Here is a 58649-nt window from a genome sequence, read left to right as displayed (position 1 = left end):
GCAAGTCAAAGCCGTGGTGCGCAGCATCTTTTGTATCTTGATCGCAATTCCACGCGAGAGAGAGAGAGAGAGAGAGAGAGAGAGAGAGAGAGAGAGAGAGAGAGAGAGAGAGAGACCGTCGTCCATAAATTATGCCGTAGTTTTGGTACTTGCACTAAACGATATGCGAATGCATATTCGGCACGTGCGTAGGCGTGCCCGGCCATGTTACCTCCATTATCTCGATTGGAGCCCGATCGGCCAACGGTCAACGGTGTGTCGTATCTAATAATATGCCTGGCGTTATTGGACGCACATGCATAATACGTGCATTACGTGCGAAACCTGCGACATTTGAGCGAAGTGTAAAGGCGCACATTTAGATGCACTTTAAACGCGCAGAAGTTGTTGATTCTACGTACGTTATTTTTTTTTTATTAATAACTTTGATGATATTGATATTAGCCTTTTATTCTGGGGGATAACGTTAATTCAAATAACAAAAGAAATTTTATTGTATAAAATGATATACGTATAACCATGTATTATTATTATTATTATTATTATTATTATTATTATTATTATTATTATTATTATTATTATTATTATAGTCTTTATTGAAATTTTCCCCTAACAAAGTTTACGACTGAAAAATATATCGATGTATATTAATAGTTTTCAGCTGATTCTTAATCTAACTTTTTTATTTTCCTATGTGTTGTGTTAATACTTTTTGAATGATATATGTGCTGTATGTTTATATGACTAATACATATATGCAATGTATCTGTACGAAACAGAGTTTTAGAGGAGTTGCTATACCTCATAAATCAATCATTTCACATTTCGTGCAACTATTTAAATTCCTCCGTGAATTTCCTTCAACTACTATCTGCATATCACTGTTTTCAAACAGCAATCCAAATAGATACAATAATCATTTCAATTATAGCTTTAAATTTAATGTCAATGGTATCAAAATTGCACTACTTTTACGCACTTTTTATTGTACATTAATAAACAATAAAAATGTCACTACACGAAATGCATATTTTTATTTTGAATGAAAATTTGCAGAAATGGTGTTATCTTTTTCGAAAAAATAAACATCAATGACATGACGTGGTTAACGTGATGAATGATGGGTTCCCATGTGTAAATGTATTTGCAATTACGATATGGCGATAATCCCTCATGGGAAGGTTCGATCGAATTTCAGAGATGACGAAATCTAGCATGCGAAGGATATTAATTGCCTTAGGGCACTGCCCTATATTAATATTCCGTGAACATTTTTTGATTTTTCGAAATATTTACAAAGAATACAAATTACTTAAAGCTGTTAATAACAATACCTATTCAATAACAATATCTATTATACTTTCCTTTTAATTTCCAGATTAAGAATTCTTATCATAATCAGCTCAAATTTATGTGTTTTGTTATATAGAATAAAAATTCTAAATTAACTTTTACAAAAACATCAAATGACAAAAACGTTGTTTACAAAAACGTTGTTTACAAAGACAAATTGTTTACAAAGACAAATTGTTTACAAATTTCGTCCATATTTTATATATATCAGAGCTACATGAAATTTTTAATATGTTAAAAATTTGTTAATAATTACGCATTAAGATCGTATTGAAAATTAATCCTTAATTATTCAAAAATATTTTGATCTCACGCATGAGTTGATATGTGTAATTAATAAATAATAGTTACATTGATATTAAATAAATTTATGTTTATCGTTATCACAGAAAGAAATAACTGTTTTGGTCTTTAAAGATCAATATACATTGCATATTTGCAATATCATGAAAATCAAGAGCAAACTCTTTAAAACGATCTTCCTTTTCAATAGATATTATTACTATATCTTGCCTATGCATATACAACAGAGAAAACCGCGATAAAAAATAGAAAGAAAGAATGTCAGTACATTTGAAATGGATATTAAAAAAAAAAAAAACTTGTCTTATTGATATTCTGTTAATTTTTATTTTATTTTATTTTATAAACGGAAACTACTACTCGTACTATTACATATTAAAAATAAAAGAAACCGAAAGAACAGGTGGACATTTTTTATTTAAGCTATTTTTGTTTGTACGTAATATTCCGTATGTAAAAAAAGTCTAATACAGAATTCATATCTCGCCGCTGTTGATCTTCATCACAATACGATAAGAATCAATCATAACGAGAATTTGTACAACGAGAAGAATGTTCTTATAATTAAAGGATTTTTCTAATGAAATTAATGGAAGCCGTATAACGGGGAATGCCATCAATAGTAATTAATTAAAACGATATTGAAAGCGATTTCACAGTGATTGCGCTGTCGCCGTTAACGACTGCGGCGCTTGGCTGTTCTACCAGTCAGCGTTCTCTCGCGAGCCGAATTAATGCCACACGCAGAAAGCGGGGAATTTACAATGCCGGTTTATATCTATGTATGTGTCTGTATGGAGTGCGATTTAGACTCCGGGCGAAGGACTGTCGCTGACAAGCCCTTTGACTGAAACGCAAAGCGTTTATGCGCCCGGGCTGCTTATTCCGCCGGGACCAGTGTTGCTGAAAGCCGTGCTGAATTAATATCAAATAACAGGCGTCCTCGTTGCCGCGGCCCTCACTAATCATGAGGGCCGCGGCAACGAGGACGACGTATCTTACGTGGACTTACTCCGGGGTGTACCAGGAAATCCTCTGAATTTATATTTCGCTTTATATCGGAAATGTGACCAACTAGCGCGCGCGCGTGCACTCCGGAACTCTGCGGACTTCCACAAAGCGCGCTGTTCGTAGTTTATTATTACTTTGCACGGTCCACGGTCTTTGTGTGCCGGTGCCGCATTGTTGCAGGTAAACGCGATGTGCACGCAAGAGCGAGTACATGCATACCGTGGCAATCACCAGGTCGGTACGCATCTGCCTAGTCGGAGATAACAGTCGCTTACAATCCTACTGCGCGTTTACCACTAAATGACCACACCGGGTCCCAGGTCTGCACGGGACAATGGTAATTACGTCAGATCAGATGTAAACGGAGGCCTCTCCAGCACGGATGAATCTTCCTTAATATTTTATTCAGGTTATATATTCGCATATTCGCTAAGTCAAGTGGAAAGAAATTAAGAAAGTGGAGAAACGCGGGATAGGAAGATGATTTATTTTACTCTTTAACGTTTTTTACCTTCCGACTTTTTGCTATTTGATAAGAGATAAATCGATTACATTCGTTATAATCCTCCAATCATTTTTAGTCAGCCGAATCGAATTTCCTCGATAGAAATAACGAGCAACTCGAGAAAAAAACTGAGAGAATATTTCGACTTTGCTTTTCTTTTTATATTGCACACCAGGCATCATTGAATCATTTTTAAACGCGACCCTAAGTGATAGGTAGGAAATTGAATTTCTCGTAATAATCCATTATTTAAAATATACATGAAATTGATGTATACATGAAATTGATACATGAAAATGATATGTAAGCTCCTTGACCACCTTCAACAAATAATATTCTGCGAGGTAGAGGAGTAATATTACTTTGCATCGATGCAAAATAAAATAGACGATTTCAAATTTGCTAAATAATATTCATTCCATTCACCTGATATTCTGAAAGTCTTCAGATTTTTTATGATATCTGTGACTCTTGCAATTTCAATAAAATTGAGATAAATATGCTTTTCTTGAAGCGTTAAGCTATAAATTTCAGTGTAGCTTAATTTTACATAAAATAATCGCTTCCCGATATGCAATTTCCAATTACATGAGCACACACACACACACACACACACACACACACACACACACACACACACACACACAAATGTCTGTTCCGAATCACGGTACGCGCTGCTAATTGATTTATCCGCCACGATTACGCGGAGGTCATAGACATTTCGGATTGCTAGCTGTCGGTTCATCCCGCAACAATCAATTATTTCAATCTAAGCTGCTCTCGGATGTTCGTGAGATGAGAACAGAAACTAATGCCGGAATGCTCTCTCGGCGTCGCTCGGCAATCGGTAACCAAGTCGTTAACGAGTTCCTCGACGTAGTCGACGTAGTCTTAATCAGACTTAATAGCCGAATCGCGCGATCGCGAGCACCGGAGGAGGGGAGGTTCTCCCTGCACACGCGAATATCCTGTTTCGCCGGTGTATCCCGACTGTGGGAGGAGGATCCCGTTATATATACGAATGTACGAAACGCGAACGCGCGCTGCAGTGTCGTGTCGATTGAGTTATCGGTATTACTACTGCCTGCTGCAACGGCTATCGCCGTTACACTCGGCTTACCTCGACACGGCTTCCTTCCGCCACGTTGTACGTGTCTGCTCTCGGTGCCCAGTAGTTGCCCCGTAACTGCTGTCGGTCGGACAGCATCGTTAGTTTCTGCACCACGTGAATTGCACGCGTAGACAAGCCGAGAAGCCAATAGATTTGATCATACGTGTATAATCCCTTTTATGTGACACATCATTAATTATAAAGTTATATACACGGAGAAGGGAACGTTTTTCTTATTTAAAGTATCTAAAGTATCTTCGGCGGATACTAGAAATAGCAAAGGTAATTTTGCTATTCGGATTGCTATAGTTGTGTGGGATGCTAACTGATAAGTGATAATAATACTTAAAAAATTTTTCATATTTTAATAACCAATTTGATCCGTCCTACATAGGTATTTTGATGAGACCAATAAAATTTATTTTCAAATCGATATTCGGCTAGATTTTTGGATATTTCAGCAAAACTATTCTCTTCTATGTATTATTTATTTACAAGTAGATACGTATTTTTTAGATTTGTATGTAGTTTTTGTTATTAAGCTTTCAGATTTCTGTATACAAAATATTCAACGTGAAACAATTTTATCTCTTAAATTTTTCTTTTTTTTAATAATATGATAAAATTAAGCGAGGCGTGAATTGTTGGTATTTTAAATACAACTGCAGAGAAACGAAAAAAATTTGGCATGTATCGAGAGTCCTGGAGATTTATATTCGGTATTTTATGTAAACCTGTAAATTACAGAAAATTCTCATTGCAGGGACATTCCGTGCAGAGCAAGAGTAGTTCGCATTCTCGATAGTAGACTGAAATAAATACTTTATCGGAAGCCAGGGTGCGCGATACCGAAAGCGGTTCTCGGTAATGTCAAAGTTTCCCAGGATGCGGTGCACGAAATTGAGCCGAAATTCAATTAGGCTTTGGGTGGCCGCGCAATTTGCGAGTACGAGTGCGACGCCTTGTATAGTGTCGTCGGATAATGCACGAGCTCGCCCTCTCTTTGGTTAAAAATTTCTAGAGGTTTCTACAAGCAGGAAGAGAGCCGCGAGATGTTCGCGCTGTTCTTTGTCGACCGATGATGAAAGCCAAAATTGGGCCGCGTATCTCGGAGAAATGTTCCATCTTTACAGATAATTTCGTTACAATGAAAACGTCGGAATCACCGCCGTTGCAATTTCCCACCAGACGGTCGAGGAATATTGCTGGGGATCTGGGAAATATGTGTCCGAACAAATTACGTTGCCAGCGGTGAACGAAGAAAATTTCGACGGCAATGTGAACGAGATATTGATAAATTGAGGTCAAAAAAAAAAAAACGAAAAATTTTCCTTTTTGTTTCAATGTCTGTTGAATTTTCTGTAAAATGATGCTAAAGATTTCCTTGGTTCTTATATAAAAGGAAATTTAATAATAAAATCTGTCTGCAAATTTGCCAAAGAAATTCATTTTCCAAAAATTTTTTCCTTTCTTTTCATTTATATAAAATACTTTTTTTCCCGGATTAACCCGGAATTTCCCGTATATACTCAAATAATTAAACTTGACTTAGAAATTAAAATTTTTATCTGCAATCTTCTTGATATATATTTTTTTAATATCGATAATAATATAATATTAAAGAAAAATGCGCGAAGAAAGATTATATTTATTGCTTATTATCTTAATAGCAGGAGCATTTTGTCGTGAAAATTTTGTCGTGAAAGCTATAAGTATTTATCTCCGCCGGTTTGGTAGAAACTTTGTATCTCACTATTTTCAACTGCACAATAGAGTACACATTGCCGCACCTCTTCGGACCTTCGTCCGAAAGTCGGAAAGATAAATCGCGTGCTCAACACCACGGCGGTAGTTTCAGAGTCTGCAACTAGGCATTACGATTAGGTATTAATATCAAAGCTCTCGCAGCTTCACAGCGACATCGTTTTTCGAAGATCCCCCTGCGTTTTTCCTTCCCAAGACAGCTTCCCATGCCTCTTCCTCGGAAGAACAAAATAAGGCGAAAGAGAAGGGAGAACGGCGGAAGGGGAGACGACCACTTTCATCTCTCGGCTTGATTAAGAAACGTGGCGACGACTTTCGTGTGGAGTGTCAAACGCGCATCTCGCTCCTTTCCTCTTCCACTCTCTTTACTTATATCTATTTCGCGTTACGTGGTCGGTGAATCAGATCGAGAGAAATCTGGCGTGTGACAAGACACTTGGCTCGCTTGCTCGAGCTCGCCTTCTGTTTCGCTTTGTATCGCGTTCAGGACAAATGAAACGCCGCCATTTCAAAGGTAAAAAGGCATCGGCAAGGCAAATCGGAAAAATGGGGGCGTCCATTCCCCCGCGAACTACGTCAACTAAAGGTCTCATTGCCGTCACGGAAAGCGAGGAGCGATAAAAGGCCGGGTTTGAAAGCTCGCTCGCTCGCTCGCTCGCTCGTAGTACAGCAATCCCCGCCATTGAGCTTTGCTCGTGTCTAAGGAACGCGCATATTGCAGCCTGCGCGTAAAAGTGCCCTTTTATCGCACGAGGCTGTTGTCGTCGCGACAATCTCTTCTCGCGGTCGGTGACGAAGGTCGGTCGATTTTTCGCTCCCACTCGAGGCCGAGGCGATTCATGGTTTCGCGGATCCACTCGTCGTCTTCCCGTATATAGCGCCAGGTCATACATCATCGTATTGTGCCGAACGTTCGATCGTCGAGGAAAATTGGGTGTCAGCGACGGCACTTGAGAATCGCTTATCCTATCCTGAGTGTCGCGATATACAGAAATGATGTCAGATTCCCTGGCGCGATATATCGCAATAGTATCATGATAAATTGTCCCGTGACTATATTGCATACTTAGCATAACTTGTTTGCTATATATATATATATAAACGATAATACATCTTACACAACTTAATATTGTAAAATCACTTACCGTAAAATAATTTTAATGTATTAAATATCTCATCTTGCGCACTCATCTTTTTATGAATGTAAAATATGAGATATTCTGTAATCTGTGATGTTAAGCGTCATCACATGCGTTGTGAAATTAGAGTTGATTAAAACATGTGCGAAAGAAGCGAAAGCACTTTAGCATTAAACCTTAATATGTACTACTTTAATTTGAATTTTATGTCGCAGTTTAAAAGTATTTCGAAATTAAAGCTAAGATAAAAATTTATGCTGAAAGTTGTTTCAGACGGATTAATTTGTATATTTGAATCGTTAACCGTCCGTCTTTCTTTCACTCATTTTTTTTTAAAGCAGAATGTTGAAATTGAAGTTAAAACACACACGCGAATATTTCTAAGATTAATATAAACATCGAGAACCTGTATAAAAAAACTGAGAATACTTTTATTAAAATGTTATAGGATTTCGCTTCCGTTCCGATGTGATAAGTTACGGAGAATATTCCTGGCAGTTATTGCGCATTTGAGTTTTATTTTCTTTCATTTGCGACTTGTGAACAGTTTGCTTTATCGTAATGGTGCAATAAAGCGGAAAATACACTCTGAGTTGGTCGATCTTATATCGCTGTACAGGTTGTTTTACGACATCGCACATCCAAGTTCCGTCTCTCGCGGCATCCTCACAGGATGGCACGCGATACAGAAGCGGAGGAGAGGACCCTTGAAATGACGAAATCTAAGGACTTCCGTCGCGTATCGATTTTCGATAGATGATTATGGGAGCTATTGACGTACCGCGGCCAACCGCATATCTTGCCGAGTATATTGAAATTTTAAACAATCCGTGTGTACAACAACACACAGAGATATAAACAAGATTTTAGGATCGATAAGATAGAAGGTGGAAATAAAAAAAGTTTGAGATATCGATGATACATGATATGTAAATTATATTATAAACGCAAACTTCTCTCAGCTCAGTTTAAGGTATTTAAAGTTTCGGTTTTGGAGATTTGGGGTGGGAAAGCTGTTTTCAAAATTACAGAATCATTATTTCGTCGTATCTTAAACAATCTTTGGCGAACGTCTTGCAAAATCCACTTGATTTAGCTGGAAGTCTTATCTTCTTCGCCTTTCCAAGAAATATCGACCATCGAATCTCTTACGATGAAATTATATATATATATATATATTAAATTGCAGATGTAATATATATATATATATATATTACATCTGCAATTTAAATTTTATATATATATATATATTACATCTGCAATTTAAATCGCTTAATCGCATCATGTTGAAGAAGCTTTCCAGTAGATTCAATATGTTACGTTATATGGACTCAGCGAGAAGTGAGTTTTCAACAAGCGCTCGTAGCTGAATCGAATACCTCGGTTATACAATGCAGTCTTTTCCCTCGTATCTTTATATTCCTAACAATGCATTATCGGTTGCGAGATCGAACGTTTTCTCGAATAAAAAGAGATGTTAAAAAAAAGAAGGGAACGATTTAGGAGTTTCGCCTCGAGGCGAAATAGATTTATGACGATAAATCGAGCCGATGTCTACCTTCTGAATAACTTTAAATCACATAACCTTCTTTATCAACAAGTGAAAATTTGTTTAGATGCGCTGATTTAACTCTCTTTTATTTCATTGGCACATAGAAGATTACGAGTGTGACGTAATCCGCATAACAGAGATCTTTTAGACGATCTTTAAGATCGTCCAAATCTTATCTATCAATATACATATATGCAAATAGTGATTTTTTTTTAAATTAATTTTTTACACCAATCTTGAAAAATTATATTTTTTATTAAATTTTATAACTTTGACAATTTTGCAAATCACGTATACATTTTAAAGTAACGATGTTACTGATATTTCAAAGTTGAAATTGAATTAATAGCTTATACGTCGATGCGAAAAGAGAAGTAAAGCAGGATCAATCTTTTTCTTCTTGTGCTAATTCTCCGCGAGAGAGTTAATTCCGCGAATGTACCTTTTTTTCCTAATAAAAAAAAAAAAATGATCTTAAGACCTCGTAATATGTTTTGGCCTCTCTCTACGGATCTCGTTGTCGGAGAAATGCATGTGGCTCTTTTCGCATCTGGCGGCACGAAGTGGAACTTTCAGAGTGTACTCATACCGGACGCGTCCGGTTCCGCTTTTGCGCCAGAAGAACGCGAGCATAGAAAGCGGGATAGAATCCTCTCCAAGGATAATGGCTGGACGAGAGGGCTCGAGAATGACCCAGATGTACTGATATATAGTTTATACATCGCGACGAGTAGCGTGCCGTGCTGCCCGTCATATCGTTATTTCATTTTGCGCGCCGGGCGAAAGCGCTGGAAAGCGGAGAATAATTAATTTCCCGCGTGTCGTTTTATTCATTCCGGAAATTATCGAAAACGCATCGGAATATGCGGGAAATATTGCGGAACCGCTCGGGCAAGAATCACGCGAACGCGCGCTCGCGAATACCGCAAATTGCTTCGTACTTGCGGGAATGACGTGGCACGACATTAACTATCCCTGTTGTCACGTAGACGACGTTATTTATATCCTTCTTATAAGATAAAATACAGCGCACGAGTCCCGAGCGGAAGCTTCCGCGTTGCTTACAGCATCCGCGTACGGTATACGCTTTTAGAAGTGTCGCTATCGATTTTTCGTACGTATCTTGCTGTGCGCGGATAAAAGCCAGAATTAAGTTATACATGTTTATAAACATTTCGCCAAAAACGGAATTCCAGAGCGAGCTATTAAAAAATGAAAAATCTTGTCTGCCTGCGTTACGCGTAGAAAGTAGTTGGGCAGGGCTTAAAATCGCGCGCTGCAAGTAGAATCGCTGATGGCAGTTTTGCAGTTTTGCAATTTTGCAGCTTTATAGCGTCGGATCTTCCTTTGAGAATGGATAACAGGTAAAAAACGATGCGGGCATCCGAAACGTTTTCCCCTCGATGAGCCTCGATGCAATTAACCGCGTTAATTATTGAAATGTATCAGACTTTTTTTGGTCAATTCCTCGATGAACAAAACTCTTTTGTCGTCGGTAGCAGAATAATGTCTCACCGAAATATATGTCAAAATTATTTTGGAATTTATAATCTTGAAATGGTTGGTTCTTTGTAACAAATTTGTAGTAAATATTTCTTTGGAAAAAATGACGAAAAAAATTTTTATTTTTTATAATATTCCTGTTATGAAATAAGTTGAGGAAATAAATTTCAAATTAAAATTTGAAATTTGACATTTTCACTTTCAAGGTTAAATCATTATTTAGTTACAAATAACAACTAAACAATATTAATTCGATTTAAATTTATAATTTATAATCTTAAATGGTTGGTTCTTTGTAACAAATTTGTAGTAAATATTTCTTTGGAAAAAATGACGAAAAAAATTTTTTTTTTTTATAATATTCCTGTTATGGAATAAGTTGAGGAAATAAATTTCAAATTAAAATTTGAAATTTGACATTTTCTCTTTCAAAGTTAAATCATTATTCAGTTACAAATAACAACTGAACAATATTAATTCGATTTAAATTAGCAAATGTTTGATAAAATTTGATGTTAAAATTAAAATATTATAATTAGATGTTGGACACATGAATACATTATGGATTTTTATGTGATTTTTCTTGAGGTAAAGTTAGAAGATATTGAGATATCTATAGATTTTGTCTACTTACTTCAATCTATTTTTTCTTAAATGAAGATACAGATTCTGCTAGCAACTCGTAATATTTGTTCAAAGCCGAGGAATACAAATAATGTCCCGTCAATTATTTTTTATTCTCCCTCCATGTTATATCACTTTCTACGATGGAAGAAACATCCATTTGCGTTACGTATTACGATTTTTATCCTTCGCGACATCGCGAAATTGATATGTAGTATGCGCCTTCGTGGCCCCGTCTTCATCGTTAGCATGCCCCGTCTTATGACAGAATAGAACCGGATGCCGGAGTAAACAGTCTCGAGTAAGTAACCTCAGATTAACAAAACATCTTGATCTCCGAGTATTAAAGATGATAATTACAAGGAGATTTCTCGTTGAAATATTCAAACAATTAAGGGATTAGGGCGCTTAAGCTTTTGAAAAACGGGAACCGCGAAAACCGCGGGCGGCTTTGTGCGACACACCACCACCCCCCCCCCCCCCTCTGAAATTGAGATGTTATTCTAATCTTGTTTCTTGGATCTCGACTCAAGTTTAATTGAATTTGGAATTAACGAGACTACTTCGTCGCGTAGTATCGATAGGTCTTTGAGAGTCACGTCGCTCGTTTTAACACGTGTCGCACCGATAACTCCTTCGATTTCCCCGTGAAAATGGAAATATTTCGATTTGATTTGCACCGAAAGCGCATCTCTCTCTTCATTCACATTTTCACGCTCGGCTGCACTACGGAGTTGCTTATTTCATTGAACGCGTCAAGCCTCGCCTCGCGGTTGTCTCGTTTATCGGAATATTTCCTCATTTTGTTTTAACGATTTATTCGTTCTATTTTTGAAGCGTGATACCGTATTAATCTCGGAAAAACGCTTCATTAATCGCGAAGTTGGGAGGAGGGATCGTTCTTTCGAGGCAATATTTTTGACCGCACATATTTTGCCGCAATATTTTCCCCCCCTCCCCCTCCCCCCTGTCCCACCCCCAAGCGACAGCAACGTCTGCCTAATTAATCGCGCGTAGTTCTTACACTGAATTAATAGCGAAGCGTCACATTCGCTCCCGCTCCTTTTTATCACTTAATGCCCCGCTTTATCGTCGTTCACGGTCGCTGAATTTGACTTTTAAATCGCACTCGTGCCCGCTAGCGGAAAACGGGGGCGTGCATGCCTCGCCTCTGTGTTTTTTTTCCCTTTGCAAAAATTTGCTTCACAGTTTTGACGAGTATATCCACCGCCGAACTACTCCACGATTTAATTTGCAGCTATAAAAAGTTATATAACCCGGTCTGCATTTTGACATTTAATCTCACAATTGCACCCCCCCCCCCCCTCCCAACGATTTTCAATCACTTTGATTTTTAGTTACAGAAAACATATCGAAAACCTGTTATTATTTCAATAGTAATTGAAAAAAGATAATCATTAAGCTTATTTGTTTGCCTCTATTTATTTTTCTCGCGAGAGAATTGCTCTTAGCAAAACGAACATCAGGGCTAAACTCATTTATTGTTACACAAGTATATTTTTTCATATATACCTTTTTTGTAGAAAGTTTAATGTGATAAATAAAATCTTTATTAAAAATTCTAACATTTTTTTATTATATATCAGATAATATATTATTTAGAGAAACTGTGTAAATATCGTAGTTAGCAAAAAAAAAAACTCTGTCTAGATTAGAAAATTTTATTCTGACACGACGAGATTAGAAGCATTCTAGAAACAATTTTATACATGCAAAAAAGCAATAAAGTACTCACATATTCGCTTTTGCATCGATATTGCAGACGATATTGTTGCAGACCCGAAAGTCTGCTTCGCCTCTGTATAATCCATCACCACGATTCTTTGATGTTCTTCGATGCAACTTGCAAAACGCGCAAACTCGTAAACAAACTTCTCCATCCGACCGTATCAATTACATTAAACATCGATTAATTCAAATTCCGGCAAAATAGCTCAAAGCAAAATTCCTAAATACATAACTCGTCGTTCATGAATTAATCATTTTTTTTCATATATATTAAACAACAAAAATTAACAATTTAATCCATATTCATGAAATGGTATAAATATTATATTTACATGAATTAATAATCGGTTAAATTGACCAGAATCATCCTGAGACGCGACGCTTTTTTGAACGCGTCGCTTAGCAAAAATTTCAAAAATGTCACGCTTTGGGCGATTATGGCGGACACGAATGAACGTTATGCGAATATCGCAGACGAACGGTACTATCCCATCTCGATAAGTTCCTTTCGACGATTCCTCGACGACCACTTTCGACGTTTCCCTTGGGATGCTGGGATGCTGAACGTACCCGGGACGCCTGTCGTATTCGGTATACTCGAATCGCGCGTATCAGGAAACAGCGCTCGTGCTGAACAATCGAAATCCAACGTGGCGAACAGCGATCTCGAATATTGGAACGACGCTATGCGAGCAAACAATGCATTAAGATAATTGTTTGTTTGTTGGATCCGGCATTCCTGACACTCGTTTCTACTCGAAATTTCCCCTAGAATTCGTTGAAAGGACACGGAGGATTGCGATTGAAATAATTACCACTCGTAGACACAGTTTGTTTAATTTCATTAATTTAGTAATTCATGTTTAACAGATTGCTAGATTGAAAATATTCAAAGTCAAATGTTTTCGTTGTTGCCCTTAACTCCCTTCGCACATCCGCGCAAGCGTTTACGTAATTTACGTAGAAAATGCGTTTCTCGCATTTCTCGCATTTCTCGCATATTCTCATACGGTAAAATAATTTTAATTCTGTTTTCTACCTGGATTTATAAAAACCAAGGTTTTAATTACAATGGCGAATTTGATACCGCAGATTTCAAAATTTGTAATCTTGATTTGATGCATTCATATCACTTAAAAAAAATTTTCCAAAATTTTTTCCTCTGTGTTTGCGAACAAGAATTTTCGAATATTTTTATATAATCTCGAAAGTGTATAAAGTAATAGTTTTATTTTACAATTAATAATTTGTTACATTATACTTTGCAAAAAGGATAGACAATTAAAAAGCTTCTCATATTTATATACATTTATTATTATTTGCATTTCAATTATTCGACTTTGCACGGAATTGATATTAAATTTATAAATAATATAATTTTTTTATGTATATTTTTATGTCAGTAAGATAGACAATTATCGCAGCAAGAGATCAAGTATTCTTTATAATATTGGAGATCAAAAGGAAATTTCTATTAAGTTTATAAATTCTCGATTTATAAATACATTTATTTATACCGTTTATAATGAGATGTAAATGCGAAATGACGCGTAACAAAATTGCAAATTGATTGCAATATTGAATCATAATATCACGCATCGTGTTTATAACACGCACTGTATTTTATATATTAAAATGACAAAAATATGATTATATTTATATTATATTTTCGCTGTGGCGAAAAAATTTTATTTAGTTAGAGCTCAACCCCCTAATCCAGTCTTCGCGTAAACATAAATTCCTCTCGCTGGTACAAGAGAAAGGATATTAATTCTCCTTCGCGCCCTCGGGAATCCCGCGGATCCTTCCTCCTTCCTTCTTACATCGTGACGTTTCCTCACCGCGACATCTCAGTAGTGTTCGCTTGCTCTTCCTCCTTTCCTGGCAAGACAACGTTGTCGTGATGGTTGCTATGGGGATACCCTTCTCAGCGTTTGTTCGGCATCGCAAGGCAACAGCATGGCTCGATTTTCACTCCTCTTTCGTATTCGATCCTCGTGGCCCGATGTGGTCCCTCCTTTGCTTCCTCCTTCCTTTCTTCTTTTACCGCCGTCTCCGCAAGTCTTCGGGGACTTTTCTACGACGTTGAAACGTTGTTCATTCGTCAGCGAAAACCGCTTCTTGTCCAACCTCGAGGAAAACGTTGTTACGTCTTATCCTCGTGCTTTATCACTCTGGATAAATCGAAATTCTCGCGCGAAAGTCTACGCGGGTAACCGCGGATTTTTCATCAGACAGATCGTCGTTGTATGATACTCGAAATATCATCTTTTGATTCTTCGGCTGTGAGGCCACTGAATGGACCACCTTCCGTTTGAAATCTTTCCGAGGGGAATATTCCGATAAACACAGTATCTGTTTGAAGAAGAAACATTTGTGTAGAAGATTGGATCTTTTTTTGAAGCTTCAAAATCTAGCCAATTTTATCAGTTCAGTAATAACAAACTAATGTATAAAGCATAAAATATGAATAATAAATAAACGATGTTATTATTATTTTTTTAAATAACGTAATGTACTTTTTATCAACTGCTTGCCTGCAATTTCGTGGATCTTAATAAAATATTGAAGAGTAAATGTATAGGATATTTTTTTGTGATATATGATAACTTGACAGCAGATCTCGTAGAAAAAAAAAATTACATTTTTTTTCATACAGAATTCCCTGACGGGGATATTCGAAGAGAATGTTTACCGACCGACGCCGTCATGTCTTTCATCTTTTAACGCCCACCTGTGGATCAGTATTTCTTCTAAGTATCGAGCCTTAGGGTAGCATGACCATCTCCGGAACTCACATATTGTTACGTCCATCATGATCATATCGCGAAAGATGATCTTTCGCCTCGATGAAAAGTAATCGTGAATCGTTTGTCGTAGAAGAGGACTAGATATAGATTGTTCATTTTGTTATCTTTATAGGCTATTTTCGATTTTTTTATCTCGAATGGCTTTCATATTTGATGGAAATCACCACTGTACAAAACTTGTAGAGAACATCAGAATTAGCAGAAAATTGAAGAATCTATCTTTCGACAACAAAAAGGAAACTTTTCGACACAGAGGGAATAAACACTTAAACAGACATCCTTGTCTGAAAAGATCTTTCGTAAAACAAGAGAGTTCTTTCGGAAGCAATTATTGATTGGAATGCCAATTCAACATTAAAAGACTAGCATTGCTCTTGGTATTTTTCTTTTTGTACATATAATTCTGCTTTCTTTTTCGCGCGTTTTTTTTTTCCTTTTTCTTTTTCTCTACGTTTTATGTTGTATTTATTTTATACTTCTTTCTATTTGACATATTGATATATTAATTTTTCTTATTTTAAATCATCTAACGAATAATTCAATATGTTGTATATTGTATTTTTGGATGATTTTAATAATTTTTAATTCTTCCAATTCTTACAATGTTTTTGCAACTGTTGATTTAAAAATATGTATGAATTATGAAGGGTTTCAAAAATTTTGATATTTCATGAAAAAATACACACACACACACACACACACACACACACACACACACACATATATATCTTAAAAATAATAAAAAGATTAACGAGTATCTTGTTAATGTAAGAGATAAAATTATGCAATATGTTTAAAAGTATAATTTTGTTATTTGAAGATGTTAGATATTCTCTATTTTGCAGTGATAATTTAACTTTTATTGCAATCAATGTGAACTGAAAAATTGTTAATATTTATATAAATTCAATATTTATTATAATTCACAGTAATTAATACAAATAATGGACGTATAATTAATATACTCTATCGATATGTATTTAATTCCATACCTAGGATATTTAAAACTTTCATTCATGTGTCATATAGACACATTTATACAGATACTTACTTATATATAATACTTATATATACTTATATATATTTATATTAAAAATAGCATATTTCTCAACAATGTTCTTTAAATATTTGCTGCTTTACACAAAAACGTCTCCGTGTGAAGCATATATTGATACTTCCATTATCGATTCTCTGTCATTCTCAAATATTTAACTCGATAGAAAGCTTTAACGCGTGGCAGACATGATCGAGTTTACAAAACGTGCACACCACACCGTCTCGATAAAGGGACATTTTACCATCATTTACGTTGAGAATATCGTTTCTATCTCGTAATACGTTTCTGACATTTCCCCGAATAAAAACTAGTTTTTCATATTTCACCGTTGTATTTTTATGAATGTGTGTTTATGTTACTTTACTGCTTGCGTATATGTTTCACAGATTTCCACTAAGAAATGTTTAGCTTTTAAATAAATTTTTAATTTATAAGTATAGATGTTGATTTTCCTATGACATTTATCGTAGTCGAAAAAAATTATTAAAACTTAAAGCTCTCATTTCAAAGTAAAAATTCTTTTAAACCAACTTTTTCTCCAATCAAGAAATGTATGATGAAGCAGCTTTTTAAACAGAAAATAATAAAGAAATAACAAAATGTTTTAAATAAAAACAAAAATTTATAACTTATTAATTATGACAGTGTCTATAAACTATAAAAAAAAATTGTAATAACGACATCTGTATCCGTATCAATTAAAAAATTCGGAAAGGCTAAGTGTTACTCGGGATGTTTCATGTTTTTTTTTTTTTTAACCTCTCGGAAAATCTCTCGATTCCTATTCATCAGCATGAAAGCAGAACAAATTTATTTTATCTCAAAGATAGCTTCTTTTCGTTTTTTTTCTCTTTTGCATCTCGTTCCTCCTCATCTAGCCATTACTGGCCGTCGTTCGCAGATGAGCTTTCGAAACGATGCCGGATGAGTTTTCCTTCCGGACGAGTTTTGGGGTCGGATTTTATTAAGGTACTTCGCGTGGCCTGCGTCGCGATCTGTCAGGCAAGGAAAACGAGTCCTTCAATTTGCACAGATACTACTTCGTCGAGTCCTCTGCGAGTTTTCCGTAGATAAACTTTGCTCGTTTTTACGAGGCCGCAATCACGGTGATCTCTCGCGGTGATCCTGGGAGTTATTATTACCTTCGAGCAAACATCCGAAGAACATTTTCTCACCATTACGAGAACCACCACGTTGCATTTTGTATATATAACTATAAACATGATGTCTGCAAAGTTAATTGCATGTAATTTTTCGAAGGTACGAACATTTTCTACTATAAATGACGTATGCAATTACATATTTAATGTGAAGAATTTTATTCTCAAAAACAGGCATTCGAAACTTTTAGGCACGCGATAACTTAAGTTTAGAGAAAAACAGATAGAAATGTATTAAAGGGGCAAATAAAATATATATAGTAATTATTTATGGATACTTTGAAGAGTTAATTTTCATTGCTGTTGAGAGATAGAAAGTTTCGAGAACTGATATTATAAAAATATATTGGCGTTGTTTTTTTTAAGATCGCTGTTGCGATAAAAATGCACCGCATTTTTTTTTTTCAAGAATAATTATTAATATTTAACGCCACAAATGCAGGCAACAATCATACGTAGTTGAAAGCACGATTATCCTACATGATTACTGGACTGTGATGAAGGGAATGTGATGAAGAATAGTGAATGCGCGTTCACATAAATTTTTGAAATGTGCAATCGTGATTCTTGTTTCCTGTCTATGTACTAGTTTCTGGTTACGACGCTTCGAATTACACACGTGTATCGTGTTACATGAAATTAAATTCAGGAGCGAATATGATATCGCGGAATATCTATTGCGCGTTCATAATTTCAATGTTAACGCGATGCTTGCGCGAATAATTCATTCTACACGTGTTACACGAGTAAGTTATACAACACAATGTGGAATTAGAAGATTATAAAAAAAAAAAAAAAAAAGAAAAGAAAAGAAAACATTATGTATTATACGTATATGTACAAATAACGATAAAACTTAGCGGGGCTATAAAATATAGAAATAATTGTTGGAAGAATTGTTGAAAGAAAAGACTGTCCTCACTTTGATTACAGTGGTAGTACTCGTTTAATTTAAACGAATCCGTTTACTTTTCTTTTCTCCAATTGAAGCTGTACAATGTTACAATTGCAAGAAAATATAAGAGCACGAATGTATTTCTTAACATAAATTAATTTCTTACTTTCCGTTTTTATTCTCAACATGAGAATTTGTTTCATTCTACGTTCGTATAACGCGAGCCATTTTCCGCTCGACTCTCGGCAATCGGCATCATTAACGCACAATGGATGTTGAAACAGGAAATGTCAAAGCTGTCGTATTAATGACGCACGAGCATTTCGCCGGCCGATAATACAAGCCACAATGTGACATTAAACCATGCATTATGGCGATGCAGGGTGGTGATCCGGATGGTCTACTTGGCACGCGTACTACCATATAATGTATATTAAAATCAAGCATTACGAAATATTGAAAAGTTAACATAAAGAAATATATGTATATATCGTTCATTCAGTCGAGTATTTATTACTAAATGGAAATTAGAAGCGTATCTCTGTAATTTTAAAATTACATAACGTGTCTCTCCGTAATATACTTTTTATTCAATGCGGAATAAATTAGAAGCTTTCATAATTAATTAATATAAAAAAAATTTCAAATATTATTATTTTTAATTAGGCAAACTCTTTTACTTTAATATTTTTTTATTACATCCCTGAAAGTTTATGACTGTCAGCTCTTCAAATAATTGCATTCCATATGTCTTTTAATCTTAAAAAGAGATGGATATTTGATGAGAAAAAAAATATTCGTTCAAACTGGTTTTCATGTTTTAAAATGAAAATCGATTAAAACATATTTTCCGTAATAATCAGCTTTAAATAAGACATGAAATTGCAGTGGCGAAAAATTGTTATGCATTTCTTCCTTTGTCACGCTGCAGTATAAAAACCTGCGTTTTAATATAGGTCGTGTCTAATAATGGGAAAATTGAATTTTTTATATTTCAGATCTCTTTAAATTTATATTCTTTATTGTAGTACACTTTTTTTGCGTAGGTTCTCGTGCTTTACAAATCTCGGCGCGGCTTTGGGACGTGATTTTAACGTGGGCAAATAAAAGTTTGCAATCTATGTATTCTCGTATATCTGCACTCTCCCGAAAAAGAATAAAAATCGGTTTTTTTATCGAGATTTGTATTAGAAAAATTTTTTCCTATAATAAATACTATTTAGTAATAATATTATTGCATTGTTATTGCTTACTATTTCTTGTTTTCTATAAAAGTTTCCTTTTTATATGAATTTTTTGTATATTTTACATATCATACATTTAATATTTATATAAAAAACTTAATTTTACAACAATTATTTTGAAATCTTGTAAAAAAAAACATATTTTAATGAAGTCAAAGTACGTTTCACAAAAATTTTATTTGGCATTAATAATTTCATCATAATGTTAGAAGTAAAATCAAAGAAATGAAATGAAGTTGCTTAAGTTGGGAACAAAGAAGAAAACCACGAAACTTCGAGTTTTAAATATGTAATTACAAGTATTATTACTGTGTAATTTACAAGTAACATGAACTTATAATTTTTATATATTTATATATTTTATAAAATTTACATCTTTTCAAGGAAGTTTCACATTCAAATTGATTGACAATCAATATTAGACACGAATTCGTTACCGATGCTCGTTTGTTGATGGAGAGGAATAATCGAGGCAAGTGAATCGCTAATTAGATCACTTTGTGCATAAGTAAGCTATGGCTTTGACAGGGTGATTAATTAATTGTTGTCCGCGCACGTTTCAGGTATAGCTTTTAAACAAAGCTGCACTTTTTCTATCTTTTTCTGCCGTTTTTCTGGCAAAATTGTAATTGCGCTTTATCAAAACGCTCTTGTCGTCCATTGAATTACTTCTCTTAATTCGTCTTGTGCAGATCGTTAAACTTCGTCATTAGCTGTATTAGCATACGAATGGATTGAAGTTGGCTGTCTCCCGATTTCTCTTAACGTAAGAGAAATCCGCTACGCGGTAATCAAGTTTTAATGAGGTAATACTGTGATACATAATGCGAGTTTTTAAAAAAAATTATTAATATGAAAGAGCTTGTAACGAAAGTGCGTGTTTGATTGAAATTTATTGCGTTAAAATTTGTATATTCGACTAATTTGTAATTCTATTATAAATCTCATTTGATACACATGAATGTCGAATATGGATGAAAACCAGAGATAAGACGCAGAGAATTCAAATAATGCAGAAATTTTCGCGTTCACGTGATAATATTTAAAATTTTAATAAATTGACTAAATAAAATCACATTTCTTCTCATATACGGTGAAGCGTTACATTTAATTTGATACCGTGGCGATCCGTGGCGACTGTTTGTTAAATAACTATTAAAACATTTTGATGAAATGCGGGATTACATTATAAATATAATATTATGTTACATTTTGTACGGTCGCGACGGGTGTTATTTAGTCACAGTGTTCTTGCATTACATTATCATAACCAAGCTTCATTGTCAATCTCTTTATAAAGTATCATCGATTTCCGATATTCCCTATGAGAAACCGATGGTTGTGTCGGTTTACGATAAAAACAACATGACTCTTGTAATTAAAAGTGATCATCGATTATCTCCCACGCTATCTCGAGTATCATCCGCCTTTTCAGGATACAGGCATCATCGAGATCGCGATGTCTCTCTACATCAACTACTTTACTACCCGGTAGCAGTCTATCGAAAAAAAAAAAAAAAGTTTGTGTGTGTGTATCTTTTGCAGGTCGGCCAGGCCCTTGCCATGCGATGTCGTTGCAGAGTCCCAGACTTCGACATTACAGGTCGAAACATCAAATCAGATATATGCCTTCTAAAAAAGTTTTCAGTATGTGCTGTATACATGAGAAAAGATATGCGGCTCTCTCGCTCTATAGTAATTGATATATGTATATACACACACATATATATATATATATATATATATATATATATATATATATATATATATATATATATATATATGTATATATATATCTCGAGTTTCTTTATGCATCCACGCTTTTGGAATGACGTTCATCGGCGCTCGCGAAACACGCTGCGGTAACATTTTCTAGACCGGAAGCTGATATCGACTTGTGTGATCTCGACGATCTCGAGCTTTGCATATACGTTAGAATGAGAATCTCGCGTTTGCCTCCTCAAGTCTTGCCTTATTCATGTTTAAATCTATGCTAATTTTGGAACGACGCGACGTAAAGAATTCAGTTTTATGTATATTAAACATCAAGCGGGATATGCCGCTGTCGCGGTATAACTTCGTACAGGCGAGCGTCTCGTAAAATTGAGAATAAAGCCTAAAGAGAATCGGATCTTTTATTTTATTTTTATAAGTGTCGTGTGCTCGTGACGAAATTGATGTTGAATATTTCTTTGATTTTCTAAATGTGATGTGAGAATGTTTAAGATATACATATTTGTTGCAAGATCTATTTCTACTATGTATTAATTTCTTGGAGTATTAATATACGCGCGTGGTTTCCTAAAATTTCGTGTCTGATCTGAAATTCTTCGTGATTCGCAAGATTTGTTCTCGCGCGTTCTCTCCGTCAGAAGTCGACATGGTCGAGCTTACACAATTGCCATTCCCGTCTTTTTGACTACTACATTTGCGTACTTGTGTCTATTGTACATTGTTAGAGTGTTGTTCTACTTAGCTACGTTTGTATTATCTTGGATATCTCCGTTCTTTCGATCTTCGTATTTACGAAGTGGGCAAAGTAGACGAAGCGTGGTTTCGCGACGGTAAGAAGAGATTCGTATCTGCATATATATATATATATATATATATATATATATATATCAGTACCTTGTGCGCCTCCGCTACGTCTTGAATATAGCCGGAAGTAGCTTCGCACAGAATCCGAACACTCGAGCATGACGTTCGTTTTGTTACAATCGCGTGTTTTTAAGGGCTTACTGTGAAAAGAAACCACGACTTCGAAACAAATGATCACTTTTGAGCGCTCTGTTGGCATGGCCTGGTTTCACGTAATTTTATCGTTGAGAGATGCACCTTCTTCTTCCGTTGAAAGTTCTTCCGTTCCGCTCGTGAGGGCGGATGTCGCGGCTTTCCCGCCGGCTTAAACCGAGACCGCGCGCTTTCTCTTTTCCAGAACCATGACAGCGATCTGCTTCGTGTGCAACCTGCCGATCCTGAGCCATCAGGTCGGCCTGATATGGCAGGGTGGCAATGGCTGGGACGACCTAGTGCGAGAGCAAGTGGAGGAGTCCACTTTGAGGCAACGACTGGGTATGCATAGACACGCTTTCAGCTCGTAACCAGAATTTTTCGCACGAAAGCACATTATGGAAATTCGTTGGTTTTTCTCATGCAAAAGTGCTTTGAATTCATTTTCGTGAGGATTGTAATGGGCGATGTGTGCGTTTTGTCGGGATATTAAAGTCAGAAGTTAATGGTATTTATATTCTCCTCTGCCTTTTCTCGAGTAAAATATATTTCTTTCAAAAAATAAGAAGAAATTGGAAATTATGAAATACGAGAAAGAAACGTTTTTTTTTTTTTTTTTTTTTTAAAATGAAGCTAGAAGAGATTCAATTATATAATAAATATATATTATATCTCTGTGGTTTCAATTATATACGCGAAACGTTGTTTCGCTATTTACTATCTACTTTATTAAGGAGAAATATACAAGAACCTCCCATTAAACTCCCGTTACTAGTTGCATCAGTTTTCTTCTATAACAAGCCGACAACAAAACGACATCGTCTTATCCCAACTTGTGGAACGACAATCTCTACGGCATTACAGTAATATTTGCCCTTACTAGGTACAGGCAGACGAGACTCCGCGGCACAGATCACATCGATCTCTCCACCGAACGAGACTCAGGATTGCTCGCCGACGAACCAGCGCCGTCGACGATCGAGCCTCGCTCAACTGACCGACATCCTGCGCGAATGGGGTGGCGGCGGTACCTCGACGAAAAGCAGCCGCGGCAACAAGCTCTGCCGAAGGGAGACCCTGGCGGACATCGCGAAATCGTTACCGTGGTCGCGGCAAACCACCACGGATACCAGCCACCTCGCCAGCCTGCGAAAGAGGCGGGAGAGCTCGGTCGACAGCGGCATCCGGAGCCAAGTGTCGAACAAATCCAGACGGGACTCCGCCATCAGTGACCTCAAAAACGACATAGCCAGACTCTGGAGCAGGAAAGACACGCTGCTGCAGCCGCAGCCGCCGCCCACGGTCATCTCGCCCACGCCGCGCCGAGGTGAAATTTTCAGCGAGAGAAAAGCACCTCGCTTCACCGGTGGCAGTCTAAAAATAGCGCGCGCGCTCGCAGCTGCGAGTCGGAGCCACGTTTTCGTAGATTTAACAAAAATGAATTTCGACGAGTTTCGCGAGGAGGTCGCTGGAAGTAGATCTTGAGGATCGACATACTTTGCATGTTGAAATCGTATCGAATTTTATATTAGAAAAGAAATGAAGTATTACCGTTTGACTGTGCGGAATGAGAGAGTTTGAGGAAAAATTTTGAAAGGGACAATAGGCACGCGTTATCTTTTTCCAACGATTACCACGATGTAACATATACATATTTTTGTGTGAACTCATTGAAAATTATATCTTACAATTTTAAATAAATTTTATTTTTGTGTTAGTGAGTTTTTAAGATTCAAAGTACAAGTTTTCGAACGATGATTCGAACAAAATTCATTACAAAAATATATTTAAGTTACTTATTGTATTAATTATATATATTATATAATATGTATATATATATATATATATATATATATATATATATTAATGAATTGTATTAATTATACAGGCTCGGGCGAATCGAGATACTCTCGCCGTGGTTCGGGCGAGAGCGCGAGGTCCAGGAGGGACTCGGTGATCGCAGGGCAATCTCAAAGTTCCGGCGAGCGTAAGCACAATTGTCGTCACCATAGACGTAGACAATCTCAACAGTCCATCGATGGAGGTGGCATCACGCCTACGAAATATTACAGAAACGATCAAAGACCGAGCGCTTCCAGCACAGACAGCGCGGCCAGTAATGCGGTTCGGTTAGTTAAATTACAACAGTCGGTTCAATCTTAAATAAATATTTAGTAAAAAAAAATTAGTTAAATTTAAACAATTTCCAGTTGACAATTTTTAAATTATTAGTTCATTGATAAAAAGTTGTACATGTCATGTATACTATTTAATATAATGCTAAATAGTACGGTGGTGTTCAATCTGTGATCAGAAGATGATCAAAAAGTTACTTTTGAGAAAAAGTAACTCATTACTGCTATTATTTATATTACTCATGCTATTGTTACGTGAATTATTATTATAATTTTACTTTTCATTAAATTTTGAAAATCTTCCTTTAGAACTCGTTTATACTACTCCATATGTATTGAGCCTAACAATTATACATGTACAAAGTAACAATAAATGATGATTATACTCATTATCAAAATATATATAATTATATAATTGCATATATATAATTGCAAAATATATATAATTGCATCGTTATCATTACTAATAAAAAAAATTACGCTCCTATCGATTCGTCACCAAAAAAAGTAATGGTAACGGCGTTACATGCAATATACTCATGTTACATGTTATATTCCAATCCTGGAGATAACATATATGACTCATTTATTTTCATTTTGACATATCAGCAAAATATAGTACATGTATCGTTCATGAATCTTTTCCATCGCAGAGAACATTTGGAGGCTCAGAGGAGTTCTACGGAGAAAAGCGAGAGATCGAGTAGTATCGAAGCTAAGACAGGTCCCACCATGATTGACGCAAAGACAATGATGACGGCAACGACCTTAACGGTCAATGGGAAAGCACCCGTTGTCACCACGACAATGACCGAATTGAGAACAACGACGGTGTCGATGAACACCTCGCCAGTGATGTCCACTTTGTCGACTTTAACCGTCGATACGAAGATTGAAAATAAATCAGGTGCCATTCTAGACACATCCGTGAACCCACCGACTATCGTTATGTCCTCGGTAACGCCACCGGCGATCTCACCGACGGCCGGAAGCAATCTTCCGCTTCCCGGCACCTCGACTTCCGGTAGCTCCAGCCCGGTCGGCTCCCCGAATGTCAACAGCACTCCTACGCACCCGTTACTTTCCACCCGAAGAGACTCGACCACGCAGGTATCGGCTACCTATCGGCAGGTATCGGATAGAGTTCTTTTTTATGACAAAGGATAGCAATTAAGCAATTTAGTTTGTAATGAGATATAATGATATGTTTTAATTATATACTTTTTAATTATATACTTAAGAAAAAAATCGAGTCTTTTATTTCTTTTTTTTTTTATTACATAATAAAATAAACTTACTTAAGTAATGAAGATTTTTTTCAATCTCAATTTGAGGATAGTATGTCGATTTTATAATGGTCATCGATTCTTTCTCAACAGTGTAATTTCAAGAATAGAGAAGTCTCGTCGAATAAATTGTCGAGGCTGACACGCCAGCAGGCAGCAATTGATGAATCGATGCCGCCTGCGGGACGTCGTGGTAGTCAGCCAACCTTATCACCGGATCCTGGGGATGACGGGGGTAGGTACCAACTGTCGCTGTTACAGTTGATGTAATATGACTTCCAATATGTGAAACTAAAATTCTACATATATATCATATATCATATTTATCCATCTTATTATTTCACACTTTTATAATTTGTGATTGTGATTAGTTTCTAATTTTTGATAACTGCAGTGTATCAAAATCTTTTTTTAAACTATAAAATCCTTTACAACTTGGAGAAAAGATATTTCCAAATATTTTTTTTAATAATGATTGGCGAAAGCATTAATTACTTTTTAATTTTATAATTGAATACAAAAATGAGATTGTTAAATTCATCGATATATTTAAAGGTCGAAAAGCACGGAGGGATTCCTTGAGTCCGGATTCTGCTTCCTACCTGCGACGTCGCGACTCCAAAAGTCATCTGAGTCCTGACAGGAACGTCGATAAGAGAGATATCAGCCCTATCAGACAGAGAAAAGGTCGATTAAGAAGACAATCCACCTCTATGGCTGGTCGGCCACCGAGGTATCTGTAATTTATTGATTTTGTAAACATATATAGTGTAAATACGATACAGTTCATTCAACTTTTGATCATAGAAATAATTATCAACACTATAAATGATTTAATTTTAACCATTCTATTTTTAATATATCTAAGCTTTTATCATTAATAAGTATCTTTTATAAATCATTTTTACAAATTTACAACACATACGTATTACATACGTACATACAACATTTTTAGATATCTGTTTCATTTCAAATTATTTTTTAAACGAATCGAAAGTTATGATGGAATTAATTTGAAATTAGAATGTTTTTTTCATTCTCACTTTGCGGAATTTGTAATTTATTTAAAGAATAAAAAATTTGAGCACTATTTTCATTTATGATACGTATATAGCTACTAATTTAGACTTATAATTTTGAATTTAAGAGCTATTAAACCATTATTATTATGTGTGTCTTATATTGAATTTTATCTATTATTGCTCAGATCACCCGACAGTTCCTCATGTTCATCGAGAGAGCCCAGTCCTTGCGCTCGTGCCCCCAGTGGTATCCACCCTGCGCCAATAATACGACGGCAATCTACTACGGAGGAAATCCTGATAGCGCGCGGTTTTCGACGGCAAAGTACCACCGAGGAGATGATACGATGCCGTAATTTTAGGCGACAGAGCTCTCAGAGCGACGACACGGTTTGTCACCCTCTTCACAAGTTTTGCAGCAATAAAATCCATGAATAAATTTTGAACGAGTGCATTGAAAGATCATTAAAATTTTTAGTAATAAAGCACGCAGGTTGGCAAAGAACCTTTATGCGTTGGGTTGGAACCCTTTATTAAAATTTGTAAATTGAAATGTAAATTGAAGGGCGTTCAATAGATTAATTAATTAATTCTTCGTTTTAAGTGTAAATTTCATAAAACAAAATCATGCCTGAATGAAAAAAAAAAAACTTAAAAATTTTTTAAATCATATTAACATGCATTCCCTTAAAATCTAAATATATTAAAAAGAGAAAACAGTAAGTTCATGTAACATAAGAAGTTAATGTAACTATAAGCGAAATGCCTTTTTGTTTTTATTAGAATGTTAAAAATGTTAAAAAAATCTTTTAACGTATCATAATTAATGACATAAATTTTTAACGGCTTTTGTTAAATATTTGTGTGTACTGCGCATTTTGCAGGTTCAGAGATCTCGTGGACGTAGAGATAGTTCAGCTCAAATCACGGATGGTACTTTCGCCTCGATGACAGTTGAAACGTCCAGTACTTTATTTGACAGCAGTACCCAGACTGGTGAGTGATTAAATTAAATACTGTTCATCGATAACAATTATAGCGCACAGAAAAAAATCGCATATTATTACCTTAAATTTAAATTACAACATATAACGAGTGTGTGTCAATTAAAGTTCCATCTATCAATTTATCTGACTTTTGACAGCAGATATAAACAGCGATTTTATGAATTCTTAATACGCTTAAAATATTTTGATTACAAAATATTTTGAGATCTATTCTGGAAATAATAATAATTGTTTTCATTTAATAATATTGATATTGATTAAATCGCGCGATAATAGTATCAATATAAAGTATCTTACATCTTTTGGTTAAATATTATAAATGGATGAAAATTTTATTTCTATTAGTCTAAACTATTAATTATTCTATTTCACTGAGAAATTATTCTTTTTTTTTTTTTAAATTTCTTGCGATATGTTTCATATGTTGAATTTTGCGACGTAATTAATAAAGTTACTTTAATGCAACATTATTGACCCGTCTCATTTGATGGGAATTTGAATCAAGATTATAAATAACTATAAATAACTTTGTATTATTTAATAATAATATTTTCTATAAATTCTAAAAATTGTTGCTATGCCGATATAATATTATATTTGTTCTTATGGCAATTTAAACGATAAAAAGTGATAATAAAGAAATTCTTTAGAATTTAATAAAAAAAAAAGATATAAGTAAAATTATATCCTTTTCTCGAGATTTTTAATTGGATTACTCTAAATGTCATATTACGGTAGTACGAATCAATGATATCTCTCAGTGATAGTACAATCTTATTATATAAAAATTATTTTTATATAAAAATTATTTTGAAGTTATTTTTTTGAGAAAAGAACTCGAAAAAATAAAATTATTAATTATGTCTTATGATCTCTATAAATTTCACTTTCTATAACTAATTTTTCATAACTCTTTTAATTATAGTCGTATATATCACGTATTATTATCGACATTTTATACATTTGTAATTTTCATATTTTACTTGACTTTTTTATTCCTAATGCACTTGTCCTTCGATCTGAATTTTTAATTTTAAACTCACTTCACACATATATATATATATAACTAAACTAATGGTCGACACATATTCTTCTTCGTACTGATTAGCTTCGGTAACTCATTTAATCCTTAGAGATTCACTTAATACGCAATAGATACTCTCATTACTCTAGATAGCCAGCGAGCCCGCGTATTCGCGTATATATCAAGCGTTCTCCATCTCGAACATCGCACTAAATTCGCGCCCTTGTTGCTACGTCATGCGCGATCGGACGTGGTGGCGGCGGGGAGGGGGGAGGGGGAGGGCCGCGGCGTTCGAGGACGCAGGCGTCATTGTGACCGGTTTTAGTTCCTGCGGAATAACACGGGGTGTACGGCAGTCGATAGGCTGGAAAACAGAATACTGGCCCTTGCGAGAGCACCCCTCGGCTGAGGACGAGCGTGCGTGCGTGCGTACACTCGTCGCGACTCCGCTTCGTGCGCGAGGTGTTTCCCTGTCGCTATAGGAAGAAGCACGAGGATACTCGCGTCTCGATATTGAATCGAGGACACCGAAAACATTTATCGAACTCGGAAATAAGTGTTTATTTCTTCTGTGGTCCCGAAGATCGACGATCGAATTCGAACGAATCAGGATCGCTCCAGGAGGAAAGGACCCCGTGATCGAACGATACGGCTTAATCCCTCGTGTTTTAATTGAATTGAATTGGGCAGAGAGCAAATCTCCTCTTGCCCATCCCGCACTTCCTTCCTCCGTCTGTGTTTACTTGCACCGAAAGATCGATCCTGAGGCGATCAAATGAACAACGGGCTGGTCGGCGGCGAGCCACGCCGTCAGGAGGGTGTGCGGGTCTTCCTGCCTGGAAGGATGACACCGTCGAGTTTGTCCATTAGAGAGCGATGAAAACACGTTGATCGTGGGTGGTGGCTCCCCTTCCGATCGGCAAATCCGGATTTACCGACTGTTAAGATTTCCGCGTGGACAAAGACGCGTTTTGTTGTCGCGCGCATAAAACGCCGTAAAACTCTTTCCGTCTTTTTTCACTCGCGGGGCGCAGGATCAGGTGCCGCTTCCCCGGTGGCAGGGAACAACCACTTGTGGCGGGGCCCGGCGAACTCGGTGTATATACTCGATATCAGCTTCGATATCAAGCGAGCAATTTGGAGGTCGGCCAACGCGCGGCACGCGTCGTCAGGGAGATAGGATCTCTAAGTCGTCCGATCGTCGGCCGCTCTGAAAGGTCCTTTCGGCCTTCGGAGTGACCTTCGAGACGGGTGGCAGACGTCTCCGGACGTCCTTGACACGTTATCGTCGATCGCTCGATAGTCTCGCGCGCGCGATTGATCGGTGTGCCGATTGTGTTTTCTTCGAGTAATGCGAAATTCGCGAGTGATGGCGAGAAGGACTCGTCCTGCCGATCGAGAACTCTGCTGTTTTCCCGTTGTCACACCGGAGATCCTCGAGACGAAAACGATGATCCATCAGGTATGATCCGCGATCATGTGAGAGAGATTTTATTTCTAATACAAAATCCCCCATTTCCCCGTACAGCACGAATCGTAATTATAATAAATATTTTATTGATATAAATAATATTTTTTTGTTTTGCAAATAAATATTGTACCATTTTTTCGAATAATTTATTATCTACATTCGTTATTCAAGATACAGTTTATGTTGTGTCATTCATGTCTACGATGTTATTGATTTATACCACTGCAATGTAGGATTTTTCTAGATCTTGCTTAGTTTACATATTGTTGTTGTATATATTATTATTGATATGTAATGGAAAATTTTGTACAATATAAATATTTATATATAAAATATTTTAAAATGTGTGTTTATTTATTTACAGTTGATTTTAAAAATGGATTTTTAATACACGATCTAATGCGCGATCTTTTAATACACTCAATCTTTTTTAATATCATTTAATATAACAACAAAATTTTATATTAGATGCAATGTTTAAATTGTACAAGCTTGTGCAGCTTGTTACAGCAAAAATATTAACGTAAAGCTTTATATATAATTTTTATAAGCATAATAATTTAATGTCACAGTTACAACGACTTGGAAGATATTAGATAGCTCGTAATGCAAAATTTTCGCTTCATTTAACGGACAATAAAGTAACACAAAGTAAAGTAGATGATATGTGTCATGCTAAATGTTCCTGAGAAAGTAGAGCGGAGCTTATCGCGTGTCATATCACAATTTGCAATGTGTCGTATTCATGCTTGAGATTAATAAGTCAATACGAATTATACTGTGTTAACCGGTGGTTATTAGTCGTCAATTCAGATTAGGAATTCCGACACACTGCGTCGTCGATGTACAAATGTCAAAGTTAAATCTTTGCGGACCTAATGCATATATGTAGCGCGCGAGAGACAACGTAATACTTACTCAAATCTACTTAAAACTTAATACGTTAATGCATCTTACATATACATATCCATTTTAATGGATTCGTAATTAAAATCGCGAGTTTCTTGGGACACGATACTCCGCTACATCGTCACGACGACGTGTAGGACGATGTAGCTTAGAAGATAATCAATCACACTTATTCGTAATGGTTCTTCCATCTTTTTATGGATCGGCGATGTAGACACCGCAGAAACTAGCGCGCCACGTTTACATTTCAAGAGGTAATTTGGCCAAGCTTACGATGTGTTCGAGAAGTTAAGACGCGGTTATTATTTGCCTCTTCTACTATATCAGAGGCAATAAATATTTTATATTGCGGATTTTACGACAGATGCGCATCAGTTAAGCATAAAAACATCCCTTGTTAAAACCACGCTTTTATCATGAAATGTATTTAATAACGTAATGTGTCAACGAGAGAGAAATCTTATTTTGTGTATATCTCGTACCCATGTACCATATCACAAATCAAATTGTAAATTCTCTTTAGCGTTGGCGTTCCGCGTTTCTTATTTCGTATTTTTCAATCATCGAGCTTTCAATTAAAATGTTGATTCATTCTCATAAACCGAGGCAGTTTCATTTACTAATTGATCCATGGGCGGTTTTTATTTCCCCTCGTTAACGCGGGATTTTCACATTAATATAATTATTACAATCACGGTCGATTAATTATTTGAACGTGTAATCTTTCGTTGTGTAAGGAGATTTGCATTGGGGAGAACAAATCATTTTTGCAAACTCTGCTGCTTCGTCGCCGACGAAGGAACGATCGTTATAAGAAACTTAAGTTTAACTCGGGCAACCGGAACGATGTTTCTTACGTTTCTCCGGCGTATTAGAGATTCGAAACGTCGACAACTTTTTAGCTCAACTTGCACCTTGCGAACAAGTTTGGAGAAATGCGCGTCATTAATATTGGAAAAAAAAAAAAATATATATATATATATATATATATATATATATATGTGCAGTTTGAAAAGATGCTTTTAAAAGGATTCGGTATGAAGCTGGTATACTGATTAAAAAGAAACTAATTTTTTATCGATGAAAATTTATAACGAAATGCGGAAAATCCACGACTGTATTTAAATTATTTATTATTCCGACGAGCACTTTTGAAACAAGCAATTCGATCGTATCCATTAGTAACAATTTAATTTGCAAAATGCTATCGAATATTTTATTAATGATGAATGCATGGGCCCTTTTCTCATACAGGTCAACATCAAGTATGTATGTTAATATGCCTGTATATTCGGAAGTGTGCTTTTAAATGAGCCAATCGAACGGCACCCATCGACGATTTAATTAGAGACAATTATCGAGTACGCAGAAATACGCGAAATGTAATAGAGTCGCCACATCAGCCCATGTTACTAAATTAACTCTGTGTGTCTGGGACATTTTTAGTAATTTTTCCGAATCGAATGACCGTTGCGTTATTAATCGAAATATTTAAACAAAAAATTTATCGTTTAATATATAAAATAATTCGTAAGGATAAATTATTATATTCGTAAGGATAAATTAATTTATTTTCGTTGCGCTATAATTTTTTCGCAGGACAGAGATACAACTTTCATTTTCAATAGTTTACTTTTTGCCACATCTGCCTATGTTACTAAATTAACTTTGTGCGTCTCGAACATTTTTAGTAATTCCGAATCGAGTGACCCTTGCGTTATTAATCGAAATATTTAAATTAAACAAAAAATTTATCGTTCAGTATATAAAATAATTCGTAAGGATAAATTATACTTGATTTATTTTCGTTGCGCTGTAATTTTTTCGCAGGACAGAGATACAACTTTCACTTTCAATAGTTTGCTTTTTGCCGCATTTGCCGCTGACCATTGTGGCAATTAGGACTTATTTACGTGCATCGCGCACCGCGATTCATCGATCTGCAGCTTATTACACTCTTGGTTATCTTCTTCTGGGCGCAACACCCAAGTTTTTCCACTTCGGCAATTCCTAGCTTTGCGGTGCTTTTTATCTTACAATGCTCTTAATTATGTTTTTCTTATCTTCGAGAAACTCGTCCAGCGCGCTCACGTAATTTAGCGAATGCACATTTCAAGGCAACAGCCGCATAAAGAGGAGGAGGGAGGAGGGGGAGGGGAAAGGGGGGGGGCTATGAACAAATTGTCCGTAATTCGTGCGCCACCGGCAAATGTAATTTTCCAGATCGGCCTGGTCGTCTCGTCGCGCAACTCTGTGTCCATTTCGAAATTGCTCGTGTGTTTTTCGCGTCCCCGCTAAAGAAGGGTTTCCGTTAAACAAGGTGAGATGCTTCCCGACTTTCACGTTAAGTGTCTCTGCTCCTTCTCTTGGTCCATCTTATTTTAGGCTTTCTCTCACCGAGGAATGTTTACCCTCAACAACGGGGTTAAACTTGCCGCGGGCACAGATATCTTTTGCTATAGAATAAAGATAGCGAGAATATCGATTACTAAGTAGCTTATTTTATTAAGAAAGGTAGATTATTATTTCCAATAGTAATATTGTGACAATGACAGAGCGATTGGATAATTTTATTGGATTCAATTTTAAACATCGAAATTCGTCATTTTACTCAATTTACAATTTTATTTTTATTTAAAATACTAAAACAATATATAAATATTAAAATTTCTGTTTTAGACATTTTTAAGTCATATTTTATTTTTAATAATATTTATTTTTAATATACTTGTCATATTAATTAACGATCTATTTCACTTGAGATTACTTCTTTTTCCGTAAATCTCTGAATTTTATTCGCCAAATCTTTTCATTTGTACATTTTATCTCGGGTACTGTTTTATCATTGGAATTCTGTAGCTATTGCTTTTTTCGTATTCTTACATCACTCCCTTGGGACTATCCCTACGAAGCGGATAAGTATTAAAACCCTTACCATTTCGCTATGGAGCTAAATAAAAAAAAGCTGTTTCGGATAGTGGGTCGCTTCGTTTTTTTTTTTCTTCTTTTTTTTTTCCGACCGCTTGTAAACGTGAGATGGAACGCAATGTTTCGTGTCTCTCACGAGATTGAAACGACGAAAGTAAAGGTGACGATGAAGGAAGCAATTCGAAAATTACCATACGCTTCGAATGTTGAAATTCAATTGAAAGCCCCGATCGTATTATTCCTCGCTCGTTCGTAATGTAAGGCGAGATCTAATGGGCGGGCTCTAATCGAGAAATACATATTAATCGACCGATCCCGTTGAAAAATTCCCGGGCTCATTGTACGCGAGCCGAGCCCTCGAAAATTCTTCAAATCGTCCTCTATCCATTTTTCAGCGTCCATGAAGGACGCTTTCATCGACGAACGCGCGTTAACAATGAGGCTAATAAATTTCACTCAGTGCGCAATGTGTCGATAAAATGATGATAATAAGGATAAAAGAAGCAATCTCGCTCGTGATGTCGCAGTTATTGATACCCAAGTAATCGTACCTCTCTGTAAATCTAAATATAAAACCCCGTAAATCCGCAGAAGCGAACGTGTTTGCAACGCGGGGGGGGGATATTTCATCACTTAAAAGTATTTCATATATCGGATGTATGTGGACGACTATAAACTATATTCTAATGTGGATGATCTCTCTGCTTCTCTCGAAGGTGAAGGCATTGTAGCTATCGCTACAAGATCCGTATCTATTGTTAACAGTTTGTATTGTGTTCTAGTTGCTTTCACATAATGGCTATATAGGATGTCTCAAAAATGGAAGTCAATCGCTCGGGAGGCGAATGGGGACCTAAAAAAGTTGAAAGAAGAAAAAAAGTTGGCGAACATAGATCTAGAAATCTGCGTTCTCAATGTTTCTCCAATTTTTGTTGTTAAAATTTTTAATTGTTTTGCTTTCGAAAATTTCGAACTTTTTTGTCAAAATCAAAAGAAAAGAATTTTATGCGTTTTATAACATAATTAAAGTTAAATAAAAATTGCAGACTTTAGCAATACATGGAATGTATCACGTGGAAATAAGCGGCTCTAACGCATCTTGGCAGAGATCAAGATTCTAGTTGGATTTCGCAACTTTTATTTAACTGTAATTATGTTATAAGGCTCATAAAGATCATCTATTCCTTTAATTTTGATAAAAAAAAAAACTTGAAAGCAAAGCGATTTCAAATTTCAATGTAAAAATGGTGATAATTCGAAAACAATGCGTTTTCGGACCCATGTTTATATCAATCTTTTTTCTTGTTTTTCTTGTTCTGGATCACCCGACTCATCTTTCAAACGATTGACCTCGACTCACGGAACACCCTGTATAATCTCCTGACATTATATATTCAGATTATTAACCAATTATTATATTACATTATAATTTCACGTTGCTGTTCTCTTATTAAATAACAAATAAGGGCGCAGCATCATGATATATAGACAAAGGGATACGTCGTATCTTGGAAATTAATGAACAACAACGAATCGAGCAAGAAATCGATACGTTGTCGAGAAGACATGGGGGTGTAAGCCTGGGGTGTGCAGCCCATAAATTTCATCTCGGTATCAATCGCGCCGCGTCAATCAATCTCAGTCGCTGCGCTCGGCTGCTCACGCTCATTCCCGCATGTGCGTTTATCAAGGATTCATTGGGCGCTAATCTGCTGCCTTGAACTGCTCGCGCCAATTGCGAATCAATTATTCGTTTATTCGCGTTGACGCGCGAAGGACGCGGCGGCGTGCTCGTGAATTAAAGGGGAATTCCGCCGAGGGAATTGGCGCACATGGATGTAAATAAGCGGTACTTTACTCGCGCGATTAAGGCGCCCCGTACGCGCTAACGCTCCTCCTCTGTCATTTATTCAAACGTGCAAATTAATTGTACAGATTTGGAAATTGTACAGAATTGTACAGAATTGGAAGACCGACGCGTGATGGTGTATTGCCGATATTTAAAACAGAACGCGAACGTTTTCGCGGCGGCAATTTTATGAAGCGTGCAAAAATTCTCTCTCTCTCTCTCTCTCTCTCTCTCTCTCTCTGTAAAAATTTTCTTTCAAAATTCTTATTTTTGAAATCTGAAACTTTATACACGATCGTAAAAAACCGTACAAAGTTTTTCTCCCGAGATGCACGAGGAATGATGCGCTCGGATATCCTCGGGATACGGATGGACTCGCGAAGATTATTTATTTAGTTTGGAAAAATATAGCGCGAAAGAGACAGAGGCAGAGAGGAAAACGTGAATTGGCGCGGCCTAATTCTTTCATCCGCGACGCGCGAGCCGCGGAAGAATCCCGAGTGCAATGATTGCGCGAGATGTAATTATTATTTCCATCGGTGGTCGCCAACCGGATTGGTAATCGTCGCTGGGAGAACTCCCGGGAATTTCATTTGGTTTCGATAAATTCTGCCGTGCGACCAGCCGAGGTCGCGCTCTCCGGTCATCAATTCCCAACGACAAGACCGCGCCCGCTGCTAACGCCGAATTTAACGCGGCTCGCTCTTGGTGATCCTCCCGAGTAAATCGTCCCAAGTGAATGAATCGGAAGTGAACTATCGGCAAGTTCAAATTCATCGGAGAGTCTCCGGGAGTTTTCGGAGTTTTCGTTTGTAATGTAAAAATTATTAGTGCCTCTTAAAGAAAAACTCGACTTTTCGCAGTACTGGAAGTATACCCAAAAGCACTGAAATTAATTTTGAAACTTTTGTAAGTAAATCATCAGATTATAAATATTGAAATTTCCAAGCTTCCACTTTGCCGATGCAATAATAGTAATTAGTTTTTTTTTTTTTTTTTTTTTCCATTAGGATTTTACCCTTCAATATGAAAAGCTATGTTGAATATAAGATTAATTTTCATTTCCAATCAACTCATTAGTGATTCATCGAGTAATCATTAGTACCACATCTAATTCGGTGTAATATTCATTTAATGCGCGCCATACACGAAGTTTCCACATTCTCCATGTTGGAAAAGTCTATAGAGGATCTGATATCGATATCGTGCCGCCAGATGGTTTGGATTTAATAGAGAAAATTTGGTTTATATTGTCGGAAAGTTTGCGCTCCCTCTAAATTAATACCTTCCTACAACCTTCCAACCTATCTCTCTTTGATTTCAAATGCTTATTACTTGCTAAGCTTTCTTATAACTTATTAAACTCGGACACGCTGTGGTTTGGTATCTATTCTAGAAAATAAATTGAAAAATTAAAAATATAAATTGAAGAAAACGTCTTTATAACGTATATTTATTAAATAAACGTCACATGCAAAATATATTGCAAGTTTCTTGATTTGAATTTGTTTTAAAATTTGGCCACTTGTAATACGTATGTAGATATCACAAATATGTTTTTTTGTTAGACAAAATTCCGAATTGATCGCGCAATCCGCAAATAAAAGAAAACGCTCGAGAAACGTGATGCATTTTGTACATCTGATACTAATTGAATTTGCTGGACTGGTAAAGGTTACTGTTAACTACGGTTATATAGCTTTCATTAATTATGCGTTTAGATGCTATTATTAAAATGTGCCGAATATGCGCGTGATAACATGGAAACAACGAGCACACTTTCCCAAAATAATTAATTCTACCTTCAACTTTATCCGCCAGATTTTTCCCATCGTTTTAATTTAATATCAGATAATAAAATTAGATGATATTAGGAAATGCTAAAAGAGTGGCTCGTTTCGAAATCCTTTCCGGTTTTCACGGCGAATGTCACTGCCTAAAGGTGTCAGCCTTCGGAGGTAACAGATATACAATTGCGTTACGTGCGTGTAATTGCGTTTTTACATGCAAATTAAGCGAGTCACCGACCGAGGCGGTGAACTTTGTGTCAAATCTTGTGTCAAAATCATCCGGCTTTCTTGTCGCACCGAATGTGACAAGTTTTATTTTCATTAACCGCGAGCGAGCCCAGACGTTGTCTAAACTCATAAAAAACTACCTCGAAGCACGTGGTAAAGATGAGGGTCAAAGTGTCAATAAAGACTATCGACGTACGATGGCGTACGTTCGCGATATTACATGCTCGCGCTCCTCTTCTTTTTCTTGAAAAAAAGAACGCTCGCAAATTTTATTTGCGGTGGATACTTTACGAAGGACGTCGTTTGCGCGCAAGATTGCATTTGTCAGCACAAAGGGGAGTAATAGGATGACAACGAGGAATTAATTAATTAAGAGTGGCGAGAGAGAGAGATGCAATCATAATGCTCACAGAACTCCCATTGGTAGTGAGATAATACGGAAGATTGTCGCGACGAAAGTTTATTAAAAGAATTAAGATTAAAATTATACTAAAAATTTTTAAATTGCGAAATGCAAAATATTTATTCACAAATCTTTCTCAAAAATTATGAAGCACCTCTTTTGATTATAGAGACCTATTCTTTTTTTTTTTTTCTCCTGAAATCAAGCTATTTATTTATTTTGTAAAATAAATTTATTTGATTGGCAAATCAGATTAAATTATCAAAATGAATTATTTCCAGATATCCATATTTTTCTGTATCCTCAATTTTATGCCGAGAAAAAAGTTGCAATTTATTTTATCATGAATAAAAAGAGTGACGGAATCAGGCGAGATTAAAATGTTTAACGCAAAAATAATAAAGTTTTATTCAGCTGTCTGAATTTTTTTATTCTGCTTATTTTTAGACGAAGAAAAACATAATTATACACAAAATATGTAACCGTGTAAAAGCTAAGAATTCTATTGAATAGAACGAAAATTCGGAGCTCCAATCTGCGAGATCGAACCCGCCGCTAATGTGTTAAAGTATCGATAAAGGCTGCGTCAATATTACCGCGTTCGTGCGTGCACGCTATTACTCTCCTTCGTTACTAAAACTTGCCTAGAATAATAAACACGCGATTTCTAAAAGTAATATTTTCAAATACTTCCGGAACAATGGCGATAAATGAAATTCTGTTTTGTCCGTGCTCCTCTGACGCACTATTTTTATTTACTTCGTTTAATTGTACAATCAAGATATCGTCCGGATACCTTCCGGATATACCGGGGTATATCCGGAAGTTGAAAGATAATTAAAATTTGTAATATTTTTTTTTTCCTCCGCTTTCAATCAAGATACCGTCCGGTATCTTGATTGAAAGCGCAGGAAAACATATTACAATTTTTTTCTGCAAAGTGTCGATTACACATTCCGTGTTACTTGACATTTTCTGATACGCTATTTTGTCGCGTAATGAGATATAAATAAAACGTGGTTATCTTAGAGTATGGCATAATCGTCGTGGGCGAGGATAGTTAAAAAGGCCATCCACGGCACGTGTAGAACTACGAGGAGATTCCTCGTAGTCTTCTGTTTCTTCCGAATCTTTCCTTTAAATCAAGGTAAAGCATATTTTATCTCAGTTTTATCTCGGTGATAGACGCTTGTTAGGATTTGATTCTAGCTCTTGCATATTTTAGATGAGATTTGCATCGCGCCACGTTTTGAGAAAATAAAAAATGAAAGCTAGAGAGAGGTGTGTACATACCACGTTACCGGGGTTGTTGAAATATATATCGTCACATGTAAACTGCGGTTAATTGACGTTTCCCGCAGTTTCGTTTGCGGCCTTACGCGATTTTATTTCATCCATTCGAATTACAATGCGGATGTTGTTTTTTTTTTGTTTTTTTTTTTTTGTTTTTTTTTTAGAGATTTATTCCGTTGCTTTAAAATTCTTTTCAAATTTTCAATTTTTACTTCTGTTGAAAATTATATAATATTACTTTTCAATGAAATTAGAAAAGTTAAAAAGTTTGTTAAAATTGTTATACGTATACGTTTAATGATAGCTATAGAATAATTGACAATATAGTATAACTAGATTGAGACTTGCATTTTTATTTGCGTTTTTATTTGCAGTAAAGGCAATATTTATGCAAAGCACATTTCTGATTTCTAAAATGCGTCGGAAGGGAAGAGAGAGAGAGAGAGAGAGACACTTAAAGTATATAAAGCTCACATGTAAAGTGCATCAGATAGCGGCGTAAATCGAGGGTAAAAAGAATATAATATGGTGGTTGAGGCAATATACCATCCAGAGTAATCTTACATCACATCACGTGCCACAGTTGCGCCGCGAATAATTTCGCTCGTCATCTGGATATTTTGCACGAAATATATTGCGGTCCGTGAAAACTTGTAACGAGATTGCTGCGCCATAACTACTTTATATTTCAGATTTATCGGGACCTTCTAAACTTTTCTCAACGGTATACAAATATTAATAATGTATTCGTTACGATTTCGCCTCGTTCGGAGTACGCTCGAAGTAATGTCATTCGACAAAGTCGATTCTATAAATTTAACATTGGAAACAGCTGATGCAACCTCGTATGTACTTAATTTTGTATTTGTCTTTCTTTATATTGGTCTCAGGAAAAAATAATCAAAGTTAAAAAAGACGAAACGAAATTAAATTATTAAATTGTCACACTCAAACTTCATCTCGACGGTTAAAATATTTATTTGTAAATGAAAATGACATTTCCATCATAATTACGTTTATTTGCCAAAAGTAATATTTTACAAATTCGAGAAGAATAAGCAATTATTTCTATTTCATAATAACATATTTATAGAATATTATTATATCATATTATTACATTTTGGATTGTGTAAAACGTTATTTCAATTAAAATTACATCAAATATAATTCTTAATATATATATATATATATATATATATATATATATATACACGAGTTTCTCGTTTAATTTAAAACAAACATCTTGCGTGTGTAGGAAGTCATTACAATTTTAACTCATCAAATTTCAATTACCGACAGCGAGTTCGCCGTTTCTATTCAAGATATGTATCGTCGTTGTTAAAACGTAATAATAATTACATTATATATAACTTTCTAACAACCCAAGTTAAACAACGAGACATATTTATGCTTCGTGTGTAGGATAGCGCTGAAAGGGTGTTGTCATGTATAGGGCATTCCCTGACTTTCTATGGGTTTTGTTTTAAATGATCCTGAAATATATCCGAACAATTCTCTTTCTCTCTCTCTCTCTCTCTCTCTCTCTCTCTCTCTCTCTCTCTCTCTCTCTCTCTTCTCTTTTAAACAATTTAATATAACAATTAAAATATCATACAAATATTTACATTGACTATATCGCCAAATCTCTGAAAAACGCATCGGTCTGCGTCTATATTTCTTTATAAAATAACATCTTTTATCAGTTATAACAAATTATCTTTCAATATATATATTTTCTCTTTTACGAGAAATTTATTTTAACATTATTAAAAGTTATTAAAGAAGAAGGGAGAAATTTTTAATTTTTTTATCATATTTTGCATGATAAGTTCTCATCCATCATTATATAGAATTAATAATAAATTTCGTTCATAAAATATTTTTAACTTGGAACAAGTCTATTAATTCTGTCGTCATGGGATAGAGCATACGATGTATGGGCCTCCATTGACGGATGTGCGTGTGCAATTATCACATATCGCGGCGATCATGAACGTCTCGCCGTCCTGCTTCCCGACGAAACCGGCGCGGCGCCGTGACGCCCGCTTTCCTCTCGATATCAAAATTCCATGCCTGGCATGCGCTGGAATTCTTTACGACCTCCGGTGTATCGTGGTGTGATGTGGTGTGGTATGGTGTAGTGTCACGAGAGAGCGGCGACCACACCCCGGCTTAGCTCGACACGACTCCGCGGAAGGGGGATAGTTAAGTAAGGACACGAGAACGAGGGTGAAAGGGAGCGGGAAAATCGGGAAATATACCGGGAAGAATAGTAGAAAAATAGTGTAAATGGCACGGGATGATGCGCAGGTTCTCTTAAGTAAGCCGGAGGTTTTAATGGCAATAATGAGAAAGAGGGTATTACGCGACGCAGCGGGAAGCGTTTGTGGGACGAAGGATTCGAAGGATTCGCAATCCGCAAAAAAATCGCACGAACATACAGAGAAACGTTTATCTCTTTAATTGCTACAAAAATAATTTATTTACACTAAATGATCACACAATTTTCGTGAAACATGCAAGCGTACGCATATATGAGAAACTCGATATTTTTTCATCGGATAGACGGGAGCCTATTTCACAAAGGATATCTAGAGTATCAATCACACGAGATACACTTTAATTATAATTAATTAATTAATTATGAACTAAAGACCTCATAGATTTTTTTTTTTATTTTGACATCTGTCATTACGAGTACTTGATACATTCGATAACGTGTTTTTGAAGTTGAAATCTATTTTTGTGTTTCAAGAACCGTCGCCGTTGTACGACAACAATCACTATCACGAGGAGTGCCTAAAATGTAACAGCTGCGGCCTGAATCTCACGGGACCCAATCAAAAGCGGGCGAGACGGTGAGTAAGATATATAGAATCGTGCCTTCTCGATGCGGTTTACGCTTTCCAGCGAACTCGTAAAATGATATTATCCTTAATCACTATTGTCGTAAGCTGTGTCTCATTAGCGCGGAGGCACGCCTCTTCTCCTTTTATTATCATACTCGTTTTATCGCGTTCTCGTTTCACCTGAGACTGTTGATGCGACCGTATAATGATCTTGCCTGTTAATTCAATACCGTTTGAAGAAAATCTAGGAAAAATACAAACCCCTTAAAAAAAAAAATATCTCTATTTCGGAATACACCCTTTCTCTTTGAATGACAACGAATTTCGAAAGATTTAGATTTTTACTATTGATTTTTTTATATTTGTTTTTACAGCGTGTGCACTGCATGAAATTTTATATTTTATACTTCATAGTGTGCAGAAAGAGATGATGCATGCCGCGGAAATTGTCAGAAAAATGCTCAGTCATAAATTGCGATTTCATCATTCGGGTTATCATTTATTATTTTGTCCGTCGATTTATTATCCTTTTTACTATCCTTCCCGATATGATTTCACGCAATCTGCATTCAGCCGCGTGCAAAATGAACGTCCGGTGAACGAATACGCTTTACATTTTATATCTGAAAATGTTATTATTTAGGATAACGGTAAATCATACAGTCAAGCGTGCAGTTTTATTTATTGTTGATGATACGGCGTAGATTTAACGCGATGTATTGCGCGCGAAAATAATTTTTATTCACAATTTAACACTGTCCGCCAGAGGGGAGTGTAAATAATCGCACGGCATTCAACAGGATTCTATTCATCCTATTTGATGCTATTACTCTCGACTTCCCTTTCGTACTTTAAAAACCAAGCCCCGACGCTTATGAAACCGTCCAGATGAAAGATCCATGACGCGGGCGGTCCCACGGCGCTGAATTCTCAAGATATTTCAGTCTTAGAAGTAGAGTACCGAAATGGGATATATATATAGTACGTGACGAAATAGAGACGAGCGAAATATCATTCAATTTGTATTTCACATACGCGTAAAAGAAAATAACGTTCTCATAAACAAACGTAGCTGATTGAATCTGTATTTTTCACGTACGAATTTGTGTCGCCAAGAATTTATTCGTCATTTTTTATCACACAAATATAGCAGAGCACGTCCAATTTTTGAAAAAAAAAAAAAAAAGGAAAAAAGATTGTTCTCAAATTATATATTGTTCTCTATTAAATATTGTTCTCTAATTCGCGCAATAATCCGCAGATGTGGAATAAAATATGTGGATTGTGGAACACGTGCGCGGCACTTTGTACGGCACGAGAAACTCCGTCGGTCGCGCAACTGCGCTTTTGTAACGCCAATGCGAACGGAGATTCCGTTTGCGATTTGACACTTTGTTCGCCGGGGGCGTCGAGAAAGGCGTCAATAGATCGCGAGACAGGGAAAGGCGGCGCTTTTTTCGCCGTCCATACGTCACGTCGCCGTCCGACTTTTACTACTTTTCCCGACGAACGTCGAGAGAATTCCGCGTCCGCGATAAACACGGCGGACAATGGAATGGCAAAGTGTGGAATCACAAGCGTTCGTCTCGCCGGGGCAGGGGCGAAGAGTAGATTCGATTCCCGATTAATTTGATCGGGATCGGGATTGAAATTCAACGAAATTGGCGACGTGCTCCTCGCGAAAAATCATTTTCGGGTTCGTTAGGAGTCACGCGAACGGCTTGTTCGAACCTGGCCGAAATGCCGGCTCCGCGCGAATATCGCGCTTTCGCACGCTCGCGCGTCCGATCGGATTTACATGGCCGATGAGATTCGATCTCGAAATGAATGCTGGGCTATCTATCACGTTTCCCATTCGAGAGAACGTTTACGTCACATACGGGGGGGGGGGGGATCATCGTGGGGCTCAGTCGATCGGAAAGCCATATCCCATCGCGTCGTTCGATCGCGAGTCACGTGGAGTTCAATCGGCGATTTTAGCGTGACCTCTTACGGATAAAAGGACGAGTGATATCCTTCTATATCGGGTCGTCGATTCAGAAGCCCATTTGCGATTCAACGAACGTTACGATGCGCGTTATCGCCGAGCTACCGCGTTAAAAACGCCACGTCACAGTACGTCATAATGACATCCCTCGACGACGAGCTTTCTCCGCCGAGCGCGACGGATTATCGAAAAATATTTTTATTATTCCGTCGCGGCACGGACGGCGGGTCGTGGAAATAATCGTGCGGAATCCTGTCAGATGCAGGCTGAATTGGAATGGACATTTTAATGTAACGTTATGCGATTATCGGCCGTTTTACAACCTTTACGCAAGTCGCTAATGCGTCACTATATTACGGAGCCACCGCCTGTCGCCGCACAGAGGCAATACAAATAGAAACGTCATATGAAGCTTAGGGAATAATATTTGCTACGATTTGCGTTTGTGCCACTCGATCGCATACTGTTATATCGAATACAATTCGTAAAATATTGGCGAAAATATTGATGTTTGGTGCACGTTGAAAAATTTAATTTTGCACATATTTCTATATATATAAGCAATTTCTTAAAAATAAGTTAGTTTTTTCATCTGTTTATAAATTTTACGCAAGAAGAAGTTGTAATAATATAAAATCCCGAGATAAATATAGTGTAATATAAAAATACCAATACTGCCCGGAGAATTTAACGATATATTCCGTAAATTAAGTAAATTGCGGAGAGATCAAACATGTTCTTTTATAGATTATTATTACTAGGTTTCTAGCGAATCTCGATATAGTCCATGATTTTAATTGCTATCACGCGTAAATCCACGTGATAAAAGCGAATGAGAAAGGAGATAAGGGAGCGGCGTGTTCCAATAACAGTCGCCGTCGGGACGTCACGATGGATTCACGTTTTATCAAGCGGCTGAACTCTCATGAAACTTCGTTCCTCTTGATTGTTTTCATCCCCATCTTGTTTGAGTTCGTGATTCTGGTATCACGTTGAAATGGAATGCGTCAATGGAAGAAGTTTTTTTGCCTTCTAACATAATCCTATCCATTTACTTAATTAATTTTTCACAATTCATCCATTGACGCTTTTTATTGCAAATATATCGATTTGATTGCTTCTCACAATCGTCTAATCTAATATTGAAAAATGTACAAACAAATATTATCGCACTGTTCAATAAAAAGCGTTACAATTATTGTTACATTCGTTTGTTCATTTATTGATATCGCATCTGTCGTATATAGGAAATTTATATCGTTACGATTAATGCCAAAAGGAAATAAGTTGCTCTTTATTGCCCATTAATTAGTGTTCACTTTGACGCTGTAAATGCGGCGGATTTTTATTCGATTCTTGAACGAAAAGCACCCGCGCGAAATGCCCGCCCCACTGGTTTGTGACGAAAACGATTTTAAATTTGGCTACTGTGCGTTTCAGATTCAAAAATCAGATACTCTGCGATCTGCACTTTGCCGACGTGGCGCTGATGGAGTGCTCGGACTTCATGCAGCAGTTGCGCAGCTTCAAACCACAAAGTTTAGGCTGCGCAGTTGCGAGAAGAAAATCCTCGACTACCCTGATCTTCCCGCTGCCCCCTCAGGCATGCTCCGGTAAGTCGATGCTTCGTCGTCGTTCACGTCGCCGGGTATGATCGCTCATTCTTCCCTCTCTTTATCATTCGCGCTGCGGTTTCGCGGAAGTCGATTCCGACACCGTCAAACTTTTGGGGGAAATACATATGTATGAGATGAAGCTACAGGTGGTTCCGCCCCCGTCTTGGATTACGCACGATTATGTACGCGAAGTTACATCGTCACGCTGAATTCGAATAGCCAGAATAGTAAGTCTTACTTTAAAAGATGTGACGAAGAAACGAGAATCGCGAAGAAATGTCCGTAAGGGAGAGGATGTTACAGTCCTCGAATTTTCTTCCGTTTCGTATTCAAGATTGAATCGAGTTATGCGCGCCAGATAATTTGAAAGCAAATTAAATTGCGAGCGTAATTGATGTAATCTTCGAATTTATTAATTTGCAATTATTAAAATAATTTTTGCATAAATTTTCATTGACGTAGTTGCAACATTTGTTGTATTGCAGGAATATAGAAGCCAGTAATTAATTGAATAGGTTTCGGAAATCAGTCATCATAAGAAACCATCGTGATCGTGCAGAGTCACGGTTCGCGAAAGGATCCCAAGTTTGAATCCCGATTGGTTTCATTAACTTTTCCGAATTTTCTTATTATTATATATACTGTGTTTTATACACACACACACACACACACACACACATATATACATATATACAGTCACTACTTACTTATCGAAACATTTATCCTTTAAGAAATTACATATTCCTTTGACGTACGGGCCTTTGCTCACGAACTGAAGAAATTCTGCAATTCTCGAAGGAGGGAAACATAGCCACTGGCGCCGTGTCGAAATTTGGCTTTCCAGTGAGATATGGATGGCCATTATGTATGAACAAAGGACCCGGCAATTAGGTCGATTCGCAGCAGCCGGAGCTCGAAGAAGAGGAGGGCACCGCGGGCGGCTCACTCTAAGTTCGAATACCAAGCCCTGTTTGCAAACAGCTTGGTGTTCTACCTTACAGTGAATCGACTGCGGTATCATCGACAGCAGCGCATCGGGGAGAAGAGCAGCCGGACAGGGAGGAAGACGAAGATTGATAAAACGATAAGGCGACGGCGCGCGCGGGGGGGGGGGGGGGAGGAGAAGAAACATATTACCGGAGATACGTACTTAAGTGGACGTGAGTCCGCCGTGGAAAGAAAATCTCTTCGAGGTTCTCCTGAGTCTGAGTTCTACCTCACGATCGATTCATCCTCGAGGCGTTATTTTATCGGATCGGATTCCTCTCTTAATGATTTTCAGACGGAGTGCTTGCCTTTGGATACTATTTGTTCTATCTGTTCTTTCTTATTCTCTCTCTCTCTCTCTCTCTCTCTCTCTCTTCCCCCCCTCTCTCTCTCTCTCTTTTATCCTCGCGTTCTCTTTGTTCCACTAATTTCTAAACAAACCTCCTTTCACCTCGAGGATGATCCGATCCTTTTCGCGTCTGTGGAAGAACAAAGACACCATCGCGGCGCCATCGCTCACCAATTTGCTCCGCCGAGAAGAGCGCTAGTCGAACGGGTTTAATTAACGTTAATCTCGCTTTGAGCGAAATTGCCCAATCGACGTTCGTGCGCTTCATGATGAAAACGTTGAGGATTATTGCATTTACGTACAATGTGTACCACGACAATGTAATAACTTTTACGCTGTGACATTACTCCTCAGCGATTATATTCTTTAACTAACTTCTCACTTGATTTGACAAAACTCGAATTTTTCGAAAAGCATGATTGAAATCATTTCCTAACTCAATTTCGACAATTCCGATTTACAGAGATTCAGTGCCTAATTCTAATTCTTTTTAAAGATTCATTTTGTTCGTTACCCTCAGTTTAGAAATATTAAGATAACAAGTGGACAAATTAGACGCAAGGACGTTGAGGATCAATTTTCTTGTAGATGAGTTCTGTCAAGAGTTTCCGCACAACCTGATACCAACACCCGGCTACTGGATCGAATGTTCACGGCAACAGATCACGTCGGACACGATCTGGGACGAGAGTGAGAGCGAGGCTACCGATCCCGAGCAGGTGGAGGAACAAAACGCGGAGGATACGCGTTCTTCGATACTGAAACGGCAAGACAACAGTTGCCTGTTCGAAGCGGAGAATGAAGGCGACGGTGACGACCCGCCTCGAAAGAAGACCACCATTGAAGAGCAATGGGAAAAGAATCAGGGTTTCGAGCTCACCTCGGTCGAGCAGGAGACCTACGAGAAATATTTCTACGGTTCGGAGCATTGGAACTACTTTACGAACGACGAGGATCTGGGGCCGGTGATACTTAGCATCAAACAAGAGACACTCAACAGCCGCGATCAATTTAGGATTTTGGTCAGAGCCATTAGTTACACGGTCCACGGCCTTATTCCTGCCAGTTGCGTCTTTGCTGATCGGTAATTCTGGAATTTTGGAACAGTCTTGCCTACACATATACAATATATCGCATTACTTTTCGTTAAGAGAATTAATAAAAGAGCAGATAAATTATTATGCCAACTATGAATAAAACTATTTTAAATATTTCTGGAATAATAAAACGCATTGTTAATTATTATTTTTTATATTAGTAATTTATTCTAATAGTTTCATGCATTCGACGAGTTAAAAATTTGTTGATTAAATACATGTTATAATCAATATGTCCTTGAAGATACACGAGACATGGCAGATATTTTTTGCAGATATAATCGAGAAGAAGTGGTACGTAGCCTCGGCAAGGAGGTGAACATCAATCCGCCGCTAACCCTGGGCCAATTGCCAGATACGCCCGAAGAACTTTTGAAGCTCGATCAAGTTTTTATCAAGTCTGAGCTGAAGGTCGGGGTGATTTATGTCCAGGAAGGTCAGTACAGCGAGGAGGAGATACTCGATAACAACGACAACTCGTCGCTCTTTGAGGAATTCCTACAGATTCTCGGGGACAAGATCAGGTTAAAGGGATTTGACAAGTACAAAGGTGGTCTCGACACCGTACACGATTTGACGGGCCTATATTCTGTCTACACTAATTGGAGGGGTATTGAAATAATGTTCCACGTGTCCACCTTATTGCCTTACGAAAAACACGATCCTCAAAAGGTGAGTTTTATTTATTCGCATGTTAGTTTATTTTTATTAATCGCCTAACGATAGCAAAACTTTAAGTAATAAAACCTATCTAAAATTCAAATAAAAATCTTCCGTCTTTTATTCATGCAGCTTCAGAGAAAAAGGCATATTGGCAACGATATAGTGTGCGTCGTATTTTTGGAAGCCGACAACACGAGCTTCAGTCCAGCTTGCATCAAGTCGCACTTTTTACATACATTTATTTTAGTGCGAGTGAGTCCACGTATAAAGCGGAAAATCACGAGATACGAGGTGTCCGTAGTTACGAGAGATGAAGTTGGGGCCTACAAACCATATCTGTGGGAGCAAAGCGTTTTCGAAAAAGGTACTACCTACATTACATTTTTACATAAAATATTAACGTTATTAATGAAAATTAGTTTTCTTTGATAATTTAAAACAGAATTTATGAAAAAAATTATCATATCATAGGAAGAATTATATAGTTTTTCTTCTATCAACGGATATTGTTTTAGTTAACATATAATCATTGGTATTATAGATGCATTAAATGATATAACTAATTTGCATAACAATATAACCTTCATTATAAATCTATCTGCTTTGCAACAAAATTTAATTTGATATTACTTTGTGTTTTAATTTCCATTTTAATATCGTAATTACTGAGTTTTTAATTTTGAAAAATAACACGACAATGTAAATGGTGAGATTAAATTGGCTATCTCAGAATTTTAAAATCTTTTGTATGTCGAACTTACTTGTCGAATTGGATTTACGGGCGCAACAGGTCCGATGTTCCGGGAATGGATATTAACGAAAATCGTGAATGGCGAGAGGGCGAGCTATTCCGCGCCGAAATTCGCGAGAATGCAGGAGAGGACGAGAAGTCAAATGTTGGAGGACATCGTCGCGAATCTCGCTAATCACGCGGAAACCGGGCAGATTCCGAAACCGTACAGGTGAGATGCGATCAAAAGATAAAAAAGTAATATTAATAAGAGTTCTTGACTAGAATTATTGCACATGTAGAAAACTAATCTAAAAATACACTAACTACATTTCATTGCATTAAATTAATATGCTTGTTATACACTGTTAGATATTAAAGAGTCAAATTTGATTCAATTTCTTAAGTTAAATAATTTTAGTTGTTTTTAACTATCATATGTGTTGAAATTCGCTATTTTAAAACATGTGTTTAAAAAAAATAACTATATCAAATTAACTCATTTATGTAGTTAAAATATTTAGTTGAAAGAAAATAGCGCCACTATTCAATAAAACGAATAACGGCGATGTTGCTAGAAGCGATACAAGTTGCCGTGTAGAGACAGCGTCGCGACGAGTCACAATGTGCCTTGATACCGTCGAATAAACGCGTTGTGTCTTCGAAGAAAAGATTATGTTAATGTTAAAGTGCTACTTATTTGTGATTTTTAGTGAAATTTAACGAAAAGAAATTTAATGAAAAGAAGAAAGTTATAAATCAAATTGTATCTTCGTCTTTTACTGTTATGTTTTTTTATTGTCGTGTATTTGTAACATTTGGTTTTGAAAATCATTTTCATGCTTATGTTGTGCGTTATTCGGAAGATTACATATGTATAAAGAAATCAGCATTGTACGATTTTCGAATTTATTGTATACGTAAATAAATCATTTATTACTGGCGACGAAAATTATTATATATGTATTTACGAGACAAAGTTTGACTAAAGATGTATAATTATGTTGCAAAATTTCAAAAAATAAAATATGTATATGTACATATACACATGATTGTTTATATTTAAAACTGCATTAAAATTTACAATTCATTAAATATAATAACTTTAATTTAACTATCACATTGTGTTGAAAATAACAATAAGAATAGTAATATTTAATTAAAATCTGAGTAGCCTTTGACTATCATAGATTAGTGATATTAGTAAAACACGATATTGAGTCATTTTTTACTAAATCAAAAGCTTATATTAACGTATGCACATAATAAACAAAATTTTAGTCAAATATAACACACTTCTTGAATAAAATTATTTAACTCAATCATTTAAGTTAAATTAACCATATATTTAGTTAGGAGCAATGGCATCTTATAAGAATGGTTAAAAATGACTAAAATTCGGTATAATTTGATACTATGGATTTAACAATGTAAAAGTTTCATTATGGATATTCATTATGAATTATTGTGAATGTGAAGTGTGTTGGCGTATCATTGTGGAAATTTATTAATTATATATATGAGAGTTTTATTTACAAATTACTAAACTCATATTTTGATAAAAAAATTATGAACAGTTTATGAAAAATTGTATAATAAATATTTTATAATAAATAGAACTTTTGAAAATCGTCCAGCATTACACACATACATACACACACACACACACACACACACACACACACACACACACACACACACACACACACACAGAATTATTGAAAATAAAGTTAATAATTAATAAATTTCCATGAAATGATATGACAGTTTCACATACATATTTATTGTATAATTTATAATGTATACAAAATATTTTTAATATTAAATGTGTTTAATAAATAACTGATCTAATTAACTCTGCGTGTAATATGTTAATTGCATATATGTTAGTTGATTATAAAATGTTTGCTCAAATATTACGTACTCGATCGATAGGATTAAATTTCCGATTATTGATTTTTAGACGAGGTTCCTGGCGACCGATTGGACACATGAGACCATCATCACCATTGTTGGACTCGGTGCGAGATCAGTTTGAAGACTATGATCAACTCGCAAAGGACTTCACTAGAGTGTTCCTTAATAATTCAGCGAATATGACGCTAAACGCCAGTCTTTTCGACGTGTCCTTCCTCGTGCCGGGACAGCAAAAACAAAAAGTCCGATTCATCGGCGTTAGAGCAATTCTAGCAGTAAGAAGCAGGTAATAAAATATTTTTTTTAAAGATTAGGAGAGCATGGCGTTTGTTTATTTTTTCATGAAACAGTATAAAGTTTGAGAAATATAAATATACATGACGTAATTCTTTCGAAAATTAATTTCTAATAAACTCAAACGATTATGCTTGATCATGTCTAGCGTGGAAAGATGATTTTTAATAATTTATTAACTAGAAAAAGTACTTTTCTCTTTTGATTTATTAATTTCAAATAAAATAAGTATTTTTTAATTAGTATTCTTTCATCTCGTTCGCATTTCGATAAAGCTTGAAATAATTAACAAATATTTAAATAAGTAAGCGTAGCTACGACCGGTTAATATACGTATGTACAATAAAAGATATATTTGCTAAGCGGATATATAAAAAATTAGTTGAACAGAAAAAATTCTTTTATGCTTTAACGTTCAACGCAACGTGAACTTTGTAATTTATACTTTGTATGTATTTGTCTTTATACAGAGTGTTTCAAGAAATGTTATACGGAATTCAAGCGGGCTTCGGAAGCCCGCAAGTACCAGTTGCTGAATTACTGGCAAGACCAGCGCCGACATTGCTTAGCCCGCAGAAGCCGAAGAGTTCGAATTTCCTTCAAGTTCCCGATATGGAGAGTCCTAGGTACGTTTTAATAATTAAGATCGTTGTTGTTGTTGTTGTTATTTCGGAATATTTATTTATTAGTCTCATGAATCCATGAATTCGAAATTGTTGATGTCGAAGTTTGCTCGTTAAAGTGACATATTGCGTCATTACGAAAACGGATAACTTCGAGATCAAAGTCGTTAGATCAAATCTGCAAAATACGGTTGCAAAACTGATTGGCGAATTGAGAGTTCGCTTAGGACATTGGCTACGGACTTAATAGAATCTCAATCGAAGATCGAGCAAGAAAAATATCTTATGCGAGATAGAGATTGGATTTCTCTAATGAGAGTAGATTGGAAATCTCGCTTGAACGGTGAGACTAATGCCTGCGATTCTCAGTGTCGAATGTTTCTTTCGTATTTATATCGTTACTTAATCGTAATATATGTATCTTTTTCACGGCACATCCATGTCTCCTATCCTCACGGCACCGCATGATTACCTTGTAACCTTTTTGTTTATTACCGTATGATGCAAAAAGTATAAATTTAATCAAACCATGTATCGTGTATATTGAACTTTATGTAGCATGCTCTTCTTTAAGAGGCACTCGCAATATTCTGTCGAATGATACGAATGATTCACGGCGAATTCGTCTCGCTTTAATCGCTGAAAAAAAAAACGACATAGTCAAACGACATTTTCAAAAAAATAAAATTCTCTAAAATCTGTCATTTGTTCGTTATTATTTTTTTTTTTTTTTCAAAGAAGCAAAATTCTATGAAGTCTGCCATTTGCTCGTCAATATTTCTCTGAGATATTCTTTCTCTCTTATAATCTATATTCTTTAATTGCAAAGAGAAGAAGCGTTGTAGAACTTATGTATATTCTTTTTTCAATTGTTTCCATTAGTAATGTTGTATCAAGTATGCTCCTTTTCGTCTATATTTTTATTATGATACTATCACCATAATAATTTTATATTATTGCATTTTCCCGTTATTTTTTATATTCTAAATTTTATGTAATAATGTTAATTAAAATTAAATAATGTTAATTAACAAAAAATTCTTGTCATCGCTGCTATGGATTCGATAATTATGCGCACAAATTGTTTCAATCCTTCGCACGTTGAGTACAAAATTGTTAATTCCGAGAGTGAGCTTTCGTCGTTGTCTCGTTTTCGTTTCGTAACTTTATATTCGATATTTGTCCCTTCCCAATTATACTACAGTCTTCCTCTTTTCTACCTTGAATTTATCCTCGAAGATACCTGTAAATCCCAGTTCCATACCTTGAGGTGCCGCTCCGCGGTTTCTGTGAGATACTGGTTCTGATGTGTTTAGGCCCAAAAGTGTCCCGTCATCGCCGATGGTGAAACGGGCCTTCTCACGATTGGGCACGATCACGGCAGGATGGGGAAGGAGCATTAGAAAACACGGCGGGGGAAATACTCTGCAAAGCGAGGATCGAAAACGATGGGCCAGCTCGCAAGATTGCAGTAGTACGTGTCTCAATCCTTAACGGAATTCACGGATCATATCGGATACTTTTTATTTCTTATTTAAGCACAAAAAATAAAATAGTGATTCTAATGTTTAATCACAGCACATAAAGCTGTATTTATACGATAATTTTATGTTTTGAGCGAAAAGACAAAGTTTAAACGTTATTTTTTTTTTTTCAGATAAGGAAGCGAAGGATAAGGACAAAGCAGCCCAATCATTGGCAGTGCCGCGACTCAGCGTTTGTGCGGACGCGCAAAAAGTAGATAAAGCCAAGTTGGCGCAGACCGAGGTGAGCGAAATATCACGACATACCTTGACCATACTCAGAAAACCGACGCGAGATCTTTTCGCATTAATCCGTGAAATTAAAATTTTTTTCTGAGAATATAACATTTTTCATCAAAGTTATATTAAAATATTTCAGATATTTTGTAATATATTCTGTAATCCTAAATATCTTTACTTTTCATTATTTTGTCTTACACATTTAATATGTCTATTCTATATCTTTTATAAGTAAATAATTAACGATTAATATTAAATCATTAAATTATTATTGTAAGATATATTAATCAAAAAATAAATCCTGGAGCCTGGAGCTTGCAGTTGTGATCCTCCATTAATAAAAATCAATATTTTCAGTTCGACATCATCGAGTTCGATCCAGAAACATTCCGAATTCTGTTGGATTATCTTCATACCGGATCCTGTCCATTGACGTGCAGCAATATACCTGGTCTGATATGCGCCGCAGAACACTACGACCTGCCGGAACTTCTTCAAGCTTGTTTCCACCATGCCAAGCAGTTTCTCAGAATCGAGATAGTTTGCGTGATGTTGTGCGCACTCGAGAATTACTACTGGCGTTACACATCCGCCTCGGAATTGGTCAACATGATCCTCGCGTTCATCGAACCGAGGGCTTATCAGCTCTTCGACAACCCGGACTTTCTCACTCTGAGCGAATCGATGGTGCAGATGATCATGTGCCGTAGTCTCGAGGTGGGGGAAATCAAGAAGTTCGAGGCGATGCTGAGCTGGGCGAAGAACAGAATCAAAACTAAATCAACCAAGCTCGACGCTAAAGTGGAGTTCAAGTGTATCATGGAGAGGCTCAGTAGGGACCTCAAGTTATATAGGATAACACCTCATGAATTAATCAGGGTAGGTATCAACAGAGAGATATATAAATGATATTCAGGACAAAAATCAGTTAGGTAACTCTTTCAAATTATTTCCCCAAATTATTTAATATTTCATTTTCCAAATTATTTAATATAAAAAAAGAATATTTTTACTTTTGATTATGTCTTATTTATCTTATTTGCCGACAAGTTTTTAAATATACGAAATATGAGAAGTCAATATTGAAACGATTCAAGTTGTAGATTTATAAATAACTTGAGTTAATCTCTTATTTTCTTATAGAGATTTTCTTTAGAGAATACACAAAAATTAATTATAAAAATTTCAAATCATAAAAATTTTGGAATCAGGTATGTGTTAGAAAAGTTTGAGCATATATTCACAAATATAAAAATAAAAAGGAGGCAGAAATATTTTTACTTCATAATTCTAAATGTAGATATATGGCTACAATGGGAATAAATTAAACTGATATTAAATTTACTTATATAACTAGTATATATATATATATATATATATATATATATACTCATATATATATATATATATATATATATATATATGAGACTAGTTAAAATCGTGAAATATTATAAATTATTTGTTTCATTAAATATATAAAAAATTGCTTCTCACTTTTCCAGATCGTGTTACCATCGAAAGCTATAAGGAACGAACGTATTCTTGAAACTCTGATGTTCCAAGCAAATTCCGGAATATATAGAAATGTCGATAGTTATTTGGAAGCGTACCAGAAGAAAATTCAAAATCAAGAAAGCTTCGATTGCGGACTATGAAAGTCAACGAAGCCACGAGAGGTGCCGCAAGGATGATGTGTACCTGAAAATATTGATAATTAACCGATGATTCTCCAATGATTCGAAAATTATTCTCTTACAACTTTGCTGCGCCCAAATCGTGTTATCGGATAATTGTACTCGAATAGTCGTAATCTTTTCGCGATATTGATTTAAAATTAGAGCATTTCGACTGCTACCGCGATATTCGATACGTAGAAGTCGATAATTACATTGCGGGGTCTGACAAGAGTTGACGATGATAGATTGCTTTGAGATTATGCAAGGTCACTGCTGAGCCACTTGATGAATAATGTGTTTAGACGCAATCTTGGCTTCATTCGCGCAAACTTTATTTTATACTCGTGCAGTAATATCAATAACACTGATGGCATATCGAGGGATGTTATCCTTACTTTGTTAATCATCAAAGTAAATCATCTGTGGAGAGAATAATGCTACAAAGTTGATATTAAAACAGAGATAGAGAATTATTGAAAGCTTTTTTAAAAGCTTTATTTTAAAAATCCGAAAAATTTAAGAAATTTTATTTTTTCTTATTTAATAAATACCTATTGAATTTGTGAAATATTGATTAATATAAAAGTTCAATATTTAAATTTGATCAGTAAAGGGCAATTCAATATTTAATAATTTCCGTATAATTATTCCCGCATAATACAAGATTTTTTATTATGTATTACATTTTTTTATAGACATTTTATCTGATTTTTAAAATATAAAAAATGTGTTAAAACGATATTTTCGTAACATTTCGTAATCTTCAATTTAATTGAATTTTATTTCCATTTGATATAAATATAATAAATATAGAATTGTTATTAAAATCAGTTGCAGATGAAATATATGTAATTAATACTAGCACATGAAAACACGACACTTTCATATATTTAATGAGAAAATTCAAACAAATAAAATTTTCGATTAAAAGTCAAGATAACGAATTAAGAAAGACTTCTATTATATTCTAATATCGCGGGTAAACAATAACGAGGATAAATCCGACTAAATATTGTTCATCAGTGTGTATGACTTCACTATGTATCATATCATCTGTCCTCTCGCTTCGATAAAACGAGAAAAACGAAAACAGCGAACGAATCGCCCGACGATTCGACAATATCGTCGACGTAAAGGGTTAAGAAAAATTCATTTTGATGATTATCAATTAGAAGGGTTCTCGATTGAGTACCCTTACGTATCGGCGGTACTCAATAAATTGCCGACACATGACAATCTGTATCATAAAAGAAAGCGCTACTACCACAATTTAACACGTAAAGAAATGGTTTACTATTACGTAAGCTTAAAAGAATATATAAATATGCATATAATACATATATACCTACCGATACATATATAAGAATATATATATAAGAAGAAAACGCTAAATGATGAATAACAACAATAATAATGAAAATAATAATGACACTAGTAAAAAAAGAGGCGTAATATAATATAATAACGATAATATATATATATATATATATATATATATATATATATATATATTTATATATTTTATATATATATTTATATATATATATATATACACATATATATATATATAAATGTATATGTATATATATATATATATATATATATATATATATATATTAATATATATATTTTCGAGATCTGTTCTGTTTTCTATCGTAGATTTTATATCTTCAAATACTCTAAGCAGAGATTCTAAAATCCTAAAATGGAGGGGGCAAGCTAGAGAAAAAATTTTTCGCGCGACGCACGAGCCTTTTTTTCGTTTGGCAAAATGACTCTCTTCTAAGGAGACACTTATCTCGACTAGTCGCGAAATTTTTTATTACACAATCGTGAACTACTTGATCTTCCGTTTCTACGAAGAGAAGACACATATCGACGATCTTTCTCCATTGGGAGAATAAATTTCCAAAAGGAAAAGGATTTTTTTCATTGGAGTCATTACGTGATCTCGACGAATCTTTGCGAATATCAAATGAAACTTTGACTATCCTAATTCCGGCAGTGCTCCGATTAATGATTATATCAAATAAGAGGCGGAAAGAGAAAAATGGGGTTAAAAATCGCGATTGACACGCAGGGAAAATATTCCGCGAACGCTCTCTTTTTCCAAAGATATTTTTCAGAAATCGATTTTCTTCGATGTTCCAGAGGAAGAAATATTTTTACACGATCTCAATTGGTCGTCCGAGATGCGACGTAATATTTTCAAGCGTCGATTCTTCGCTGTACATTGTGTTATT

The 58649-nt window shown here is 35.9% G+C and overlaps 1 protein-coding gene across 2 annotated transcripts; it reads left to right on the top strand.

Moving 5' to 3' along the window:
• Nucleotides 1-21333: 21333 nt before the first annotated feature.
• On the top strand, nucleotides 21334-58035 carry rsh (Rap GTPase activating protein radish). Of its 2 annotated transcripts, none has more exons than XM_089076988.1 (21): nucleotides 21334-21383; nucleotides 22716-22852; nucleotides 23394-23837; nucleotides 24399-24639; nucleotides 25299-25755; nucleotides 26025-26166; nucleotides 26487-26664; nucleotides 27139-27343; nucleotides 27838-27949; nucleotides 42611-42713; nucleotides 46132-46304; nucleotides 48232-48727; nucleotides 49016-49412; nucleotides 49533-49767; nucleotides 50194-50365; nucleotides 52097-52336; nucleotides 52815-52970; nucleotides 54284-54441; nucleotides 54625-54734; nucleotides 55088-55609; nucleotides 56233-58035. In XM_089076988.1, the coding sequence occupies exons 1-21, from the start codon at nucleotides 21349-21351 to the stop codon at nucleotides 56383-56385; spliced, it is 4866 nt and encodes a 1621-aa protein (XP_088933114.1). In that variant the 5' UTR covers nucleotides 21334-21348; the 3' UTR covers nucleotides 56386-58035. The 2 variants fall into 2 exon arrangements, with proteins under 2 accessions (XP_088933114.1, XP_088933113.1); XM_089076987.1 differs by having other exon boundaries at nucleotides 25299-25776.
• Nucleotides 58036-58649: the final 614 nt, after the last annotated feature.

Source organism: Pogonomyrmex barbatus, unplaced genomic scaffold, assembly GCF_055798465.1.
Source record: "Pogonomyrmex barbatus isolate J1 unplaced genomic scaffold, ASM5579846v1 scaffold2, whole genome shotgun sequence".
Taxonomy (NCBI): domain Eukaryota; kingdom Metazoa; phylum Arthropoda; class Insecta; order Hymenoptera; family Formicidae; genus Pogonomyrmex; species Pogonomyrmex barbatus.
Note: the sequence above shows the minus strand (reverse complement) of the source record. Positions and strands in the feature narration are given on the sequence as shown.

Coding starts and splice junctions, on each gene's coding strand:
- rsh (XM_089076987.1), top strand. CDS start 21,349: ATGTCGTTGCAGAGTCCCAGACTTCGACATTACAG. Junction 52,337..52,814: donor ATTCTAGCAGTAAGAAGCAG/GTAATAAAATAT, acceptor GTCTTTATACAG/AGTGTTTCAAGAAATGTTAT. Junction 54,442..54,624: donor CAGCTCGCAAGATTGCAGTA/GTACGTGTCTCA, acceptor TTTTTTTTTCAG/ATAAGGAAGCGAAGGATAAG.